This window comes from Dermacentor variabilis, unplaced genomic scaffold, assembly GCF_050947875.1.
Source record: "Dermacentor variabilis isolate Ectoservices unplaced genomic scaffold, ASM5094787v1 scaffold_13, whole genome shotgun sequence".
In the NCBI taxonomy this organism is placed as follows: Eukaryota; Metazoa; Arthropoda; class Arachnida; order Ixodida; family Ixodidae; genus Dermacentor; species Dermacentor variabilis.
In genome coordinates this window covers 43,384,610-43,456,698 of record NW_027460291.1, presented here as the reverse complement: position 1 = coordinate 43,456,698, position 72,089 = coordinate 43,384,610, and the positions used below count along the sequence as shown (strand labels likewise).

Sequence of the window (72,089 nt, the reverse complement as noted above, 5' to 3'; positions counted from 1 at the left end):
ATCTAAACAAAATTCATGATGGGTGCATTAAGTGGGGCCTTTCTTTGAACAGTGCTAAATGTCAACTTGTGTCATTCACCTGTAAACGCTTTCCTGTGAGATCATTGTATAAATTGGACGGACTACTTCTTGACAAGGTCCAACACTGCAAATACCTCAGGGTCTATTTTTCAGATAATTAAATATGGAACAGACATATTGAATATTAAACCTTAAAATAATATCGTATGCTAAACCTTGTTTGACGTAATTTTTATAAAGCCCACTAGAAACTAAAAGGACTGCTTTACATAATAAATGTTCGTCCGGTGCTCGAATGCGCTTGCCAGGTATGGGACCCTCAAAGCTCCAAACTTATACAACAGCTTGAACGCGTCCAAAACAGCACTGCAAGATTTGTTTGTGGTAATTATAACTTCCGTACCAGTATTACATTAGTTAAAGGGGACCTTGGTTGGAAAACACTAGCCCATCGCCGATTAACTGCAAAATTAGAACTTTTTTTTCCGAATTTACTCTGACCTCACAGGAATAAATAAGAACTTGTACATTTTCCCTACCCACTTCATCTCTAAATGATGTGATCACGAGCTCAAATTTGTTGAAATGCGCTGTCGTACTGATGTCTACCGTAATTCATTTTTTCCGCATTCATCTGCACGCTGGAATAGGCTTCCCAAGAGAATTGGTGAATGTAAAACGTGTTCAGAATTTCTGTCTTTATTGTCATGCAGTCTGCCGTAGTATAATATCTTTCCGTTTTCTTTATATCATTTGGCTGGCATTGCGCTTCATGCGATAGTGTACCCTTTCCATTTCTGTGCTGCAATTTAGCATCGCAGTTCACTAAAGACCGTTTTGCCGTCGAGATGACTCATCAATGTTACGTATTTTGTTACTTTTACCACCTGTGCTTAGCTGTTTTAAGTTTTTGTCACATGTTCATTTTCTTTCAATTGTCCCCCCTGCAATAATGCCCTTGTGGTGCTGCCGGTACTTGTATAAATAAATAAACGTATAAATAACTAAATCAAAATCCCCTGTGAGTAATTGTCCAACATAAACGTGCTACTCTACAAACTCTAGATGCTGGCTGGAGATCATGAATTCTCGTTTCCTTGCGAGGCTATTGAATGCTACTTTTGCCTGCTGCATAATAATCTACACCCTTCTGTTACGCTTTCTCGTTTATGGTCCTCAATCATTTGTTGCAATTCCTCCCCAGTGTTGCTGGACAGGAGAATGTGTCAGCAGAAGTCATAGCGCTGGACTGACACTGGCAAGAAAGGCGACAGGACGAGCGCACGCCCTGTCGTCTTCCTTGTCTGTCAATCAAGCGCTATGCCTTCAATTCATGCAACGAACCTCCTAGCCGAAAAATCTGCACTTCAGTAGAATGTGATCTACAAAGCGAAGGTTGGGGAGACATTCACCGTTTATCCTCATTTCAAAGCCTCCCCAGTCTAATAGCTTGAATACTTCTGCTAAACATGCTGCCTATACATTACAGAGATTGTGTCTCGTTGCGTGATGCCTTTCTAGGTAAATAACTTCCTAGTTTTTCTTCTGGAGAACCAATGTAGCTGTGGAATATTTGTACATATTTCCGAAGATATTCACGTATGCCTCCTTTAGTCCGTGATTACGCAGTGCCTCCATGACTGCCGGTAACTCTACTGCATGAGTGCTAGTGCACTTGTCTTTCTGGGCGGTCGCCAATAATTTAAAATATGTTAAAATATCGCGTTTTAATTGCTAAAACGACAATCTGTTTATGAGGCATGCCGTAGTGAAGGACTCCGGTTTAACTTCGGCCACGTTAGGTTATTTAACTTGCTCCCAATGCACGAATACTTTGTTTAGCACAAAACGACAGGCACAAGAAAGACGACCAGGACAAGGCGCGACCAGAACAGCAGGATCAGGAGATGACACAGACACACAAGTATCAGGGCCCACAGTAGAAGAAAGATAGTTCAGCACAATGCGTTGGCGGGCTAGTTGGTGCGAATCCATGAATACCTTGTTTAGCGCAAAACAACAGGCACAAGAAAGACGACAAGGACAAGGCGCTTTCTTCTACTGTGGGCCCTGATATTTGTGTGTCTGTGTCATCTCCTGATCCTGCTCTTCTGGTAGCGCCTTGTCCTGGTCGTCTTTCTTGTGCCTGTCGTTTTGCGCTAAACAAAGTATTCATGGATTCGCACCAACTAGCCCGCCAACGCATTGTGCTGAACTATCTTTCTTCTACTGTGGGCCCTGATACTTGTGTGTCTGTGTCATCTCCTGATCCTGCTCTTCTGGTAGCGCCTTGTCCTCGTCGTCTTTCTTGTGCCTGTCGTTTTGCGCTAAACAAAGTATTCATGGATTCGCACCAACTAGCCCGCCAACGCATTGTGCTGAACTCCCAATGCACGTTACACGGGTGTTTTTTGCATTTCGCCCTTGCCAAAATGCGACCGCTGTGGGCCAAATATGAACCCCCGACCTCGTGCTTTACAGCGCAACAGCATAGCCTCTAGGCCAGAAGGTGTTGTCGATCTTCCCCCGTCTTGTTTCAGAGCGTAGCTTGCAGGCGCCCGTGTAGTAAAGCACCGTATAGTAAAGCACTAAACCTTTGTATCTTACACTTGATACTGGAGTTGTTTGTGTTAACACCGGTAGCAGAAAAGTCAAATGCAACAAAAGTTTTATTGTCCCTAGTCCTTATATATAGAATATTTTCTCCCATAGCATCCACGGCCTCTTTATCAGCCTATAGCTGACCTTCGAGTGCTTGACGTGGCGATAGCCTTTGTCCCTGCTCGAGCCATACAAGCCGTTCTGAGAGTCGCAAACTGCCTGGTACTGCGTTTCATCAACCGACGAGCAAAGGCAGTTTGTTTCAGATAGCTTTATGCACTTTCTTGGTTCTGGTTGTCTAGTTTGATGCAGCAGGTTCACTTTAATGTGCGTGATAAACACCGTTATTCTTTTTTCATAGGCTCAACCTAGTTCTAATACAGGCACATTCCAAAATTATCTGTTCGGTTTACAGTAAACTTGCGGCTCAGATTACGGTTCGGGTCAGCTGCTTTTTTGGTCCAGATACAGGTTTCCTTCGGCGTCCTGGTTCTAAGCCGCAAAGATGAAGTTAAAGCACAATCAACCCTGTAACCTTCCTCAGAGGTAATGAAGTATTAGATCTAAAGCGTTATTCAAATTGGTCATGGTAATGTCGTTAGTTTCATTTAGAAATAAAAGCCTTTATGGCGCTTGCAAGTATACCATAATGGGCATCTTCAACAGAAGGCGCACAAGACATACAAAATGTTAACTAAAACAAACAGTAATGATAAAGTTCCGCGATTGAAGAAAAGGTAATAGTAACCATCGTCCAAGACATGCCTATCCCTCAAAAAAATTTATTGACCCGTATCCTTTCATCATAACCACACGGAAAATGAAAACTATTGTGGTTTCCAGAAAAAAAAACAGCAGACAATATTTTGCGTTTTGAGGACGTCGCAAACATTTCGAAGTAGTATACGTGGAATAAGTCGCCAGATTCAGCTGATATGCTGAAATCTGTGGGTCAAGTGAAGGTCTGTTGAAATGTTTCAAATAAATAACATGTAGGTTAGAGCCACGATGATTGATGCAATAATATTGTGTTTACAACTGCGCGCACAAAACCTTTCACGGTCTGTTTCCATTAGAAAAGATATATGCTGTTTGGCTCGGCAGTAACTGTTCGTGTTCTACACGGCGTTGGGGGCATAGAAAATACATGCCTTCTTTGAGAATGCAGTTCACTTTAATATATGCTTTGCTGAAAACAACCATGTGCCGAATTTGGTCTTTCCTGAAGAAAGAAGACCATGTATGCAAAGTGTCTCCCACATATGCTAGGACCAAAAAAAAAAAAAAATCCAAAATTCCTCTTTGGTGTTATCAGTGAATGAATGCAACGCCCTACCCCAAGATATTGTAACAATCACTGACCCGTCTACCTTCGAACCAATATGCTCTGCAAACATTAGTTAATGTATAAAATGTTCAGCAGCCACTCCTTGCCTCGCCTGTTATATATATATATATATATATATATATATATATATATATATATATATATATATATATATATATATATATATGCAATTGTGCATTTTTCGAGCACCCACCTGCCGCGTGTGCCTTGCGTTAACGTGCCATGTATAGCAAATATGATATGCATGTACCCTGTACTCTCAACCTAATTTCTTTTCGTTCTTTTCCTTTTTTTTTCCAAACTCTATCTTTTACCGAAATCTGTGCTTGATTGTTGTCTTCAGTCGTTTTTATTGCGTTGACATACCATGTGTGACTTGTATCCCCTCCTATGTAATGCCTTTCGGGGCATTTTGGATATTCAAAATAAATAAATATACGGTCGGCTGGCGTGAATGGGCCTGCAATGATAGGCCATATCATATTGTTATTGTATGATATTAGTTATTGCGCAAAAAAGAAAACAAATTATTCGGTGCTTTTGCAATGAGTTTGTTCATTGTTATTTTTTAAATATTTTTCAATACAGGCCCCAGCGTTACCCGGAAGGCGGCGTTCCTCATGCGCTTTTTTGTAGGAGACGACAAAGACGACAACGAATAGAACGCGCGGCCCCGTCGAGCTGCCCGTCTAAGTGAATCCTGGTATTCCTTTTCGGGAAAGGCTGCCTCCACGCATGTCCGGGGCTGCGACGTACTTGGTGGAAGCGAGCAAAGGCAGGATGTCCGCCGTGCAGACCCGGTTCCTCGAGTGGCGTCGCGAAGCTCGATCTTATCGACACGAGATATGTCGGCACGATCCTCGTGAGGCTTCAGTCACTGCGCCACATGGACGGCTGTTGCGATCCGCCGACCGAGTCCACGACGGTGGGCGTCCCTGGTCGGCGGCAGCTCGGCACTGCACGCCACAACGAAGGAAGTCACAGCCGGTGCACAGGAGCGTCACAAGGTGGCCGGCGCTGACCAGCCTGCTGCAGCGTCGTGCTTCGGCTCGTGCAGGGGCCCCACCTGAGCTGTCGGCGCCATCACACCGTCGTCAGTGGCGCATGTGCGAGTGCGGCCGCAACGGTGACGTCACTGAGACCGAGAGCCTTCGTGTGGGCTCCCGCTGTTTTGTGGTGCCGATAACGCCCATGGTGAAAGCGCACCTTGGTGGCATTCCTCGTGTCTGCAAGCCGCCTGCGTGCGATCACGTTTTGCCGGAGGATACCTCGGCTTGATCCTGCGGACTGCACCCGCGCCGCCCGACTGCACGGTTTCCTGGCTGCGTGCATCCTGCATATGGTGCAATTTTACGGTGTCTACGCCACTCTGCAGGAGCGCACGACCCCTGGATTTTATTAAGCGCTTCCAGTTGATTGACATTATTTCGCTTTATTATTGTTACTTTCAAAATGCATTTGTTTATGTAAATATAAGGTCTTAAACCACGCAATGCTGTGTCTAAGGTGTGTCAGCATTGTTCCGCGTTCCGGCCCACTTCGAAATTTTTATGATTAAGAAGATAAGAAAGAAAAGGGTTTGGTGGACACGATCGTTCGTACTAATGACATTGTCAAAAGTCTGAGCTCTAGCGCATGACTAGGTGTACAAATACTGAGTGCAAGAGCTGCTTTTATGATATAACGACGTAGCGAAGCTGAATTAGCCGCAACTTTTAGATAAAAAGTTAATGAATAACCTAACCCAATATTGCACGAACTTGTGCTCGATGAGTACAGCAATGCGCTATAACTGAAGCCCCGTGCGCAGTCGGTTGTCAACGAATCTTGTCCCTCTGCTCAACTCATTCGAGGAGGAAAAACATCTTGCAGCCAGCGTTTGATGTATGTCCCAGGGTACTATAGTGTGTACTGGAATTCTCGTGCACTCTATAGACGAGATTGCCACCTCCATTTCTTTTTTACGTGCATGCCTTGGCGTATGTGCTCAAATACGTTGCATAGGCCGGGTGCAGAACACTTGAAGGTGCTTTCTCTTGTTCGGCGAAATAGCTACATGATGGTCGCTGAAGTAGGTCTTCGAGAAACCACTACTTAGACTTTGGCTGTAGCAATAACTATGCAAAGAGAACGCTATTGCTTGCGTAATTGTGGGACGTGCATCCCAAGTCTTGGCGCGTGAATAAGGCTTAATTATTTTGGCTGCATCGGTGCCCACTTATCGAAGAACAGCTGCATCCACGGTTTGGCAGCGTGAATAGCAATGACATGTGGCCAACTAATCGCTCAGCACGGGAATTGAAATTAAGGAGCTCACTTCAATCAATCAGTTCAATCTGAAGGAGGACACCGCTTGGGCAAACACGAAACAGGCATACGCCAATAACCAGCTCACTTGCGTCAGTCACACGCATGTTTATCATATTTTTGAAAATCACGGTGCTAGATAGATGTTTGGGTGCCTCTAAGAGTCCGATGCAGCGACTCCTAACAGCCGACATTTCTATCGGTACACAACCGTGCAACCGCAAACTATAAACTCGCTGTAATTAAACTGCAGATTATTATTATTGTTAACATTATTAGTATGCCTTATTAAATCCACAAATTCAGCATTATGAACTGAGCAGATTTTACGGTAACTCGGGGCTCTAAGGAGAATTCGCGCTAAAACATTGGCGCATAAAGTTTATAGAAGTATAGTTGGCCTGTGGTCGAATTCATATCTCTGCATACCGTGTCGGCCATGTGTGCGTGTCGTCTTGCGATGGCAACAAAGTGAAAGAAAAAAAAAACATTTTCGATTTGTCATCATCGATGTTGCCACTGCTGACTAAAAATGTGTGTGTCTAGGAAACTTCGTCTTAGTTAATTCGACATGAGGACACAGGTGGGGCTTCTTTGAATGGTAGCTAAAAATTGCGGCAGAACCCATCTCACCGCCACTGTCGACGGTAATGCAACATCATTGGATCAACATATCAACACGATTTAGTGCCACTATCCAAACAAGTCATACATGAGGTGTATACTGCAGCGGGACCCCTTCTTTCGAGCTTCATTATAATAGTGTTCCTGTATATGCTCCCGCAGGGAGCAGAGTTGCGCATAGGTCCGATTTATGATCCAGCTCTGCAGTGAAGCCACTCCTCGCGCGCGCAGGAGGCAAATGCCACGCGGTCTTCCACTGGCTTTTTAGTCTGTTGGTCTCGAGCTACACGCGGCAACTGTACGCAAGCGCTGAGCAAGATGACCCTTTTTAACGCAGGCTAAGCTCGAGCGGTTGGCATAGCCGGAGAGCTTTCAACGCCCCGAAATTTTAAATTTCTGTGTACACACGCGCGAATGTACATATAAACACTAAGAGCCCCCTCGATATAAAATCCTGACTACGCCCGTGGCTCGAACAGCTCATAAGTTCGCGTGCAAACGCGCATTGACTTGCAACAAAAAGTGGTGCAATGTTTTTCAGCATGCATATGAAGTTTTCCCGCAGAGGTGGAAGGGAAGAAATGATTTAAAGGGCATGTTTAAAAAAAAAACTTCATACACGTGTAGTAGACAGTTAGGTGAGCACATTTTGCTGCCGAAACGAGACGAATAATGTATGTCGCGAACAGAACTATCGCGCATGCAATAATGTCAGTGACCGTTGACTGTCATTCATCACTAAACGTCGTTCCCAGCAGCTGCACGTTTTCAATGTATGCGGTGCAGACACGCAAATTTAAACGCATTTCAAATGTTCATATGCGCACATCTTATGCAAAGCTTATTTTTACGATTCATACCGCAAGCTTAACAGCTGCTTCGTAGCAGCAAATCTGCAAGTGGAAAAAGATTTAACATGCACGAGCTTCTACATCAAATTTATTTCGTACAAGGGAATCGATGAGCAATGGCTGGTGGCGTCAGGGAATGGGTGCTGATTCTTGGAGCCTTGGGGAGCAGAATTCAAAGCCACTGGAAAGACAAGAAGTTATTAAGAGCAACAACAGGTTATTCTTATTGGACGAATCACATAAGATGGCAAACTGGCAAAATAATTATTCACACATTGCAGACTGTAATATGACAGCACATTTTTCTTTATATCTTCATACTACTTAGGATAATTTACTATAACACAGAGCTTATCAAACGTACAAAAATAATTTCACATTCCTCACGTCGACTATAAGGCTGATCGAACAAGCAACCTATTGCGGGCGGTAAATGCTCAATAAGCTATCGCAGCTGTCTCACAAGCGGGAGAGCACGGTGTTTTCGCTTACTACAAAACAATGAACACCAGCACATCAATCGACTTAATTCTTACACGAAAAATTAGAACGCCGAAAAAGAAAAAAAAAACGGAGCAGAGAAAAGCCAGGGTGCAGCGGGCAAATTGTATGTGTTAGTATTTACTCTGTTCTGAACACACTTTTCTGGAGCCGTATAGTCAGAACAATCGTAAAAGCAACAAACGAATTGAGCGAGTTGGTAAGTTAACATTCTTCGCGTATATGTGCAGCGCGACACAGCCGTGTCGTCCTTTCTTTGTACCGCGTCTGTGTCGCGCTGCACATATAAACCAAGAATTACACAAGTGAACAACCTCTCATGCCAGGCGTATGCATTTCAGCGTGTACAGGAGTTTTACTCGAGATAAATGCCGCTTTAGTCTAAACAAGCCGAACTCGCCTCGAGGCGAACGGACCTCGCATATGATGGTCCATTTCGGAGCCGGCCGCTCTCGTCCGTCCACACGGCAACGCGTAAAAAGCTTTGCCAGTTTCCGTGCGATTTGCACAGTTTGGTGCGCTGCAACCCGTCATACTGGAATACAAGTGTAAAAATGACCTGCTTCGTAGCACTTCACCAAAGTCAGTAACTTAATATCCTCGAATACCGTACCTGCAAACCGGAGCCGATGGTTGCTACGCACGCTCGACGGTCCGCTGATTGCAATTTCGATGGCACTGACAGAAACGAGTCGGCGCCGTTTCCGTAAAGTTGGCTTCGGAGCGCGCAGTTGATCACTTGACATCATTTTCCACCACGTGATCGCGCTCGGCGAATAGCGTTGCGAGCGGCGCCGGGAAAGTTATGCGCAGCTCTGCTCCCTGCGGGAGCATATTGGCGGCGAGGAGTTACGGAGTCGCCATCTATCGGAAGCGCCTCGCTGGCGTAGTATGAGGGATCACGCGGCGCGCTCCTTATAGGTTTTGCTGTCAGCGCTCACTGAAAAGACCACGCGCGAGCTCTCCCGGACATTTCTGTGAGTACTTTCGAAACGAGAGAAGTTTCTTACTGTCTAAATAATAATCTTGGGCAAACTGAAAGCACACAATCGCTTACAGACGCTATCTCTTTACCGAATACGTACAGTGAACGCCACTGCGCGCGGTCGGCGCGATGGAGTCTCCTGAACTGGCTTCTTGCGTGAAAGGTAGAAAAACGCTGAGAGCAAACTATGTGAAATATGTTCTTATAGTGTTTGTATAACTAAGTGGAGCGTAATAGAACGAAGCCTCAATGCAGCGATCGCGCAGATTCGCAGCGACCGACTGCGCGTCTGCATGCTTGTCCGCGCACTGTTTCGCTTTCGCCACGTGCGCGTTTTCGCACCGCGCCATGAGGTTTAGGCCGCAGAATATGAACATTTGACAGTATACAAGCAACCATTGTTGCGTGGGCGCTATCAGAGCTGTACAAAAATAATTTCATTGTAGAGACTTCGACGCCTACGGATACTGTGATGTGCCGACGCGACGATTCAATCTTTTTTTTTCTTCTAAATTCTTTGACCTTTCAATATTATTTCTCGAGTTGTGTCGCACTGTATGTTTATCGGTGTTCTCAGCGTGCAATTTCCCGCTGCTCCTTTTTTGTAATGCAGTGCATTAATTCATAACACAAACATGACCATATGCCATGCTTTTTTTAAATGTGCTTCTTACCGCTGCCTTTCCACTTCACTGAACTTGCCAGTATCTATAGCATCGACAAGTTCATAGATCAAACCGTCATGACATTTGTCGGGTAGCGGACTCGAGTGAGCGTCTCAGTGCGCGTTTTCAGAACATCGCAGACCGGGCGCCGTAGCAGAAACCTTCCTCGCGTTAGTGCTTGCTGCATACCCGTGTTGTAGCCGATGACTGTTTGCCGGTTTTATGTTTCGCGAGCCAAGCTTCACGTAGCTTCTTGTCCTGCGGCTACGTGTTAATAAGGTCGACACCGGCCTCCGTTACGTGCGTCCGGCCCTGCGGCACGGAGCAGTAGCCTACCATGTTGCGCGCCTTCAAAGACAGCCACTACCTATTGTAGTGCTTGGAAGCGTTGTAAAGGAGACACTCGAAACGGGAAAATTTAGCCACTAAATGAGGACGACAGCGTACGAGGGAATTTAAACTCGTTTTCAGCTCGCTTCGGCGCGCCCGAAGCAGCCGACGCGGCCGCTATGTCCACGTGGTCCCTCCTAGCACGTCACGCCGACGGTGGCGCCAGCTTTCCCAGTGGTGGAGCTCGAGGCCAATACAGGAACAATACATTATAGAGCACTCGGCGCCATCTAGCGCCGCTACCGGGAAGCCTAGGAGTGGCCTGCGAAATGCATGGTGCGGCGGTGCGTGGTAACGCTGAGAAACGCGTCAAGGTGTCATTCGGCAACAGGGCTGCTCTCTCGCGCTTCTTTATGGACGCGCTGCGCCATCTAGTGGCAATGCCGAGAAGCCCGCGCGTCACCTCTGAGACGAGAATCTTGTCGCGGCGCTGTCTGCGAGCTCTGAGTATTGTTATTTTTGGCCGTCCACTCAAATTGAGTATAACTTTATTCATTACGTCTCGAAAATTAGTGGAAATATACGTAAGCAGCATGCTCTTGCAGTTCCCACAAACAGGGTTCACGAAGCGTCGAAAGCGTTTCAAAAGTGACGTAGCCTGCTCTTACTCGTTTAGGAAAATACCTACGTGGTTGGCGTATATATGCATTTTGTATACTGCAGTTGTTTTCGTGAAGTAATGCTTCATGAAATAAAATATATCGCGGGCACAGTGGCCGAAAATCAGTCATCCGGACTTTACGGTATTCGGTTAGGATTTTGAAAAACCGTATTGCAGTCTTATGCATGTCCTTTTGTGACGTGCTTAACCATGCAATAAGCGTTATTTCTTACCCACATTTACTGAAAGTCCCAAAAGCGGCCCTTGTGTAAAACACTGGTTAACCGAACCATCCGAGTAGCAATAGACCAATTTCTGCTTGTAGGAAGTTAACACAATACGGGAAACTTTGTTGTACTGCAGCTCAATTCATTTCTTGTGAACAATAGGATTATCTGCCCGCAGCAGCATGACTTTGTCGCAAGTATATTTACGTGAACCGCAGTTTTAACACTTCAGCTGTCCATTAAGTGCGCTACACGCAGAACATTGCCGTGACAATCTTTCTAGCTAAAATAAAGGCGTTAGATACAATCTCTCACGCCGTACTGTTAAAAAAAACGAAACATTTTTGGGTTGTCGGAAACGAGCTTCCATTCATCCATAGCTATCTTAACAAAACAAGCATTAATTAATAAACGTCAATCCGCTTTTACCGATGACATATTCAAGGTACCACAAGCTCCGTTTCAGGGCCTCTGCTTTTTTCACAATACATATACGGTTTACCGCACGCACTTATGTTGTAAAAAGCCTTAATGTATGCAGATGACACAGCCTTAGTTTAATCAGCCGACTCATTCTCTTCATTGCAAGACATATCTGGGGAAATGCTATTGGTTGGTAAGTGGTTTTCAGAAAATAGGGTGGCACGAAATACTGATAAAATAAATGTATCATATTTCGTTCCCACCTAAAAATACAAGATTATAGTGCCTTTAATATGGCTCTTGAGGACCGAAATCTGGATCGTGTTGACACATCAATATTTTGTCCTGGGCTCGAATCCCGGCCGCGGCGGCCGCACTTCGGCGGTGGTAAAGTGCAAAAAAAAAAAAACAAAAAAAGACACACCCGTGCTTCGTTCAGTGGGGGCAGGTTAAAGATCCTCTGGTGGTCAAAATTAATCCCCAGTCGGCCACTACGGACGGCTTATAATCAAATCGTGGTCTTGGCAAATAAGACGCCAGAATTCATTCATTCATTCGTTCGCATTAAGAGGAAGCTTTAGCTCGGGTCAAACTCCGACGCGGCCTATTCAAATACATGTAAAACGCAAAAACATTTTTCTGAGACAACCCCTTGACCGATTTTAATGAAGTTTGTTGCATTTGAGAGAGAAAGCTAAATTATAGTGACAGTTGGAAGCGGAATTTCGATTTATGGCTTGAATTTAGTTGAAAAGATTTTCAAATATTCGACCGTTTGAAAAAAGTAGAAGCTCGAAGTTTACAAATTCATAGCTCTGCACCAAGGACACATATCGCGGTTCTATATATGGCAGCCATTAGATCATTCAAAGCGGAGAATTTCTATATGTCATTTTATACGTGAATTTGTTACGTTGGTTACAAGGGTTCTGCAAGAGCTGTATTACCATATTAAATTTTTTTATATTCATGTGTAACATATTAATTTTGTCCGCTTTAGATGTACTATTTGATGTAATTCACCGAATTGTATTGTCATTTCTCGTTGTTGAGTTAGACAGTTGTTAACCTAATAGTTTCGTTTTTTTAATTTTCAATTTTTGCAAATCTTTAATAAAAGATTGACGACCTAACTCAAAAATTCGAAACCAACAGTAACTAGATTTTAAGTTTTTCATTTAAATGCAACAAACCTCGTCAAGTTCGATGCAGTGGTTGCCGAGAAAAATCAATTCTCCTTTTACATGTATTTAGATAGGAGCACCCGAGCTAAAGCTTCCTCTTAATATTTAGGGGTTTCTTCAGACTGCCACTTGCTTTGGAGAGCACATCTTTCACGATGACAAATAAACGATGTCTATGAAACCAGCTTTCAACTGTTATACCCAGGCACGTGCCCGGCTATATTTTCCTCCTGCTCTACTTTGTTGCTTATATTTTTCGCTATTTCATTGGTCTCTGGGTTATTATTGTGCAATATGGGCCCTAATGTATAAAACTTGCTTAAGGCCTTTGCTGCAGTTGCAAAAGCGCGCTCAAGAATAATATTTTCTTTTGTTCATCGCCATAGCAGCATTCTGTTTAATGACGTTCGTATCCATTCTTTTACGACCTTAAAAGTTATAAGATCGCTGCTTTAGTCCACAAAACACTCAACAGAAACTTCCACTTACCAAACACCATATTTAACTTCCCGCGGAATGCCAGGAAAGCAAGTTTATTCTTCCTTATTGCAGAAATGTCTACGTGTGAACGTACTGTGAATTAGAGTTCTTTGGAGCTACAAGTTGCATTGATTAATTGACGCGTATAATCACCCCCAAAGAAGTCGTTCTCGAGAGAAGACTGTGAAATGGCGCCAACGTCAGACAAACACATATCAGGCACATAACAGCCTCCTTGACGCCACGCACCCCGCCCTTTACGCGCATAAGTGCCCTCAATGTGGCGACTAGACCTCCCTCTCTGCCACACTATATGGGAATGTTTCGACGTCCTAACAACACTCTCTATTCACCAACCCCACCAATGAACAGTGGGAGGCTGTGCTGTCCTGCTTGGACCCGAAGCAGCAGCTAGTTTACCGCGCCCGAGAGGCAGCGAACGCCGCAGGAGCCCTGGACTTAAGGCCCCTTGCAGGCGCAAGCAAGAAGAATAAACGGCTTTTCTTTCTGTTTTATTTCTGTTAATTTTCAATAAATTTATTTATTCCGTCTCCCCCTCCTTCTCCGGAAAGGTTTTCCTTTTGAGTTGACCGCAAAGCGTGACTCCTGATTTCGCCAGTCAATATTTCTCAAGTTCCGCAGCACATTCTTCGCCACATCGATCCCTCAGCACCAACAGAGGTTCACACCGATTCGAGTGGCATTGGCATAGGCGCTGTATACTTGTTTAGCGCATCGGCAAAAGTGAGCACGCGACCTCGTACACTGGCTACTCCTTGTGTCGTTCCGAGCGCAATTGTACAGTGGCCAAGCAAGAGGGCCTGGCAGTTATTTTCGAGGTGCCACTGTCCTTTTTTTTTCCTACGTCTACAGGCACCCCTTCAAGTGGTCACATATCATCATTCACTATGCTGGCTCGTGAATCTTCGGGATCCTTCTGGTCGACTTGCGGCGTTGGGCCCTCCGCATACAGGAGTACGATTTTGTTGTTTGCTACAAGAGTGGCCTACGGCACCCTGGCACTGGTTACCTGTCTCCCTTGCCACTTCCAACAGCTGAATGCGACGCTGATAACTTCGATCAAAAAATTGGAGGACGCTTAAGCCTCGCCTTCAAGAGTGGAACGCGACAGCGTTCCCGTCGACCCGCCAAGGGGTGTAAGACAATGCGCTACGGCGCAGCGATCACTTACGAGGCGCCCCGCATCGGACTTTGCACCCACCAATCTCGCGGTGAGCGCCGAGCAACGCAGCGTTCGGCGCGGCAACGAAACGTGCGCCTGAGCAAGCGGAACGAACCAAAGAACTCGGTGTGTCGGAGGGGGAAACGATGTGCGCCAGCCAAACGTCGTGATCGGCACGGGCAGAGAGATAGATAGATAGTGATCTAAAGAAAGGAAGGACGCTTGATTCTGCAACCCGTGAGGGAGCACGGCGAAGCGTCGTCAGGGGAGAGCACGGAGGAAGGAAACTAAGGAGAGGCCCTACCCCCTCCGCGCGCAAGGAGAAAAGAGTGGCGGAAATGACGTAGTAGGTTCTCATTATTTTTTTTGCTGTATGGCCACGTTTTTTGGGCCACAATTGCGGCGTTGTTATGGTTTTGAGCGCTCACACGTGTTGCTCTGGTAGGTTTCATGCCGTGGCAAAGGCGCTGTGTGGGCGGGTTTGCGTTAGTCACCGTGTCTTGTTGAGCTGTGTTACCTGCACCGTGCTCTGCCGGATGTTGCTGTGGCCATGTGGGACAGGAGGAACTAAAGCTCGTGAAATGAACGCGCATATGTAACGCTGTACGCAATGTACCGCGCCACGGCACTGACAACGGACGAAGGAATATCCGCGGGAAATTTTGCCTCCACTTCAGCGGAATCATGCTAACGTGCCATCGCAGACTGAAACCGATGGGTTTCACAATCTGTACAGTGAATGCCTTGCAGGTCAGTGATTCTTGCTTTTGACAGCGCATGTTGCATTTGCGGCACGAACGGTGTCATCGGGAAACCCGATAATGAAGAATCACGCGCATATTAGATGATAACTTATACTGTGCGAATAAAATATTTCACTGTTATACTATAACTGTACAATTATTATCGCTATGTGAATGCGTGTATGATAAATCCCAGTATTTCCTCCGATAAAACACCAACCACATAAGGAAATTTACTTACACGTGAAAAGATATGGGCGGTCCACTTTTCGGCGTGCGCGACTTGCATCCTGGCACACAACTAGGCATTGGATGAGCGGATACCTAGGCAAGCGTCCGCACAACTCGTGCGCGGAACAAAAACTGAATAAACGGTGCCTTTCGCGCATCGTTCGCTGGCAAAGAAACGCAGAAAAAGCAGTCATAGCCAGTCGACTCTTCATCCGGGACGGCTGCTTTGACTTATTAAGGAACGAATCCTCCCTACCACAAGCTTATCTCATCTGTGCGTGCGAGAAGCGCAGGGAAGTGAAGATTAGCGGATGCGCTGCAAGAATATGCAAGGCTCCACAGAACGTACACCTGCGAACACGTCGAACGGCTAGCTATTCCGTGCTCCCACGTAGGCCAGGTCCACGAGCGTATTGTTCGGCACCGTGCGCCGGCCAGTCGACTCTTCATCTGGGAAGATGGGAAAGAAGCGGCTGCTTCGACTTATTAAGGAAATAATCCTCCCTACAGCAGGCGTACCTTATATGTGCGCGCGCGTAGCGCAGGGAAGGTCAGCGGATGCGCCGCAAGAGTGAGGAAGGCTCCACAGAGCGTACCTGCTGTTACGTTTCGCCTACGACGCGCGGTTTAGCCGGCGCGACTGCAACAAAGCGGCAGACATTTTGGCCCGTTCGGCGTCGCCGCTACGCCTCCCCGCCAAGCGCGTCCAGGCATGTTCCGATGCCACGTGTCTTCATGTACGTGTGTGAGTGTATGTGCATATGGTGCCCGACCGGCGGCGATACGACAGTAGGAGTCACCTTCTCCTCCCCATTGTGCCCGACCGGCGGCGATACGACAGTGTGAGTCACCTTCTCCTCCCCATTGTGCCCGACCGGCGGCGACACGACAGTAGGAGTCACCTTCTCCTCCCCATTGTGCCCGACCGGCGGCGACACGACAGTATGCGTCACCTTATCCCATTGTACAATCACGTGCTCGTCTATTGAGGGGTTCCTTCTTGCCCTCAACTGCGAGAGTATAAAAGCAGCTGCCCCCGGACGCCAAAGGAGGGCTCCGATTTCTTCTGTTGAGTAAAGTGCACTCCCGTCTCTCTACTTCGGTCAACCTGACCGCCAACTCTTTGCGATGTTAGAATAAACAAGTTGTTTTGATGTTACCAGTCGACTCATGCTTTGCCGGGACCTTCGGATGCTTCCAGTTGTACCCCAGGCCGCCAGGCCAACGCTACCCTTGGGGCTTGCGACCCAGGTGCAACAACGGGCGTCAGCGCCGAGTTCCCAACAACTCGCGCCAGCAGTCCGACCACAACAACTGTCTGCCAGCGGTGAGATCGCGACAACGGAGACCAGCAGCGAACATATGCAGTTGACTGTATGCTGAGCAGCTCAACGACGATCCGGGAGCAGTGCAACGAGCCCTGTGTGATGACTGGTTGCCTGCAGCGGAACGACTGCGCTGAACTCTTGGCTGCGAGGTTTGGTGAGTGCGGGACTTTCTTCTTCTGAGCTTTGCCAGGCTTTTGTTAGTGTCAGAAAGAGAGCTGGTAATTGTGGTTGTCGTTGCTGCCGGGTTAGATTGCGGCAAGACAATAATAGGCAGTAGAGAAAGCAGCATTCAGAGCAGCCATGGATTTTAAGTCGTTGCGCAAACCGAAATTGCTGGAGCTTGCAAGAGAGTTGGGTCTGGATGTCTCAGACAAACTCAGAAAACCTGAACTGCTAAGGGCTATTCTTGAGTTAGAAGCTGAGGATGACGAGCTGTCGGAATGCCTTGAGACCATTGAGGAGAGGTAGACTGCAAAAAGACAGGAGCGCGAACTTAAAGAACAGAAAGAAAAAGAAGAGCGTGAACGTAAAGAACAGAAAGAGCGAGAGCAACAAGAGCGCGACCGTCAACACGCTTTGGAAATGAAGCGTCTTGAGGTAGAGATGGAACGCGCTCGTAATGGAAGTCAGGCACACGGTGCAGGAGAACGCGTATTGTTCAAAATGACTGACCTGATGCGGCCGTTTAAGCTTGGAGAGGACATTGGTTTGTTCCTGGTTAACTTTGAGCGAACGTGCGAGAAGCAGGGGTTCTCTCGGGAAACGTGGCCACAGCGCTTGCTCACTTTGTTACCCGGCGAGGCGGCCGACGTAGTCGCTCGCTTGGATAGAGAGGAGGCAGAGGATTTCGACAAAGTGAAATCGAGTCTGCTAAAAAAGTACAGGCTGTCAGCGGAGGCGTTCCGTCGGAAGTTTCGGGAAAATGAGAAAGGCAAAAGTGAGTCATATACAGAGTTTGCGTACAGGCTTATGTCAAACATGCAGGAGTGGCTCAAAGAAGAGAAAGCGTTTGGTGACCACGATAATGTTCTGCAGTGTTTCGGGCTAGAACAGTTTTATAGTCGGTTACCTGAGAACGTGCGGTACTGGGTCTTGGATAGGCCAGACGTTTGTACGGTGGCTAAAGCCGCTGAGCTAGCCGAGGAGTTTGTGACGCGTCGGGCTCGCGGAGCTAAGGACGGTCAAAAGGGTGAATTTGGCTCGAAGTTTGAGAGGCCGAAGTTCACACCCATGAGAGCAAAGGGGAACACGCGTAGTGAGGATGCGAGTGAAAGCAGTCCGACCAAACGTAAAGAGACGGCGGCAGCCGAAGCCGAACGCAGAAAGCGGTTCGAGATGAGGCAAGCGCGCGTGTGTTATACGTGCCAGAAGCCGGGTCACTTTTCGGCGCAGTGTCCGGAAACAACACCAAAAGTTGTGTTTTTTTCATTATGCAGCACTGACGAGAACATGAAGCTTCTCGAGCCTTACATGCGAGACCTCCTCGTGAACGGGAAAGAGTGCCGTGTGCTTCGCGATTCCGCAGCTACAATGGATGTAGTTCACCCGTCTTACGTAGAACCCCATATGTTCACGGGCGAGTGCGCATGGATCAAGCAAGCCGTGGAAGCTCATAGCGTGTGTCTGCCGGTAGCAAAAGTGCTTATTGAAGGACCTTTCGGAGCGCTTGAGACGGAGGCGGCAGTGTCATCTATGCTGCCCCCCCCCAGTACCCGTACCTATTTTCAAACAGGTCCGATCACCTCCTGCGCGAGAAGGGGCTTTTGTTTGGTGAGGCTAGCGTTCAGGCCTTAACCAGGTCGAAGGTTCGGGAGCTCGCTGCAAAGGCGGTAGTTGCGGGGCCGACGTTATCGAACAATGAGAAAGGGTCAGAGGCGCAGCAAGCTGATATTCAGAGCACGCCCGAACTGAATAAAATTGAGTCTGTAGCGTTGAAGGCGCCAGATACTGGAGAGGAAATGCCCGACACGGGAAAGTTAGAAGAGCTATCTACTGATTTGCTCATCGCGCCTACGTCAGACGGACTTAATAGGTTGCTAAAAGTCAGCCGGTCGGCTTTGATAGCCGAGCAAAAAAAGGATGGCAGCCTGGAAAACGTGCGCTGCAATGTCAAGGAAGGTATCGCCAGGAAAAATGCGCGTTTTGTGGAAAGAGGTGAAGTCCTGTACCGGAAGTATCTAGACCGCCGAGGAGTGGAGTTCGATCAGCTGATCGTGCCTCAATGCTATCGTCAGGATCTGTTGCGCTTGTCGCACGGGGGTTCGTGGTCCGGACACCTAGGAGTTAAGAAAACTAAGGACCGTCTCTTGCAAAAGTACTATTGGCCAGGGTGTTTTCGGGACGCAGACCATTTCGTAAGGTCATGTGACACCTGTCAGCGGGTGGGCAAACCAGGGGACAAATCGAGGGCGCCGTTGAGATTGGTACCTATCATTACGGAGCCTTTTAGACGGCTCGTTATTGATACAGTGGGACCTCTGCCGGTAACAGCCACGGGGTACAGACACATTTTGACTGTGATCTGCCCAGCGACAAAGTTCCCTGAAGCAGTGCCGCTTAAAGAACTCAGCTCAGTTGAGATAGTCAATGCACTACTGTCCATATTTGCGCGAGTTGGTTTTCCTGCGGAAATCCAATCAGATCAGGGCACAGTGTTTACTAGCGCTTTGACGACAACTTTTCACGAAAGGTGTGGGGTAAAGCTGCTACACAGCTCAGTGTACCACCCACAGTCGAATTCCGTTGAGAAGCTCCACTCCGTCATGAAGCGCGTGTTGAGAGCATTGTGTTTTGAACATCGAACTGACTGGGAGCTGTGTCTGCCTGGGGTGATGTTTGCATTAAGGACCGCGCCGCATGCAGCTACGGGGTTTTCGCCAGCTGAGCTGGTGTACGGTCGCTCGCTTCGGTCTCCGCTTCGCATGCTTCGAGAATCGTGGGAAGGCAGGGGCGACGACCCAGTCGTGGTGGAGTACGTGCTTAAGCTCCTCGAACGCTTAAAAAGGGCACAGGAGTTGTCAGGTGAAGCAATGACAAAGGCCCAGCAGAGGGCCAAGGTTTATTATGATCGGACCGCCAGGGCCCGTCGTTTTGAGGTGGGCGATGAGGTCATGATGTTGCGCACATCGCTAAACAACAAACTAGACGTGCAGTGGGAGGGCCCAGCACGAATTGTTCAGAAACTGTCGGACGTTAACTACGTGGTGAGTCTGCCAGGAAAGCGGAAAGCACAGCAAGTTTACCACTGTAATCTGCTCAAACCTTATAGACAAAGGGAAGCAGTGGTGTGCATGATGGTAAACGTTCCTGAAGAGCTTCCGGTCGAGCTTCCGGGACTAGGCTCAGTGACGAACAGGGAAGACACCGGTCAAGTCATTAGTGACCTTATCAGTAAAGCACCGCTGTCGCCTGAGCAGAAAACCGCACTACACCAGCTCTTACAAGAGTTTCAAGGTCTGTTCTCTGAGAGGCCTGGTAGGACTTCTGTCCTTACTCATGATATAGAACTTACCTCCCCAGAGCCAGTACGATCCAAGGCGTATCGGGTGTCACCCCGCCAGAACGATATTATGGAGGCTGAGGTAAAGAAAATGCTACAGCTCGGTGTTATTGAGGCAGGTGAGAGTGATTATACCTCCCCTTTGATTTTAGTTGAGGTACCGGGCAAGGAACCTCGTCCTTGCGTCGACTACCGCAGGCTTAATTCCATCACTAAGGATCAAATTTATCCGATCCCTAACATCGAGGAGCGCCTTGAGAAAGTTAGTAGCGCTCAGTTTATTTCCACCCTAGATCTTGTCAGGGGTTATTGGCAGGTTCCACTTACAGAAGAGGCTAGTAGGTATGCGGCGTTCATTTCACCAATGGAAACATTCCGTCCTAAAGTGTTGAGTTTTGGTTTGAAGAACGCGCCATACTGTTTTTCAAGCCTCATGGATAAAGTGTTGCGGGGACAGCAAGAATTCGCTTTACCGTATCTAGACGACGTAGCGATATTCTCCGCATCCTGGTCTGAGCATATGGCACACTTGCGGGCAGTGCTAACCCGCCTGCGCGAAGCGGGCTTGACAGTCAAGGCTCCTAAGTGCCAGTTAGCACAGGCCGAGGTTGTCTACCTCGGTCACGTGATTGGTCAGGGTCGTCGCCGCCCCTCTGAAATAAAGGTGGCCGCTGTGCGAGACTTCCCGCAACCGCGCCCGAAGACCGATATTCGGTCGTTCTTAGGTGTCGCCGGCTACTATCAGAGGTACATCCCCAGGTACTCTGATATCGCGGCTCCCCTGACGGATGCTCTAAGAAAAACAGAGCCTCAAACAGTCGTCTGGGACGAGACAAAGGAAAGAGCTTTTAGCGCCCTAAAGAGCGCCCTAACAAGCCAGCCTGTGCTACGATCGCCAGACTATACAAAAGGGTTCGTTGTTCAGTGCGATGCTAGTGAGCGAGGCATGGGCGTTGTACTGTGCCAACGGGAAAATGGAGAAGTAGAACACCCCGTCCTGTATGCTAGTCGTAAGCTGACCAGTCGTGAGCAGGCGTATAGCGCCACCGAGAAAGAGTGTGCATGTCTCGTGTGGGCCGTTCAGAAATTGTCATGCTATCTAGCCGGCTCGAAGTTTATCATTGAGACGGATCACTGCCCTCTCCAATGGCTGCAGACCATCTCTCCCAAAAATGGCCGCCTCCTGCGCTGGAGCCTCGCTTTGCAACAATATTCCTTTGAGGTGCGTTACAAAAAGGGGAGTCTCAACGGTAACGCCGATGGCTTAAGTCGAAGCCCCTAACGTAGGAATCAGCCTCAAAATTGTTTGTTACTGATGTTTTTCTTCCTGAGGCAGGATTTTTTAACATATTGCTTTTGTTTAGTGTTTCAAAGTGATGATATGCTTTCTAGTGCAATTTTCCAATTTGTGGACGCGTTCTGAGTGATGCTAGACTACTGTAAAGAACTAGGCAGTGGTAAAAAAGGGGAAAGAGCCTGGCAGGGCTTAGTGAGGGTTGTGCCGTGCTTGCTGACTGAGCGGTTGAGTTTCAGCGTAGTTCTAACGCTTGCCGGGAACGAGAACAAAAATGTGAACTCTCCCGAAGTCACTTTGCAGTGTCCCGTGCGAACCTGAACGAGAGAACGAGGCCTTCTCTGTGCGCTGCGCTCAAGAAACGTCGAGGGACGCCCGACTTCGGTTATGAGCATCATCGAGCGACATCCCTCCGGACAGCGGATGCAGTCCCCTGTCCATCGGGATCTCCTTCCCCCGGCGGGGCGGTCTGTTACGTTTCGCCTACGACGCGCGGTTTAGCCGGCGCGACTGCAACAAAGCGGCAGACATTTTGGCCCGTTCGGCGTCGCCGCTACGCCTCCCCGCCAAGCGCGTCCAGGCATGTTCCGATGCCACGTGTCTTCATGTGCGTGTGTGAGTGTATGTGCATATGGTGCCCGACCGGCGGCGATACGACAGTAGGAGTCACCTTCTCCTCCCCATTGTGCCCGACCGGCGGCGATACGACAGTAGGAGTCACCTTCTCCTCCCCATTGTGCCCGACCGGCGGCGATACGACAGTGTGAGTCACCTTCTCCTCCCCATTGTGCCCGACCGGCGGCGACACGACAGTAGGAGTCACCTTCTCCTCCCCATTGTGCCCGAGCGGCGGCGACACGACAGTATGCGTCACCTTATCCCATTGTACAATCACGTGCTCGTCTATTGAGGGGTTCCTTCTTGCCCTCAACTGCGAGAGTATAAAAGCAGCTGCCCCCGGACGCCAAAGGAGGGCTCCGATTTCTTCTGTTGAGTAAAGTGCACTCCCGTCTCTCTACTTCGGTCAACCTGACCGCCAACTCTTTGCGATGTTAGAATAAACAAGTTGTTTTGTTGTTACCAGTCGACTCATGCTTTGCCCGGACCTTCGGATGCTTCCAGTTGTACCCTAGGCCGCCAGGCCAACGCTACCCTTGGGGCTTGCGACCCAGGTGCAACAACGGGCGTCAGCGCCGAGTTCCCAACAACTCGCGCCAGCAGTCCGACCACAACACTGCGAACACAGTAAACGGCTGTTCCATGGTCGCAGGTAGGCCGGTTCCACGCTGCATTGTGCGCCGGCTATCGCAAAACTTTGGTTCCGTGAGGCTTCACTTACCGTATGAAGAAGGCACCTCAAGCCGCAGTCAATGAACCTAAACGCGGAGTCAGAAATGCCTTTCTGCCTCGTCGCCGGCGCGCTGTCGAAGTGATGCGCGGCCACCCGAAGTTTGTTCAATAAAGCGCGACGATTCCTCAAGCGAGAATGTGTTTGTGCTCATAAACTCCAAATGGATCGCAAATGGGTTGGTGTGTCGTACGTGTCTCCAGTGCGTTCTTGCAGTGCAGTGGGAACGCGTACATTTTCTTCGTATCGTCAGACGTCTAGCTCGCAAGACCGTATGAGAGCCCCAGGAAGCCCAAGCAGAGAAAAGCAAGTAGAAGGCAGTGATAAAGGGGACCTTTTTTTAAAAAACACGCAAGAGCTGGGTAGCGGCCGGTACCTGCGGTTAATGAGAACAGTTCAGTTGGTTGGCCTTATATTTATGGCATGTTTATTTTCATAAAAGCCGGTAAAAGCAGCCGATTCGACCTCACGGTCCAATTTGCGTAGTTCATTATGAACTTCTTTTAACATGGGTTAAAACGCATTGAGACATCGCGATTGTTTAGTATTGCTCCGGAGCGAGCGAGCGCGCTCCGCGCGCGAAACCACGTGGTTTCGCGAAAGATGTAAACAAGAGAGGAGGGTGGCCCAAAAGGCGGAGCATCGCCATGAGCAACGCCAACTTCCGGCTTCACTTTTGCTTCACAAAGAGTGACGTCAGGGCCTCTCCTTAGTTTCCTTCATCCGTGGGGGAGAGGGAGTCCGGGCCGCGACGCACCTCGCACCGGTCCCCGCACAGCCCGAATTAAAATCCCTCAATAATTCCAAAGTACAGACAGGCTTTGATCCAGTCGACGACGCCAGCGATAGGCTGATCAGTGACATGTGACCTTGCTCCGCCCCTTTGCCGCCATGAAAGTTCCTGCGTGCCGGGCGAAGTGCGTGCGTTTCGCCTGTTGTGCTATGCCCATTGCTGCGATAATTTCGTTCCGGGAGGGCCGAATTGCCTTGTTGCTTTGCGTTTGGGTGCCGAAACCGGACGAACGATGGCAAGAAGTTATTTTGCATCCCGTGCGGCAACCAGAATCTAACCAGAAGAAAAGTATGCTTACACAGAATTGGACGGAAGGACATTGAACTGCCGGTAACTGTACGGTTATGCGACGCAAGAAACACAGAACGATACAAAGGTGCGATAGAAAGTATAGACGTGCATGCGTCGAGCTGTGATAGTATTTCACTCGCGCGCATGAATGTTGATGGCCGAAGTTTGTGGATATTGTTTATTTCAGTTCGTTATGAGCCCGCTGGATAGCTCAGTATGACCTAGGATGCAAAGGACCGAAATGACTTGTTGCCGCCGCAACTACCACAATGACGGCCGCACATAGCTCATAGTAGTGCCCCGTCAGCTTCGATAAGATTCATGCTACGAATTTTCCCTCTCACCCTTAGTGGGGTCACGGCGGAGTGTCAAAAACCTACGCTCGGCTTCGCCTACGATATTATTGGCGAGGTATGTACAACTTGGTCCACAAATACCTACGCTCCTGCATTGCCTGCGAACGCCGCAAATGTGCCTCGCATTTCTCCGCCGCACCTCTCCAGCCACTTCCCTGCCCAGCTCAGCCATTCGACCGTGTCGGCATTGATTTATACGGGCCTCTTCCATCTACGGGTGCTGGCAATCGATGGATTGTTGTCGCCGTAGATAATTTGACACGATATGCTGAAATCACCGCCTTGCCTGCCGCATCAGCAAAAGACGTCGCCTCATTCATTCTGAACAACTTTGTTCTCCGCCATGGCGCACCTCGTGAACTGCTGTGCGATCGGGGTCGAGTATCCCTCTAGGACGTCCTGCAGACACTTCTATTGGAATGCCAAATTATTCACCGCATACTACTAATGATTATTATCCACAGACCAGTGGCTTAACATAACGATTCAACAGAACTCTTGGTGACATGCTATCAATGTAGGTTGCGTCTGACCACACCAACTGGGATCTTGTACTTCCATTCGTCACATACGAATATAACACTGCCTTTCAAGGCACTGCCGAATTCTCACCATTTTTTCTGCTTTACGGCCGCCATCCCTCCAGCACCATTGATACGGTTCTCCTGTACCGGCCGGACCCTGCTAAATGCTCGCGTGTTTCTACGGTCGCTTCAGTACGCCTAGAAATGCCGACAACTGGCCTGTTCTTTGAAATCTGCTAAACAGTCCTGCTAAAGAGAGCGTCATGACCTCAGCCCACCCCTCACCCTTTCCCCATCGACTCACTCGTGTGGCTTTGGGTCCCACCTGTTGCTGCCCCTGGCCTTTCGTCCAAACTCCTCCCGAAGTACCACGGGCCCTACCACGTGGTTGCGCAACCATCGCCAGTTAATTACGTGGTCAAACCCGTATCGCCGTCTCCCCATCTGCGTCGTCGAGGGCGAGACTGTGCACATTGACCTGCTGACGCCGTAATACGATCCGCTCACCTCTTCCTAGGTCGCCAGGATGGCTACTCTTCAATTCCGGGGGTGATTGTGACGAAGATCGGCACGCTGAAAAGCACCGATGCCATCGCATGGCTCATGCCCAGTTCGCTCTCTGCCTGCGCCTTACCTGCTGCTTCTGCGTTTGTCGCTGCTGCTCTGCGACCCGAATGAACTCGTTTACAATATATATATATATATATATATATATATATATATATATATATATATATATATATATATATATATATATATATACACACTTCCACCAGCCTATTTTTGTGTCTAGTAGCAGGACGAGGACCTCTCCCAGTGATCTCCAATTACTCTTGTCTTGCGCCAGCTGATTCCAATTTGTGCCTGCAAAATTTCCCAATTTTATCACCCCACCTAGTATTCTGCCATCATCTACTGCACTCTCCTTCCCTTGGCATCTACTCTAATCGTCCACCGTTTATCTGCCTTACGCATTGCATGGCCTGCGAGCTCCATTTTTTTTATCGTAATGCCAGCTAGAATATTGCCTATCCCCGTCTACGCTCTGATCAACTCCGCTTTCTTAACGTTACGCCTAACATCTTTCGTTCCATCGCTGCGTGCGCGGTCTAGTTGCGTAGCTTGTTTCTGAACCTCCAAGTTTCTGGCCCTTATGTTAGCACCGGTAGAATGCTACGATTGTACACTTTTCTTTTAAACACTGGTAAGCTTCCACTCATCATTCGGCAATCCCTAGCTGCCTTATGCACTACAACCAATTTTGATCCTGTAAATATCCTTTCTCATTATTTCTCATTTCTCCAACCAATTTTGATTCTGTAAATTTCCTTTCTCAGTAAGAATTTTGCAAATACGTTAAATGGTAAAGTGGGTACCACTGTCCCTAGTTCATCAGTTGGCGAGAAAACAGTGCTTGATCATTATGAGAAGGCTCGTTGCCTGAATTCCTATTTTAAAAGTGTTTTTTTCTGAGACGTACACTGGTGAACTGCCTGAAATACAAGAAATAGTCTACGAGAATACGCCTATGGTTACTGTCACATATAACGGTGTTCTCAAGCTTATTTCCAACCTGAACAACAAATCGGCTGGCGGTCCTGAAGGCATTCCGTCCCAGGCATTAAAATCCTGCTCGCAAGAAATTGCGCATTTTTTAGTAGCTCTGTTTAATAAATCATTAAATACCATTTCATTACCTGCAGTGTGGAAGGTAGCCCACGTTGTTCCTATTCATAAAAACGGTCCCAAAAGTGTACTAGGAAACTACAGGCCTATTTCTCTAACATGTGTATATTGGAAAACAATAGAACACATTATATACAGAGCTGTGATGAAACACCTTCAAAGCAATAATTTCTTTTCGAATGTTCAACATGGATTCAGGCCTGGCTTCTCATGTACGACTCAACTGGTACAGTTCTCCCAAGATCTCTTTTACCCTTTTGACCTTGGATTTCAGGTAGACTGCATATTTTTGGGATTTCCGGAAAACTTTTGACTCCGTTTCTTATGCATTGCTTTTACATAAATTATCTTCTGCATATCATATTGACCGCAAAAAAGACGGGGACAGAAGGAGATAACACATAAACAGCACGTATATCATACGTGCTGTTTATGTGCTGTTATGGTTATGTGTTTATGTGTTTATATTGACCGCAATATCATATTGCGGTCAATATGATATGCAGTAAATACCAACTAGGTACACACCCTGCAATAGTAGATTGGATTATAAGTTACTTGTCTGGGCGAACACAGCATGTTTTAATAAACGGCACTAAATCAACACCTGTCACCGTAACCTCTGGCGTGCCCTAAGGGTCTGTCTTGGGGCCTTTGTAATTTTTAGTCTTTATAAATGACATTGTCCACAATCTAGAATGCAAAGTGAGTTTATATGCTGATGATTGTGCCATATACAGGAATGTAGAAGATGATTGTGATGTTAGTAGTTTGCAGAATGATCTAAACAAAATTCATGATGGGTGCATTAAGTGGGGCCTTTCTTTGAACAGTGCTAAATGTCAACTTGTGTCATTCACCCGTAAACGCTTTCCTGTGAGATCATTGTATAAATTGGACGGACTACTTCTTGAAAAGGTCCAACACTACAAATACTTCGGGGTCTATTTTTCAGATAATTTAATATGGAACAGACATATTGAATACTTAACCTTAAAATAATATCGTATGCTAAACCTTGTTAGACGTAATTTTTATAAAGCCCACTAGAAAATAAAAGGACTGCTTTAAATAATAAATGTTCGTCTGGTGCTCGAATACGCTTGCCAGGTATGGGACCCTCAAAGCTCTAAACTTATACAAAAGCTTGAACACGTCCAAAACAGCACTGCAAGATTTGTTTGTGGTAATTATAACTTCCGTACCAGTATTACATTAGTTAAAGAGGACCTTGGTTGGAAAACACTAGCACATCGCCGATTAACTGCAAAATTAGAACTTTTTTTTCAGAATTTACTCTGATCTCACAGGAATAAATAAGAACTTGTACATTTTCCCTCCCCACTTCATCGCTAAACGATGTGATCACGAGCTAAAAGTTCTTGAAATGCGCTGTCGTACAGATGTCTACCGTAATTCATTTTTTCCGCATGCTTCTGCACGCTGGAATAGGCTTCCCAAGAGAATTGGTGAATGTAAAACGTGTTCAGAATTTCTGTCTTTATTGTCATGCAGTCTGCCGTAGTATAATATCTTTCCGTTTTCTTTATATCATTTGGCTGGCATTGCGCTTCATGCGATAGTGTACCCTTTCCATTTCTGTGCTGCAATTTAGCACCGCAGTTCACTAAAGACCGTTTTGCCGTCGAGATGACTCATCAATTCTACGTATTTTGTTACTTTTACCACCTGTGCTTAGCTGTTCTAAGTTTTTGTCACATGTTCATTTTCTTTCATTTGTCCCCCCTGCAATAATGCCCTTGTGGTGCTGCCGGTACTTGTATAAATAAATAAACGTATAAATAACTAAATCAATATCCCCTGTGAGTAATTGTCCAACATAAACGTGCTACTCTAAAAACTCTAGATGCTGACTGGAGATCATTTATTCTCGTTTCCTTGCGAGGCTATTGAATACTACTTTTGCCTGCTGCATAATAATCTGCACCCTTCTGTTACGCTTTCTCGTTTATGGTCCTCAATCATTTGTTGCGATTCCTCCCCAGTGTTGCTGGACAGGAGAATGTGTCAGCAGAAGTCATAGCGCTGGACTGACACTGGAAAGAACGGCGACAGGACGAGCGCACGCCCTGTCGTCGTCCTTGTCTGTCAATCAAGCGCTATGCCTTCAATTCATGCAACGAACCTCCTAGCCGAAAAATCTGCACTCCAGCAGATTGTGATCTACAAAGCGAAGGTTGGGGAGATATTCACCGTTTATCCTCATTTCAAAGCCTCCCCAGTCTAATAGCTTGAATACTTCTGCTAAACATGCAGCCTATACATTACACAGATTGTGTCTCGTTGCGTGATGCCTTTCTAGGTAAATAACTTCCTAGTTTTTCTTCTGGAGAACCGATGTAGCTGTGGAATATTTGTATATATTTCCGAAGATATTCACGTATGCCTCCTTTAGTCTGTGATTACGCAGTGCCTCCATGACTGCCGGTATCTCTACTTCATGAGTGCTAGTGCACTTGTCTTTCTGGGCGGTCGCCAATAATTAAAAGAATGTTAAAATATCGCGTTTTAATTGCTAAAACGACAATCTGTTTATGAGGCATGCCGTAGTGATGGACTCCGGTTTAACTTCGGCCACGTTAGGTTATTTAACTTGCTCCCAATGCACGGTACACGGGTGTTTTTTGCATTTCGCCCTCGTCAAAATGCGACCGCTGTGCGCGAAATATGATCCCCCGACCTCGTGCTTTACAGCGCAACAGCATAGCCTCTAGGCCTAAAGGTGTTGTCCATCTTCCCCCGTCTTGTTTCAGAGCGTAGCTTGCAGGCGCCCGTGTAGTAAAGCACCGTATAGTAAAGCACTAAACCTTTGTATCTTACACTTGATACTGGAGTTGTTTGCGTTAACACCGGTAGCAGAAAAGTCAACTGTAACAATAGTTTTATTGTCACTAGTCCTTATATATAGAATATTTTCTCCCATAGCGTCCTCGGCCTCTTTATCAGCCTATAGCTGACCTTCGAGTGCTTGACGTGCGGATAGCCTTTACCCCTGCTCGAGCCATACAAGCCGTTCTGTGAGTCGCAAACTGCCTGCTACTGTGTTTCGTCAACCGACGAGGAAAGGCAGTTTGTTTCAGATAGCTTTATGCACTTTCTTGGTTCTGGTTGTCTAGTTTGATGCAGCGGGTTCACTTTAATGTGCGTGAAAAACACCGTTATTCTTTTTACGTAGGCTCAACGTAGTTCTCATACAGGCAGATTCCAAAATTATCTGTTCGGTTTACAGTAAACTTGCGGTTCAGATTACGGTTCGGGTCAGCTGCTTTTTTGGTCCAGATACAGGTTTCGTTCTGCGTCCTGGTTTTAAGCCTGCAAAGTTGAAGTTAAAGCACAATCAACCTTGTAACCTTCCTCAGAGGTAATGAAGTATTAGATCTAAAGCGTTATTCAAATTGGTCATGGTAATGTCGTTAGTTTCATTTAGAAATAAAAGCGTTTATGGCGCTTGCAAGTATACCATAATGGGCATCTTCAACAGAAGGCGCACAAGACATACAAAATGTTAACTGAAACAAACAATAATGATAAAGTTCCGCGATTGAAGAAAAGGTAATAGTAACCATCGTCCAAGACATGCCTATCCCTCAAAAAAATTTATTGACCCGTATCCTTTCATCATAACCACACGCAAAATGAAAACTATTGTGGTTTCCAGAAAAAACACAGCAGACAATATTTTGCGTTTTGAGGACGTCGCAAACATTTCGAAGTAGTATACGTGGAATAAGTCGGCAGATCCAGCTGATATGCTGAAATCTGTGGGTCAAGTGAAGGTCTGTTGAAATGTTTCAAATAAGTAACATGTAGGTTAGAGCCACGATGATTGATGCAATAATATTGTGTTTACAACTGCGTGCACAAAACCTTTCACGGTCTGTTTCCATTAGAAAAGATAAATGCTGTTTGGCTCGACAGTAACTGTTCGTGTTCTACACGGCGTTGGGGGCATAGAAAATACATGCCTTCTTTGAGAATGCAGTTCACTTTATTATATGCTTTGCTGAAAACAACCATGTGCCGAATTTGGTCTTTCCTGAAGAAAGAAGACCATGTGTGCAAAGTGTGTCCCACATATGCTAGGACCAAAAAAAAATCCAAAATTCCTCTTTGGTGTTATCAGTGAATGAATGCAACGCCCTACCCCAAGATATTGTAAGAATCACTGACCCGTCTACCTTCGAACCAATATGCCCTGCAAACATTATTAAATGTATAAAATGTTCAGCTGCCACTCCTTGCCTCGCCTGTTTATACATATATAAATATATATATATATATATATATATATATATATATATATATATATATATATAAATATATATATATATATATATATATATATATATATATATATATATGCAATTGTGCATATTTAGAGCACCCACCTGCCGCGTGTGCCTTGTGGAAACGTGCCATGTATAGCAAATATGATATGTACCCTGTACTCTCAACCTAATTTCTTTTCGTTCTTCTTCTTTTTTTTCCAAACTGAATCTTTTTCCGAAATCTGTGTTCGATTGTTGTCTTCAGTCGTTTTTATTGCGTTGACATACCATGTGTGACTTGTATCCCCTCCTATGTAATGCCTTTCGGGGCCTTTTGGATGTTCAAAATAAATAAATAAATATACGGTCGGCTGGCGTGAATGGGCCTGCAATGATAGGCCATATCATATTGTTATTGTATGATATTAGTTATTGCGCAAAAAAGAAAACAAATTATTGGGTGCTTTTGCAACGAGTTCGTTAATTGTTATTTTTAAAATATTTTTCAATACAGGCCCCAGCGTTACCCGGAAGGCGGCGTTCCTCATGCGCTTTTTTGTAGGAGACGACAAAGACGACAACGAAGAGAACTCGTGGCCCGGTCGAGCTGCCCGTCTAAGTGAATCCTGGTATTCCTTTTCGGGAAAGGCTGCCTCCACGCATGTCCGGGGCTGCGACGTACTTGGTGGAAGCGAGCAAAGGCAGGATGTCCGCCGTGCAGACCCGGTTCCTCGAGTGGCGTCGCGAAGCTCGATCTTATCGACACGAGATATGTCGGCACGATCCTCGTGAGGCTTCAGTCTCTGCGCCACATGGACGACTGTTGCGAGCCGCCGACCGAGTCCACGACGGTGGGCGTCCCTGGTCGGCGGCAGCTCGGTACTGCACGCCACAACGAAGGAAGTCACAGCCGGTGCACAGGAGCGTCACAAGGTGGCCGGCGCTGACCAGCCTGCTGCAGCGTCGTGCATCGGCTCGTGCAGGGGCCCCACCTGAGCTGTCGGCGCCATCACAGCGTCGTCAGTGGCGCATGTGCGAGTGCGGCCGCAACGGTGACGTCACTGAGACCGAGAGCCTTCGTGTGGGCTCCCGCTGTTTTGTGGTGCCGACAACGCCCATGGTGAAAGCGCACCTTGGTGGCATTCCTCGTGTCTGCAAGCCGCCTGCGTGCGATCACGTTTTGCCGGAGGATACCTCGGCTTGATCCTGCGGACTGCACCCGCACCGCCGGACTGCACGGTTTCCTGGCTGCGTGCATCCTGCATATGGTGCAATTTTACGGTGTCTGCGCCACTCTGCAGGAGCGTACGACGCCTGGATTTTATTAAGCGCTTCCAGTTGATTGACATTATTTCGCTTTATTATTGTTACTTTCAAAATGCATTTGTTGATGTAAATATAAAGTCTTAAACCACGCAATGCTGTGTCTAAAGTGTGTCAGGATTGTTCCGCGCTCCGGCCCACTTCGAAATTTTTATGACTAAGAAGATAAGAAAGAAAAGGGTTTGGTGGACACGATCGTTCGTACTAATGACATTGTCAAACGTCTGCGCTCTAGCGCATGACTAGGTGTACGAATACTGAGTGCAACAGCTGCTTTTATGATATAACGACGTAGCGAAGCTGAATTAGCCGCAACATTTAGATAAAAAGTTAATGAATAACCTAACCCAATATTGCACGAACTTGTGCTCGACGAGTACAGCAATGCGTTATAACTAAAGCCCCGTGCGCAGTCGGTTGTCAACGAATCATGTCCCTCTGCTCAACTCATTCGAGGAGGAAAAACATCTTGCAGCCAGCGTTTGATGTATGTCCCAGGGTACTATAGTGTGTACTGAAATTCTCGTGCACTCTATAGACTAGATTGCCACCTCCATTTCTTTTTTACGTGCATGCCTTGGCGTATGTGCTCAAATACGTTGCATAGGCCGGGTGCAGAACACTTGAAGGTGCTTTCTCTTGTTCGGCGAAATCGCTACATGATGGTCGCTGAAATAGATCTTCGAGAAACCACTACTTAGACGTTGGCTGTAGCAATAACTATGCAAAGAGAACGCTATTGCATGCGTATTTGTGGGAAGTGCATCCCAAGTCTTGGCGCGTGAATAAGGCTTAATTATTTTGGCTGCATCGGTGCCCACTTAACGAAGAACAGCTGCATCCGCGGTTTGGCAGCGTGAATAGCAATGACGTGGCCAACTAATCGCTTAGCACGGGAATTGAAATTAAGGAGCTCGCTTCAATGAATCAGTTCAATCTGAAGGAGGACACCGCTTGGGCAAACACGAAACAGGCATACGCCACTAACCAGCTCTCTTGCGTCAGTCACAGGCATGTTTATCATATTTTTGAAAATTACGGTGCTAGATAGATGTTTGGGTGCCTCTATGAGGCCGATCTAGCGACTCCTCACAGCCAACATTTCTATCGGTACACAACCGTGCAACCGCAAACTATAAACTCGCTGTAATTAAACTGCAGGTTATTATTATTGTTAACATTAATAGTATGCCTTATTAAATCCACAAATTCAGCATTATGAACTGAGCAGATTTTTCGGTAACCCGGGGCTCTAAGGAGAATTCGCGCTAAAACATTGGCGCATAAAGTTTATAGAAGTATAGTTGGCCTGTGGTCGAATTCATATCTCTGCATACCGTGTCGGCCATGTGTGCGTGTCGTCTTGCGATGGCAACAAAGTGAAAGAAAAAAAACATTTTCGATTTGTCATCATCGATGTTGCCACTGCTGACTAAAAGTGTGTGTGTCTAGGAAACGTCGTCTTAGTTAATTCGACATGAGGACACAGGTGGGGCTTCATTGAATAGTAGCTAAAAATTGCGACAGAACCCATCTCACCATCACTGTCGACGGTAATGCAACATCATTGGATCAACATATCTACACGATTTAGTGCCACTGTCCAAACAAGTCATGCATGAGGTGTATACTGCAGCGGGACCCCTCTTTCGAGCGTCATTATAATAGTGTTCCTGTATATGCTCCCGCAGGGAGCAGAGTTGCGCATAGGTCCGATTTATGATCCAGCTCTGCAGTGGAGCCACTCCTCGCGCGCGCAAGAGGCAAATGCCGCGCGGTGTTCCACTGGCTTTTTCAGTCTGTTGGTCGCGAGCTACACGCGGCAACTGTACGCAAGCGCTGAGCAAGATGACACTTTTTAATGCAGGCTAAGCTCGAGCGGTTGGCATAGCCGGAGGGCTGTCAACCCCCCGAAATTTTAAATTTCTGTGCACATACGCACGAATGTACATATAAACACTAAGAGCCGCCTCGATATAAAATCCTGACTACGCCCGTGGCTCGAACAGCTCATAAGTTCGCGTGCAAACGCGCATTCACTTGCAACAAAAAGCGGTGCAATGTTTTTCAGCATGCATATGAAGTTTTCCCGCAGAGGTGGAAGGGAAGAAATGATTTAAAGGGCATGTTTAAAAAAAAAAAAACTTCATACACGTGTAGTAGACAATTAGGCGAGCACATTTTGCTGCCGAAACGAGACGAATAATGAATGCCGCCAACAGAAGTATCGCGCATGCAATAATGTCAGTGACCGTTGACCGTCATTCATCACTAAACGTCGTTCCCAGCAGCTGCACGTTTTCAATGTATGCGGTGCAGACACGCAAATTTAAACGCATTTCAAATGTTCATATGCGCACACCTTATGCAAAGTTTATTTTTACGATTCATACCGCAAACTTAACAGCTGCTTCGTAGCAGCAAATCTGCAAGTGGAAAAAGATTCAACATGCACGAGCTTCTACATCAAATTTATTTCGTACAAGGGAATCGATGAGCAATGGCTGGTGGCGTCAGGGAATGGGTGCTGGTTCTTGGAGTCTTGGGGAGCAGAATTCAAAGCCACTGGAAAGACAAGAAGTTATTAAGAGTAACAACAGGTTATTTTTATTGCACGAATCACATAAGATGACAAACTGGCAAAATAATTATTCACACATTGCAGACTGTAATATGACAGCACCTTTTTCTTTATCTCTTCATACTACTTAGGTTAATTTACTATAACACAGCGCTTATCAAACGTATAATTTCACATTCCTCACGTCGACTATAAGGCTGATCGAACAAGCAACCTATTGCGGGCGGTAAATGCTGAATAAGCTATCGCAGCTGTCTCACAAGCGGGAGAGCACGGTGTTTTCGCTTACTACAAAACAATGAACACCAGCACATCAATCGACTTAATTTTTACACGAAAAATTAGAACGCTGACAAAGAAAAAAAAACGGAGCAGAGAAAAGCCAGGGTGCAGCGGGCAAATTGTACGTGTTAGTATTTACTCTGTTCTGAACACACTTTTCTGGAGCCGTATAGTCAGAACAATCGTAAAAGCAACAAACGAATTGAGCGAGTTGGTAAGTTTACATTCTTCGCGTATATGTGCAGCGCGACACAGCCGTGTCGTCCTTTCTTTGTACCGCGTCTGCGTCGCGCTGCACATATACACCAAGAATTACACAAGTGAACAACCTCTCATGCCAGGCGTATGCATTTCAGCGTGTACAGGAGTTTTACTCGAGATAAATGCCGCTTTAGTCTAAACAAGCCGAACTCACCTCAAGGCGAACGGACCTCGCATATGATGGTCCATTTCGGAGCCGGCCGCTCTCGTCCGTCCACACGGCAACGCGTAAAAAGCTTTGCCAGTTTCCGTGCGATTTGCACAGTTTGGTGCGCTGCAACCCCTCATACTGGAATACAAGTGTAAAAATGACCTGCTTCGTAGCACTTCACCAAAGTCATTAACTTAATATCCTCGAATACCGTACCTGCAAACCGGAGCCGATGGTTGCTACGCACGCTCGACGGTCCGCTGATTGCAATTTCGATGGCACTGACAGAAACGAGTCGGCGCCGTTTCCGTAAAGTTGGCTTCGGAGCGCGCAGTTGATCACTTGACATCATTTTCCACCACGTGATCGCGCTCGGCGAATAGCGTTGCGAGCGGCGCCGCAAAAGTTATGCGCAACTCTGCTCCCTGCGGGAGCATATTGGCGGCGAGGAGTTACGGAGTCGCCATCTATCGGAAGCGCCTCGCTGGCATAGTATGAGGGATCACGCGGCGCGCTCCTCATAGGTTTTGCTGTCAGCGCTCACTGAAAACACCACGCGCGAGCTCTCCCGGACATTTCTGTAAGTACTTTCGAAACGAGAGAAGTTTCTTACTGTCTAAATAATAATCTTGGGCAAACTGAAAGCACACAATCGCTTACAGACGCTATATCTTTACCGAATACGTATACAGTGAACGCCACTGCGCGCGGTCGCCGCGATGGAGTCTCCTGAACCGGCTTGTTGCGTGAAAGGTAGGTAAACGCTGAGAGCAAACTATGTGAAATATGTTCTTACACTGTAAAAAATTTCCGTAATTTTACGGAGGATTTCTGTCATTATACGGAGAACTGCAGATAAAAATACGGAAAGTATGTCATATTTCAAAAATACGGCAAAATCTGCCGTTAATATACGGAAAGTGCTCTCCGTATTCAGCTTTACGGACATTTTCACTGTAATCATATAACAGCTATACACTGTTTTGGACGAAACAGAGAGAATTCCGTATTTTTGTTATGTGAACATCCGTATACTGTGAGAAAATTTAAGCTGTCTGAATGAGCGCTCGTACTCATAAAGTTTCAGCTAACAATACTTTATTGAAAACGCAAACTGTACGCATTATGAAGATGCGTACAAAATGTGAGAGTTAGTCTTCTACCAAAAGCTGCAATAACAGATCGTATAAATATATATACGCATCTTCTATTCCGGTCGCAGTTTACCGCTCATATGGGCTTTGTAACGCTGATCATATGCGCAAATATATGCGTGTTCTCGCAATGTTCACAAATTAAGCGCTTTGTAGTTAATAACACAGCATATATGTTTAAGTGAATGAAGAGCCGGGGACATACGTGCATGCGTAAACAAGCTTGCGGCACTCAGGTGCTGGTGCACTGGGAATGACATTGGTGCTCTATACGCCAAAAATTGTGCGCACTCTAAATCAGTACCGAAACGCAGGGAGTGGTATAATGACCGTAACTGCGTTTACATTTGGCAATAAATGGTCTCGAAGGGGACTGGCGGCCTATAGATCCAAGTACAACGGTCGGAGAAAATTTTCGAATGCGGCAAGCAATTAACCCAAGTGTCAAAGGGCACTGTTTAACTGCAATGTAGTTGGTTGAACTCATTCCCATGATATTTACAAAATATCTCGTCTCTGACAATAACTGCCCATTCATTAAGACAAATCGATTACGCATAATCTTCACTGTTCATGTGTTAATTCTTGCGATAAGATGTAATCGCAAACATTTGGTGCTTCATCATGAAACAAGACCGGTAAGCGCGCTCGTTCTTGTACGGTAGAATAAAGAACGCGAACATGCACCGACATGTGTGTAAACTACTGGAAGCTGACTGAAGATAAAGGACCTATTACCGTGCTAGTACTGTGTATACTGTCAAAAAGAAAAAAAATACGGAAAGAAAGAATGCCCAGTGTCGAGATGTAACGATTCAAGCTTTATTTCTTTTTGACCTAGAATGCAACACCATTAGTTCCATGTGCTTTATGCATGGGTAATGTTATGACGCAACTCATTATTTACCCGTTCATTACATGCACCAACCAGCCCAAGTTATCACTGTACTAGAGCTTATGGACGCATCGCAGTGCACTGCTTTGCACTTCACTGTAGCACAGGGGTTTGCTATCGCCAGTAGCGAATGCTTTGGTTGACCTCCCTGCCTTTCTGCTTTTTGAATTCTCTCTCCCTTTGTATAAACCGCACTAACTTGTCGGAGAGAAAGCATTCTCCTCTTTTAGAATTCAATTAATTGTCAAGCAATTATATTGCAGTTCCAGTAACTAGAGCACAAATGCGAAAACGAAACCGATTCTGTTCGGTTCTCCGCGCTCAGAGTGCGGCACCAGGGAGCAGCACGCGCTGCGCGTCCGTTAGAAGTGGCGGACGGAGGTGCACATGTGTAGTCAGCCGGCATTTTTCGAGTCGTGTTGTAAATGTTGTTAATTCGCCGTAAATATCTCTTGATTTGTACTCAAGAGTGGAACAAGACCCCAAGGACGAGAGATTGACGCATCGGGAGTGAAGAACAGAAACGATGGATGGTTACGCTGCTTGGGTCTCGGCACGTTCGAATTGGCAAAGTTCCGAATTTGTCGCTGTGTTGTGTACGCTTCTGCGCTCGTCATTTGCCCTCATCGCGCGGAGATATTTGCGCTGGATGTCTTTCACTTCGTGTACAAAACTCTGCACGCTGCGGCATCGAAGAAGTTGTCCTGTGTTTGGGTGCACGTATGCGCTTGGACACAGATAGCCTGCTTGCTCTCAACGGGTGTTCAACAGTCTACGCGCGCTCGTAACTTGCTCATGAGGTAAGCCCATATTAATTTTATTTGGTTTGCATAACGTAGGTGTTAAAATGATGTGTGGTAATCCGGTGTCGCGAACAGAAATAGTGTTTCAAAAGACCACTATGCAACGTCTTAGGGCAAAAGTGACGCATGAATGGGGAAGGGGATCACCCTATCTTTTCAGATCGGTTCCAGTCGTAGCGCGATTGGCTCGATCGCAAATTCCGTGAAGTACTTCTAACCTTTTGTTCACTCGCGTTAAAAGCGTAGAATAAAACTGCGTTCAGTTGAGCTCTTGCAATGACGCTTGTATTGGCTTGAGAGCATACTGTATCCGATACAAGAACTTCTGTTAAAATACGGAAATAAACGTTCGAGGCAATAGCAGTCGCTCACTACCTGTGATCGTTACTTTCTTGCTTGGGTGCACGTTTTAATTGTGACCAGAAAAAAAGTTCTTTGCTCTGGCTGCCCTGCTGTGTTTCCTCGGTGCAACTTTTTGCGGTGCAGCAAGACTTGTGGCTTCGAATGATGTCTGGGCAGTCAAGGCATTCGCGTCAGTAAGCAAGCAGTAAACGGGGTATCAGTGCGAAAAAATTTGGACATACAAGAGAAGCGAATGGTATCATCATAGACTCTTTTATTTGACGAATAATTCAGTTGTATTACTAAAGCGGAGAGTGTGTATGCATGAAAGTCAGATTGTATTGATATTCAGCAAAAACAAGGTAACTTATCATTGCTAATCAATCCTTTTATTTTACTGGAAGGCAATTAGCTGTTGTGCTGGAGCTGAGAAGAGGTCTGCTGCCTGCAGTGGGTCCATCTCTCTCAAGTTATTGCAGTATTGTAGCTCACAAGGTGAGTGGATTTTTTTTTCTCTTAGCTGTTTGCCAGCTGAATCATGACCATTTACTTAGCTGTGTAGGTGATCACTGTTAGTGACATTGGAGTGCTGGTGGACCAGCACTCCTTTATGATTGCAACGCATATGACAGAGTGCAGCTGTGGCAGTATGCAAAGGTGTTAATCTATAAGCCAAATTAGGTTCTTTGAGGTAATATGTTAATATATTGATGACATTGGATTGTGGTCTAGCAGGCAAAAATGCTAAACAAGAAGAAATTTTAATTTGCACTTGGTAAGATGTGCAAGCAATTCAGGCTGTTATGCATGAAATAGGACATTTGTAGATGTCTTCTACAGTGCTGCAGTCCTGAATTGCTTCAGAGTTGAGTGATACCACTATAATTTCTCTGTAGAGCATGCAGCACAGTTTAGCATTGGGGGAGCCTGGCATCAACAGGCGTCTACTTACTGTGAAGTACAAATGAGGTGTTACTGTTAGGGTGACTATATATAATTTATGGTTTAATTCTAATCTTGTGTCAGGCAGACATAGTTTACCCACTTGGTTAAACAATAGAGATGTAATATCTATGTATACAAGTATTACCCATTCATTTATGCCATTTAGACAATGGCAGAAATGCGTGGGTGATACTTGTGTACATAGACAATACATCACTATTGTTTAACCTAGCGGTGCCCCTGCATGCTAAATTTTACAGGGCTATTATTAAGTAATGTCAGCTTTTGTTGTAACATTAAGGCACCTTTTATTTTATTACAGATTACCACCATTGTGCACCATCATAGTGTGATATTTACACTAAATGTATTTGACTTTGCTATAAAACCCTGCACAGCGGTGCATCATGAAATTTTTTTTTATAGTTTCTGGCCTCAGAATGCACTTCACGTTATATTCTTGTTTGCAACAAGACTATAATGCAGGTTTCTCTCCTTATGTTTTGTGGCACTTCAAACTGCGGCGAGCTAAACCACTGGGCAGCAATACTGGAATCGCTACTGCGTGTGGAGCCGTCTTCAAACACACACAAGGAATACATCATTGCTTTTTTAGCACAAAACAACGGACACAAGAAAGACGACAGAACAAGGCGCTACTCTCAACTGACATCACTTTATTGCGTCCCTCCTTTGTAGACAGCAGAATCTAGAAGAACATGCGCTGTGAACACCATGTGCAGGAACCACGAACGTCTGATCAAAAAAACACACTCATGCGACAGAATCCAAAAAAAAAACATATTGAGCACTGTACAAGGTTAAAGAAGGCACACTAATGCACTGTGACCCCAATGACTGTATGAAGAAAACTTCCGATAACTCTCTGGCGGTGGTATCACGGCTTTTTAGAGCGCAGCTCTTTGGCGTCCGTTCTTGGGTTTCGCGTCGTCGTCGGCGTCGTCGTCGGCCTCGTAACCAGCTCCGCCCCCCTTTCATCCCCCCAGCGCTAGCAGCGACCGACTGATACCGCTGGATGCCGCTGACGCCGCTAGAGAGTCAAGATAACGTGACTGCATAGAACACCGTCGCCGCCATGCAGAAAGAGGAGGAAAGGGTCCCCCCCCCCCTGTTCTTGTGTGGCGGATAGCTGGGGTTGACTCACTATCGCCGTCAGCGGCATCAGTCAGTCGCTGCTATCTCTTCCCTCCTCCCTTTATCGTGTTGTCCGCTTGCTGCGCGCGCTTCTGCCCCCATCGTTTGCCGCTGGGTGTACACGCCGCCCCCCTCCGCTTCCGCTTACTGCTGGTTGCTCTCGACGGCGGCGATGAGCCTCCGCTTCGGCGGCGCGAACTGCAGGGTCTTCTCGGCGGCGGCGATGAGCTTCTGCTTCAGCCTCGCTTACTGCTGGTTGCTCTCGACGGCGGCGATGAGCCTCCGCTTCGGCGGCGCGAACGGCAGGGTCTTCTCGGCGGCGGCGCTTAGCCTCTGCTTCCCCCACGGCTGTGACAACCTCGCGAGGCACTTGTATATTCTTTATTCAAGAATTACCCCGCATTGCCCGAAGGCGTTATAGCAGGGGGGTTACAGCAGGGAAAAAAACAAATCTTCATTCGTACAGCACACTTGCTCTTCACACAGCTGATTCCACTCCACAATAGTTCTGACAAAAAGGAATCCGCAAACAAGAACGACCTGGCACGGTATTCGCGGATTTTAAGTGAATGGTCATTACGCCTAGAAATATAATGTGGTTCTTTCAAGTAGCTTTTACTACTAATTCCAGTCTTATTATTAAATATGAGGTATAAAAACTTCAGTCTCAACTTTTTCCGTCTAGAAGAAAGCAGTTCCCAATTCAATTCAAGTTTCATTTTAGTACAACTTTCTCTCCGCCCATACCGCCCCAGGACGAACCTAGCAGCTCGGTTTTGAATTCTTTCCAGCTTATCAATCAAGTTCTTTTGCGCGGGGTCCCAGACGGCACAGGCGTATTCCAAGATTGGTCTAACACATGTTAGGTAAGCAGTTTTCTTCAGGTTCGGCTGTGAACATTTCAAGTTCCTCTGAATAAAATTGAGTGCCCTACCAGCTTTTACAATGACTTCATCCACATGAGCAGACCATGAGCAGTCGGATGATAGCGTCACACCTAGATACTTGTATATAGGTTCGTTTTTTATCAGGGTATTATTTATCTGGTAAAGATTTACAATCCGTTTCTTCTTTCTTGTAAAAGATACATGAACACACTTTTTTAAATTCAAATTCATCTTCCAAGTGGAACACCAAGTATTAATACATTCTAAGTCAGATTGTAACATGGCAGCATCTTGTTCACTCTTAATTTTCCTATAAACAACACAATCGTCGGCAAACAACCGTATACATGAAGAAATACCAACAGAGATATCATTTATATAAAGTAAAAACAAAAGTGGCCCTAAGACTGAGCCCTGTGGGACTCCTGACGTCACATCAGCGTATGCCGAGCTTTTGCCGTTCAAAACAACACATTGTCGGTGCTGAGACAAATAATTTTCAATCCAAGCGAGTACGCTTGAGTGAATATTTAACATCTTAAGTTTAATAAGAAGAAGTGGATGTGACACTGTGTCGAAAGCCTTGCGAAAGTCTAAAAAGACACAATCCGTTTGTCCTCCCTCGTCAACATCAAGTGCCAATTCATGATAAAATTCAATTAATTGTGTTGTGCAAGATAGACCTTTCCGAAACCCATGTTGTTCTTTGATCAGTATATTATTATTTGTTATATGACGCATTATCTCAGCATATATAATATGCTCAATGATCTTGCACGAGATGGATGTTAGTGAGATAGGCCTGTAATTTGCGACATCTCTTTTCGAACCCCCTTTATGAATAGGTACAACTTGAGCGGTTTTCCAATCATTAGGTAAGAGTCCTGTGGATAGCGATTTCACATAGATTAAATAAAGGTACATCGAGATAGGTGCAGCACACCGCTTTAGTATACGTGGAGATATACCATCCGGACCGTTTGCTTTGGTTTCATCTATGACCTTTAGGAGTGCCTCGATGCCTCTAACGCTTAATTCAACTTGTTCCATTAAAGGAAATCTGCTTGCTTGTGGTGTAGAGCTATGATTGCATTTAGGTAGGAAGACAGATTGAAAATATGTATTCAAACACGTTGCCTTTTCAATATCGTCTGTAATTATTTGTTGATTACAAACAATTTCATTTATTCCTACAAAATCTGATCCGCATCCTTTTAAAAACCTCCAAAAATGTTTAGGATTAGTTTTCATTCTGTCGTTGAGTGTCTTAAAGTACTCTTCCTTCGTATTTTTTATAGTAAACTTATACTCCTGTGTTACTTCAGATAACTTTTTTATGTGATTCATACTTTTAGTTTTTTTGTATCTATTAAATGCTCTCTTTCTTTTTTTAATTATTCTGAGAATACGCGAATTCACCCAGGGTTTCTTACGTTTCTTGAGTCTGGTGGAGTCTATGCTTGGAACATACTTGTCCGTAAGCTCAAGCAGTTTATCTTTAAATACCTGCCATAAATCATGGATGTCGTAATCCTCAGCAAGACATTCAAAAACCGGCAAGTAATCGAGGAGCTCCTGGGAGATACTAGGATAATCACCTTTTTCGAAGAAAAAAACTCTCCTTGAAGTGGGTGACGTTGATCGGTTAATATCTGTTGTAATGTTTGCAATGACGGCGTGATGGTCACTTATTCCTGGTATTATATAAACCGAGCTAATAAGGGTAGGTGAACTGCAGAACAAAAGGTCCAGAATGTTACTATTCCGAGTTGGAGCATTGACATACTGTAACAGTCCGAAGGTGTTTACAATGTTTTTCATTTCTAGGTTAATACGGCTGTCAACTTTGCATACAAATCACCTTCTAGCCATTCCAAGTCAGGTAAGTTAAAATCACCCGCAAGCAAAATAGGCTGCCGGGATGCCTCCGAAACGATGTCAAACAAAGATTGCAACAGTTTTAAATTTGAGTTCGGTGGTCTGTAGAATGATCCAACAGCGTATGAGGAGTTATCAGGTAGGGTGACTGAGCACCAAATTGATTCAGCATCGTAGGTATCAAGATCTAGCATAAATGATTTAAGAGAAGAGTGAATTAACAAAAACACCCCTCCACCGAGATCTCGTCTTTGAGAATCAAGCATTGGTGTACCAAGTCGAACATATATCAGTCTATTTCTCCGACCACAAAGCTTCCTTCGTGACTGTCAAGAACTGTTAGTGGAGTCTTTGTTAAAGGAATACGTGTGAAAAATAAAAAAAAAAATTATGTGATAGCGCATACATGTGTTGTTCGATTTCTTTGCCTCAATCTATCCAAAAGGTGAAACAGCTTATTTGCTGCGCTCACATTTCGCATTAGGAAGTAACGTAATCGTCGGTAATTTTTTTTTAAATCGTAGTATCACGAAACATTGCGAACCTAATCGATCCATACCAACAGGCACAGGTTCCCATTTGGCTCAACATTGTAAAATATGGAAGTGCAAAGCCATGTTTCGTGATACTACGATTTTGAAAAAGTGCTGTGATACCACCGCCCGAGAGTTATTGGAAGCTTTCTTCATACAGCCATTGGGGTCACAGTGCATTAGTGTGCCTTCTTTAACCTTGTGCAGTGCTTAGTATGGTTTTTTGGATCCCGTCGCATGAGTACGCTCTTGTGATTGGTTGTTGGTGGTCTCTGCACATGGTGCTCACTGCGCATGTTCTTCTAGATTCTACTATTTATAAAGGAGCGACACAATAAAGTGATGTCAGTTGAGTGTAGCGTCTTGTGCTGGTCGTCTTTCTTGTGTCCATTGTTTTGCGCTTAACAAAGTATTTATGGATTCACACCAACTAGCCCGCCAACACATTGTGTTGCGGGCACTTCTTAAGTACTGTCTGTCCAATAACCTTGGTGGCATGGAAGCGCCGTCCACTTCTATGCGTTGCTTTCTGTTTCATTGTGGCATCACATCACATTAGAATCATAATGTGTATGTACTTTTTCCGAGAGACCCATATTCCTATCCTTGTGTTATATTTGCTGTCGCATTATTTATGTGCAAACGACCAGTGCTCCAAGCTCCATTTTATCGCAAAGTAAACTACTGGTACCTAAACAGTTCTGTATATCAGAAAACCAAAGCTGAACTGCCGAACAGTACCAAGCGGCAGCCTTAGTGCAGTGTCAAGTAGTCGGATCTTATTGGTCATGCAGAGGTGCACAGGATAGCTCTTTATTACTTGCTGAATAATTAAGCTGTGTGAAAACTGAGTATTTATGTAGCTTCAACCACATGCTATTGGCCATTGCTCCTGCCCTCATCAAATGTGGAAGATTATCACGGCATTTCCTATTCTCTTTTTCCTTATTACAGTGGAATTACTGCATGCGTAAGTAGGAAACGAATCACATAGGCAATCAAAAGCCAACAATGTGTAAACTTGGAACATTGATTGTACATTTTGATGACCCAGAATAAGTAGAAATACACCATAAATGATTGACAACTAACTTTTACTTGACACAGGGCTAGAGCATACAGTAAGCATACTGTATGCTCATACGGTGTCACATCAATTTAAATTTTAGTGTAGCTTTACAGTGTACGCTTCTATTGTTGCATTCTGTCAGAGGAATGGTAATGTTTCGCGTGTATAGCAACTAGACTGTCTATATACAGTAGTAAAAATGTGTGAACTGTATTTTTTAATGATTTGATAGAATGTGTAGAACAATAAAGCCATACAATCAACGCACAGTGATGTGACTTTCTCTGCACATGTTGCAGGTTCAAAAAAAGTATGGTGGAAGCTGTTGCCAAGGTTCCGACCAGAAAAGACAGCCAGTATAAAAGGGTCCACGCCACTGATCTCTACTACAGGGGATGAACAGCACATCGAGCGCCCTCGACTGAAGCCGGCCTTGTCCCGGAAGTTGGTGCTTCACAACTTTGCGGCAGCACTTTGTTGCACGGGTGTGTGGCATTTCTTCCCCTAACATGCCTGCCTGATGTGCCATAAACTACCCAAGCAGTGTTTCGAGGTGTCCAGAATTTTTCCATTGTAGTGTCTACAGTGTCGTTAACATAAGTGGCGTGCAATGGAAACACTGGTTAATCAGAAAAAACTTGATGTAAGAGAACACTATCGTATACGGGTTCAGATTGTCATAAAAGTGCTTACCAGACATGTAGACACCTCCTAAAATGTGAAAAACCACAAAGAAAAGTTTTTCGGCAGCAATATTATCTGATCGCACGCACTAGTTAGTCCACCATATGCCCTGCTTCCAGGACAAGCGACTGCATGACATCACATTTCCACTGGCTTCACCTGCATCTGGTGCGGTGTGCTGCATCCAGCAAAACATGTTAGAAATCAGTGGTGCACAGTGTTTTCTGTCCCCTTTCTCGACGCCTTCTGAACACATATTAAACTGTTTCCAAAGCAGAAAAACAGAGGGAAAGGGCTCTGAACACATTGCATTTTAAAGTGGCTGGTACTGGGTAACGCAAGTACTGTGGCATAGTAGATTTGCACCAGGCAACCTGGGCGCTCAAAAAGGCTGCTGTTTACTTGCAAATGGCCAACGTATTGTGAGCATTTTGAAGTTCTTTTTTTATTATCATCGCCTATTTAGCTAGTGGAGACAGCTTTCACAACTGAAGAAGCCTTGGAAGCATGAAACACTTCACAAAACCAACATCAATATATCGTGTCTGCATCACAATTTCATGGCTGCATGAGTGAACCCTCTGGTTAACATGTAAGAGAGTTCATGATGTTTGCCATGCATTATCCACTTTATTTACAGGTCAACCATATCTTGAGATTTAAGCTGATGTTGCGTTTAGAGAAATTATGGCCGAGAGCCAGCTTTTGAGAATACAGATTGAGCTTGATAGATTAAACGCCAGAACAAGTCGTTGAGGATTTCAGATCAAGAATCTTCAAAGGCCAGTTCATTTAGTGGTGTTAATATTCTGCTCGAAGTTGTTGATTGTTACGTTCATATGGTGCCCAAGCTTTGCGGTAACGACTTCACTTGGAGTACATAGCAAGGATGTATTCGATGTAAGCTGCTGGCTTTTTTTCTGTGTTTTCAAAAACTTTCTTGTTCAGTTTAAATTTTCAAATTTTGCATTGTGTATTAGGTGTTGTGTCCTGTTTCCTTTTCCTGCAGCTTCTTAGTTAAACATCTGAATAGTAAACACAACTTGACCTTTTGCTTGATTGTCTAGATTACATGCCCTCGATGCAAAACAATTTCACTTCAAAACTGCTTCTACCGTACTGAAAGAATAACTTGAAGCAACCATAGCCACCAATAACACGCAAGAGATGATTATGAAAATTTTAATATTGTTTTTTGATCTACAGGGTGTCTTAACTATCATGCGCCAAGATTTAGAAATATGTAAATGCGATGTAACTAGACAAAATGAAGGTAATGTTTGCCATCGCTTGGAGATACTCTGATTATTTTGTGCATTCTGCCTAATTACATAATTCTTAATTAGTTATTAAATATCTCAAATAATTAAATGAAATGTGTCAATGAAAAGTTGTAGAGCAATATGAAAGCCTCCTGATACACTTTTTTGTTACTGTTACTCATTGTGTGCTACATAAAAGTGTTTTTCCAAGGAATAAGCCTGCGAATACACATAAAGTGTCTTGAGTGGCCAGTCATGTGTCAGTTTTGTGGTGCAAAGCCACGAATACAACTTAAATGGATTCTTTTAAGAAAAAGACTTAGCTCAGCAAATTATCTTTCTTTGTGCAGCCTGTGGAGACAAGGTTTCTTAGACATGGCCATGGCCCTCAAGGAAGATGCCGAGGCCACAGGCAGTTCCTCCAGTGACCGTGAAAAGGTCCCCTGGGGCACAAGTCTGGTTTGGCACCCCCACCTTTCTCCTGCAGCTTTTCTGTCTACTTAGCTAACCAGGTGGGTCAATGATGGCAAAGGGAAAAAAGAATCAACAGCATCAAACGCAGAACTTGCTCAAGCTCAATGCATTTTTGGTGTGAAGTTTTTCCCTTATCATTTATAAAAAAACGGGTAATAAGCATATGATATGGTCTTCATACGGACACCTCTTTCCCACAGAGAATTAGCAGTAAAAAAAGCAGCTTATGAAGGCTTGAATATTAGCTAGGATGATGTGGCATAGATAGGATAATGATTATGAATGTTTCTAATGAAGGTAGTGGTAGTAGAGTGAATAATCAGAGTTTATATATAGATTAAAAGACATTTCGTTCCAATGCCAGAATTTTAAATCATCCCAAATAATTCTTGCATTTTATAGTCTATGCATATTGAGTGACAGTGCTTCTTGATGCTTGCTTCTTGCCGACATCATTCTTATGCTGCATAATTCACCTGTTATAAATTCCCTATTTCTTCCGTTCAAGCAACTTTACATTCATCATAAGAAACCTCATAGATGAGTTCCAGAAACTTGCTGATGAGATTAGGGGGCCGCGTGTACCCCAGGCTTAGATATGCATTCAAGAGCCTCATATCTTGCAAATGTTAGAAATACTCCTGCTAAGCAAGTTCTTGGTGTCATTCAAGATTATTTGCGAATACGAATTTGCCTAAATTTAGAAAACAGTCAATCTAAAACATGTCAAGCGATATCGCTGACGATACACACACATTCCAACTGAACTAAATACAAATAAATATAGCACCAAATGCAGAATCATTGGCATGATGCCATTCTTTCAGTGGAATAAAATCTGTCCTGCGTTGTAAATCTGGAATCCTTTATAATCCAGACTACTAAATACTTATGAGGGTTGTGACGTAAAATATGCATGTATTTGTTCCTCGTTTTTTTACTTTAAGACCCGATAATGCTTAAACAGCAGTGAAAGAACTGAGATCACAGTACCTAATACATTATATTGCTCCAGAAATCCGTTTCTCTGCCGATCGCAGCATTCGACACTAACAAGAAGGCACATAACACTTAGGGTGGTGCTATTCACTTTGATTGTTTGGGAACGAAACCCATAATGTACATGTTATGGCCCTACGTGTCATTACGTTTGAACAACAAAAAGGTAGGGGGTTTGCGTTTTGCAAAACTGCATGGAAGTTTTTACTGTGTGCAATTAAAATTGGGAACCTTCCCAGCTCATACTAAATGCATTCTCCAAAGTTTTAGGTTATACAGGTGCACTACTTTACACAGAACACACTCTTTTCCCTCGTCACGGCCCACACTCTTAGGCAGAGTTACACCCTTTGAAGTGCCCCTTCTTACACACAACGATAATTGTCATCTGCCTTTATGCATTTCCTTTCTTTAACGCTGCGAGCCCTGTGCTTTCCAGTAACGAACGGCATGCGCGTTATCAGCATGATAGCATTCCCGACAGCAAAGTAGCGGGCGTGGCGTTTTCAAGAAAGGAAACGCATCAAGGCAGATAACGATTATTGTTGTGTGGCAGAAGGGGCACTCCAAAGGGTTCTTCAAAGGTGTTCAAAGATTCTTCAAAGGTGTTTCATTGTATGGAATGGCACATCGTGCTTCACTTATTTGCAGAATATTGCATTCCAATTGTGTCATATGAGATAAATCCACTAGAGAGCTTTAGCTTGCCCTAAATTTATTACAGCTTTGTACTGGTAAACTGGCCGCAGCTTGCAGTGCTTGTGGAAAAACAATTGTAACTGCCATATTATATGTAACTGCTAGTGCACAGGCATCGGCAGCAGCAATGGTTCGGGTACACTTGTTTCTTCTATTCTGGGGTATGCATCCACCACCAGAAAGTAGTTTTTTTCGTCTTCCTCTTCTACCATATTGGAATGTGAAATGGGGTGTAATTTGTAGGGTATACTCTTGCATAAACTTCATGAGCATTCATTCTTGTCTGTGCCACAGATCATTGTTGCTACCACTGTAAAAGCAGGGTGCCTGTTTACAGCACCCGTAGGGAACAATCTGTGAATCTTTAACGAACAGTAAGGAGAATGAATAATCGAATAATTTTTAGTAATTTTCAACAAATTTAGCACTCATTGCTTTCCACTATGGTATTTTTCAAACTCTAATGTTGGCACAAGGTTTGATTGCAGGATGTCATTTTGTGTGAAAGAGTGCACTTGTGCGCATAACACCTCATCGTCAACATTCTGCTGCACAGAATGTCATTAGCTTTCGTATGCATTGGTCACTATCTCACAAACCGGTTGCTCCTTTGTTAGTTGGAATGTAGCATTTATGTAAAGCACATTTGATGTTCTAACAAAAAGCATTGTGCCCTCTTATCCTCTAATTCTCCTCACTTGATGCCTAGTGTTGTAATAGCATGGTTGACACCATGAGAGTCAGTGTGGTGAATAATTGTGTCTTGTCGGGTAGGGGGTGTACGTTAACTTAAGCAACTTTTCCAGATGACTTGAATCAGTATTGTGGAATGCTGTTTTTTTTTTTCAATCACTGTTACCAAGTTTCTCTTTGGTTGCGGCAACAAGTATAATGTAGTTCGCTAGCACTCCTGCCAACACATATAATGTGCAGGCATCTGTGTTGAAAAAAAGACGAGCTAATGGTTTGCCAGGAGCTAAGGTCCATTTAGACCATTAAATTTTGAAATTACACCGGTGGAAATAACTGGTGCATGAAAGCACACCCAGGAGAACTGACCATAATATTTTCTTTCATTATAACACTGCTGAAGCTTTGAACTGCATTTGAACTGGCTTGTTTAAAAAATGACCCATTTCCTTGTTCAAGTAAGAAAAAGGTTCCACAGGAAGACAGAAACTTGAAGCCGTCAACAGTAGCATGAATATAAACAGCGCTCAACGTTTTGCAATCTTGCACCTGGTTATATTATCCATCCCATTTTTTTCCACAGGCTGTTCTTTACTGTTTTATGGTCATACCCAGTTTAATTTTAATGTCCCTATTTTTTAATATTTGGTTAATATATCTTTTCTTCATCAGCTTTCAACAAAATATATATTCATAATGTGCCTTCATTTACCATTTGCAGTGATCTTAACCAGATGCATCTTGATACAAAATTTATTTTCCTTAATTCTTCGTTTTCCTTTTCCAAAAGTGCAAACTGTTTATCTTGATACCTATTTTGTCTTCTGGGAAGATTAGGTCTACTGGATTAATGACTGCTTACATGTGTACATCGTTTTCTGTTTTGGTCACCCCTACTCTTGGCAAGTACTGACAGCATTGCTCTTACCCGCTCCATCACAATCACCACTGCTAAGCACACCCTTGCTTCCTTTATTTTAACACTTTGGTTTCTCTTGACCTATTATATGCACCAGTTACTTCTCCCCCAATGAGGCTAGGGGCCAGTGAGATATGCACAATCCAAAACAACACAGCCAAGAAAAACATTTGCTACCCTAATGACAAGCACCTATGTCGAAATGTTGGCTACAGCAACATCCCTTGTTCCAACAATGTTGATCTACTTACATGTTTTTCTAACACAGAAGTTACTGCTTTTTCATGTTCTGTGATTATACTTTTTTGCCGCTTTCTTTAGGATGGATATTCACGAATACTATTTGTTTCTCCTAACAGCAGCAAGTTTATCCTTGCAAGCGTTTGGAGTCAAGAACAACTTTCACCAGGAAGAAGTGCAAGACGAGTGATTGAAGAAAATAAAGTTGCTTCTGTGATCTAAGAACTTGAGGACTGAAATGTTGCACCTTTTTGTATATATGCTATGCAGTGCATTCATATCACAAAGTGCAAAGTGTTTTATCTCTGCAGTCATGTCAGTGTGTTGGCAAGACAATTTTCTCAATGGTGACCTGCTGCTTTCACTATGAGCTGCCTTCATGACATTTGCATTAAAGGAGATGTACTATCGTGGACAAAAGTACCCTGGAAGTGCGAGCGTTGACCAAATTGCATTTCTGCTCAAGACCGCTGAAAACAGTGGGTCACGTATGCACATTCCGAACGCAGATGCTAGCACGGCTAACCCCAGCAAATAGCGCACCATAAAATTCGGTCGACTCTTGCACGTCCTGGGCAATATTATCCCTGATGGCACATCCTTCAAACAATGGATATGCTCTGCAAGATGAAATACGGGAAGCACCTGTACTTTAACGGATATAGTACAGATTTAGCATACGGAGTCTTTCGTTTTCTGAATACGGCAAGCACCTGTATTTTAATGGTTATAGTACAGATTCAGCATACAGTGTGTTCCGTTTTCTGAATACGAGAAGCACCGTACTTTAACGGTTATAGTACAGATTCAGAATACAGAGTCTTCCGTTTTCTAGATACAGAAGCACTCGTATCTTGTATTACGGTCTCTCTTTTACAGTTGTTCGTTCTACGGAAATGACCGTTCTTAATTTACGGAAGAGTGTTCGGTCACAAATTACCAGCAAATTTTCTTTCATGTAAGGCAAATTTTTTTTACAGTGTATAGTGTTTGTATAACTAAGTGGAGCGTAATAGAACGAAGCCTCAATGCAGTGATCGCGCAGATTCGCAGCGACCGACTGCGCGTCTGCCTGCTTGTCCGCGCACTGTTTCGCTTTCGCCGCGTGCGCGTTTTCGCACCGTGCCATGAGGTTTAGGCCGCAGAATATGAGCATTTGACAGTATACAAGCAACCATTGTTTTGTGGGCGCTATCAGAGCTGTGCAAAAATAATTTCATTGTAGAGACTTCGACGCCTACGGATACTGTGATGTGCCGTCGCGACGATTCAATCTTTTTTTTTCTTCTAAATTCTTTGACCTTTCAATATTATTTCTCGAGTTGCGTCGCACTGTATGTTTGTCGGTGTTCTCAGCGTGCAATTTCCCGCTGCTCCTTTTTTGTAATGCAGTGCATTAATTCATAACACAAACATGACCATATGCCATGCTTTTTTTAAATGTGCTTCTTACCGCTGCCTTTCCACTCCACTGAACTTGCCAGTATCTATAGCATCGACAAGTTCATAGATCAAACCGTCATGACATTAGTCGGGTAGCGGACTCGAGTGAGCGTCTCAGTGCGCGTTTTCAGAATATCGCAGACCGGGCGCCGTAGCAGAAACCTTCCTCGCGTTTGTGCTTGCTGCATACCCGAGTTGTAGCCGATGACTGTTTGCCGGTTTTATGTTTCGCGAGCCAAGCTTCACGCAGCTTGTCCTGCGGGTGCGTGTTAATAAGGTTGGCATCGGCCTCCGTTACGTGCGTCCGGCCCTGCGGCACCGAGCAGTAGCCTACCATGTTGCGCTCCTTCAAAGACAGCCACTACCTATTGTAGTGCTTGGAAGCGTTGTAAAGGAGACACTCGAAACGGGAAAATTTCGCCACTAAATGAGGACCGCAGCGTACGAGGGAATTTAAACTCGTTTTCAACTCTCTTCGGCGCGCCCGAAGCAGCCGACGCGGCCGCTATGTCCACGTGATCCCTCCTAGCACGTCACGCCGATGGTGGCGCCAGCTTTCCCAGTGGTGGAGCTCGAGGCCAATACAGGAACAATACATTATAGAGCACTCGGCGCCATCTAGCGCCGCTACCGGGAAGCCTAGGAGTGGCCTGCGAAATGCATGGTGCGGCGGTGCGTGGTAACGCTGAGAAACGCGTCAAGGTGTCATTCGGCAACAGGGCTGCTCTCTCGCGCTTCTTTATGGACGCGCTGCGCCATCTAGTGGCAATGCCGAGAAGCCCGCGCGTCACCTCTGAGACGAGAATCTTGTCGCGCCACTGTCTGCGAACTCTGAGTATTTTTATTTTTGGCCGTCCCCTCAAATTGCGTATGACTTTATTCATTACGTCTCGAAAATTAGTGGAAACATACGTAAGCAGCTTGTTCTTGCAGTTCCCACAAACAGGGTTCACGAAGCGTCGAAAGCGTTTCAAAAGTGACGTAGCCTGCTCTTACTCGTTTAGGAAAATACCTACGTGGTTGGCGTATATATGCATTTTGTATACTGCAGTTGTTTTCGTGAAGTAATGCTTCATGAAATAAAATATATCGCGGGCACAGTGGCCGAAAATCAGTCATCCGGACTTTACGGTATTCGGTTAGGATTTTGAAAAACAGTATTGCAGTCTTATGCATGTCCTTTTGTGACGTGCTTAACCATGCATTAAGCGTTATTTCTTACCCACATTTACTGAAAGTCCCAAAAACGGCCCTTGTGTAAAACACTGGTTAACCGAACCATCCGAGTAGCAATAGACCAATTTCTGCTTGTAGGAAGTTAACACAATACGGGAAACTTTGTTGTACTGCAGCTCAATTCATTTCTTGTGAACAATAGGATTATCTGCCCGCAGCAGCATGACTTTGTCGCAAATATATTTACGTGAACCGCAGTTTTAACACTTCAGCTGTCCATTAAGTGCGCTACACGCAGAACATTGCCGTGACAATCTTTCTAGCTAAAATAAAGGCGTTAGATACAATCTCTCACGCCGTACTGTTAAAAAAAACGAAACATTTTTGGGTTGTCGGAAACGAGCTTCCATTCATCCATAGCTATCTTAACAAAACAAGCATTAATTAATAAACGTCAATCCGCTTTTACCGATGACATATTCAAGGTAGCACAAGCTCCGTTTCAGGGCCTCTGCTTTTTTCACAATACATATACGGTTTACCGCACGCACTTATGTTGTAAAAAGCCTTAATGTATGCAGATGACACAGCCTTAGTTTAATCAGCCGACTCATTCTCTTCATTGCAAGACATATCTGGGGAAATGCTATTGGTTGGTAAGTGGTTTTCAGAAAATAGGGTGGCACGAAATACTGATAAAATAAATGTATCATATTTCGTTCCCACCTAAAAATACAAGATTATAGTGCCTTTAATATGGCTCTTGAGGACCGAAATCTGGATCGTGTTGACACATCAATATTTTGTCCTGGGCTCGAATCCCGGCCGCGGCGGCCGCACTTCGGCGGTGGTAAAGTGCAAAAAAAAAAAAAAAACAAAAAAAGACACGCCCGTGCTTCGTTCAGTGGGGGCAGGTTAAAGATCCTCTGGTGGTCAAAATTAATCCCCAGTCGGCCACTACGGACGGCTTATAATCAAATCGTGGTCTTGGCAAATAAGACGCCAGAATTCATTCATTCATTCGTTCGCATTAAGAGGAAGCTTTAGCTCGGGTCAAACTCCGACGCGGCCTATTCAAATACATGTAAAACGCAAAAACATTTTTCTGAGACAACCCCTTGACCGATTTTAATGAAGTTTGTTGCATTTGAGAGAGAAAGCTAAATTATAGTGACAGTTGGAAGCGGAATTTCGATTTATGGCTTGAATTTAGTTGAAAAGATTTTCAAATATTCGACCGTTTGAAAAAAGTAGAAGCTCGAAGTTTACAAATTCATAGCTCTGCACCAAGGACACATATCGCGGTTCTATATATGGCATCCATTAGATCATTCAAAGCGGACAATTTCTATATGTCATTTTATACGTGAATTTGTTACGTTGGTTACAAGGGTTCTGCAAGAGCTGTATTACCATATTAAATTTTTTTATATTCATGTGTAACATATTAATTTTGTCCGCTTTAGATGTACTATTTGATGTAATTCACCGAATTGTATTGTCATTTCTCGTTGTTGAGTTAGAGAGTTGTTAACCTAATAGTTTGGTTTTTTTAATTTTCAATTTTTGCAAATCTTTAATAAAAGATTGACGACCTAACTCAAAAATTCGAAACCAACAGTAACTAGATTTTAAGTTTTTCATTTAAATGCAACAAACCTCGTCAAGTTCGATGCAGTGGTTGCCGAGAAAAATCAATTCTCCTTTTACATGTATTTAGATAGGAGCACCCGAGCTAAAGCTTCCTCTTAATATTTAGGGGTTTCTTCAGACTGCCACTTGCTTTGGAGAGCACATCTTTCACGATGACAAATAAACGATGTCTATGAAACCAGCTTTCAACTGTTATACCCAGGCACGTGCCCGGCTATATTTTCCTCCTGCTCTACTTTGTTGCTTATATTTTTCGCTATTTCATTGGTCTCTGGGTTATTGTTGTGCAATATGGGCCCTAATGTATAAAACTTGCTTAAGGCCTTTGCTGCAGTTGCAAAAGCGCGCTCAAGAATAATATTTTCTTTTGTTCATCGCCATAGCAGCATTCTGTTTAATGACGTTCGTATCCATTCTTTTACGACCTTAAAAGTTATAAGATCGCTGCTTTAGTCCACAAAATACTCAACACAAACTTCCACTTACCAAACACCATATTTAACTTCCCGCGGAAAGCCAGGAAAGCAAGTTTATCCTTCCTTATTGCAGAAATGTCTACGTGTGAACGTACTGTGAATTAGAGTTCTTTGGAGCTACAAGTTGCATTGATTAATTGACGCGTATAATCACCCCCAAAGAAGTCATTCTCGAGAGAAGACTGTGAAATGGCGCCAACGTCAGACAAACACATATCAGGCACATAACCGCCTCCTTGACGCCACGCACCCCGCCCTTTACGCGCATAAGTGCCCTCAATGTGGCGACTAGACCTCCCTCTCTGCCACACTATGTGGGAATGTTTCGACGTCCGAACAACACTCTCTATTCACCAACCCCACCAATGAACAGTGGGAGGCTGTGCTGTCCTGCTTGGACCCGAAGCAGCAGCTAGTTTACCGCGCCCGAGAGGCAGCGAACGCCGCAGGAGCCCTGGACTTAAGGCCCCTTGCAGGCGCAAGCAAGAAGAATAAACGGCTTTTCTTTCTGTTTTATTTCTGTTAATTTTCAATAAATTTATTTATTCCGTCTCCCCCTCCTTCTCCGGAAAGGTTTTCCTTTTGAGTTGACCGCAGAGCGTGACTCCTGATTTCGCCAGTCAATATTTCTCAAGTTCCGCAGCACATTCTTCGCCACATCGATCCCTCAGCACAAACAGAGGTTCACACCGATTCGAGTGGCATTGGCATAGGCGCTGTATACTTGTTTAGCGCATCGGCAAAAGTGAGCACGCGACCTCATACACTGGCTACTCCTTGTGTCGTTCCGAGCGCAATTGTACAGTGGCCAAGCAAGAGGGCCTGGCAGTTATTTTCGAGGTGCCACTGTCCTTTTTTTTTTCCTACGTCTACAGGCACCCCTTCAAGTGGTCACATATCATCATTCACTATGCTGGCTCGTGAATCTTCGGGATCCTTCTGGTCGACTTGCGGCGTTGGGCCCTCCGCATACAGGAGCACGATTTTGTTGTTTGCTACAAGAGTGGCCTACGGCACCCTGGCACTGTTTACCTGTCTCCCTTGCCACTTCCAACAGCTGAATGCGACGCTGATAACTTCGATCAAAAAATTGGAGGACGCTTAAGCCTCACCTTCAAGGGTGGAACGCGACAGCGTTCCCGTCGACCCGCCAAGGGGTGTAAGACAATGCGCTACGGCGCAGCGATCACTTACGAGGCGCCCCGCATCGGACTTTGCACCCACCAATCTCGCGGTGAGCGCCGAGCAACGCAGCGTTCGGCGCGGCAACGAAACGTGCGCCTGAGCAAGCGGAAGGAACCAAAGAACTCGGTGTGTCGGAGGGGGAAACGATGTGCGCCAGCCAAACGTCGTGATCGGCACGGGCAGAGAGATAGATAGATAGTGATCTAACGAAAAGGAGGACGCTTGATTCTGCAACCCGTGAGGGAGCACGGCGAAGCGTCGTCAGGGGAGAGCACGGAGGAAGGAAACTAAGGAGAGGCCCTACCTCCTCCGCGCGCAAGGAGAATAGTGTGGCGGAAATGACGTAGTAGGTTCTCATTATTTTTTTTGCTGTATGGCCACGTTTTTTGGGCCACAATTGCGGCGTTGTTATGGTTTTGAGCGCTCACACGTGTTGCTCTGGTAGGTTTCATGCCGTGGCAAAGGCGCTGTGTGGGCGGGTTTGCGTTAGTCACCGTGTCTTGTTGAGCTGTGTTACCTGCACCGTGCTCTGCCGGATGTTGCTGTGGCCATGTGGGACAGGAGGAACTAAAGCTGTGAAATGAACGCGCATATGTAACGCTGTACGCAATGTACCGCGCCACGGCACTGACAACGGACGAAGGAATATCCGCGGGAAATTTTGCCTCCACTTCAGCGGAATCATGCTAACGAGCCATCGCAGACTGAAACCGATGGGTTTCACAATCTGTACAGTGAATGCCTTGCAGTTCAGTTATTCTTCCTTTTGACAGCGCATGTTGCATTTGCTGCACGAACGGTGTCACCGGGAAACCTGATAATGAAGAATCACGCGCATATTAGATGATAACTTATACTGTGCGAATAAAATATTTCACTGTTACACTATAACTGTAGAATTATTATCGCTATGTGAATGCGTGTATCATAAATCCCAGTATTTCCTCCGATAAAACACCAACCACATAAGGAAATTTACTTACACGTGAAAAGACATGGGCGGTCCACTTTTCGGCGTGCGCGACTTGCATCCTGGCACACAACTAGGCATTGGATGAGCGGATACCTAGGCAAGCGTCCGCACAACTCGTGCGCGGAACAAAAACTGAATAAACGGTGCCTTTCGCGCATCGTTCGCTGGCAAAGAAACGCAGAAAAAGCAGTCATAGCCAGTCGACTCTTCATCCGGGACGGCTGCTTTGACTTATTAAGGAACGAATCCTCCCTACCACAAGCTTATCTCATCTGTGCGTGCGAGAAGCGCAGGGAAGTGAAGATTAGCGGATGCGCTGCAAGAATATGCAAGGCTCCACAGAACGTACACCTGCGAACACGTCGAACGGCTAGCTATTCCGTGCTCCCACGTAGGCCAGGTCCACGCGCGTATTGTTCGGCACCGTGCGCCGGCCCGTCGACTCTTCATCTGGGAAGATGGGAAAGAAGCGGCTGCTTCGACTTATTAAGGAAATAATCCTCCCTACAGCAGGCGTACCTTATATGTGCGCGCGCGAAGCGCAGGGAAGGTCAGCGGATGCGCCGCAAGAGTGAGGAAGGCTCCACAGAGCGTACCTGCGAACACAGTAAACGGCTGTTCCATGGTCGCAGGTAGGCCGGTTCCACGCTGCATTGTGCGCCGGCTATCGCAAAACTTTGGTTCCGTGACGCTTCACTTACCGTGCGAAGAAGGCACCTCAAGCCGCAGTCAATGAACCTAAACGCGGAGTCAGAAATGACTTTCTGCCTCGTCGCCGGCGCGCTGTCGAAGTGATGCGCGGCCACCCGAAGTTTGTTCAATAAAGCACGACGATTCCTCAAGCGAGAATGTGTTTGTGCTCATAAACTCCAAATGGATCGCAAATGGGTTGGTGTGTCGTACGTGTCTCCAGTGCGTTCTTGCAGTGCAGTGAGAACGCGTACATTTTCTTCGTATCGTCAGACGTCTAGCTCGCAAGACCGTATGAGAGCCTCAGGAAGCCCAAGCAGAGAAAAGCAAGTAGAAGGCAGCGATAAAGGGGACCTTTTTTTAAAAAACACGCAAGAGCTGGGTAGCGGCCGGTACCTGCGGTTAATGAGAGCAGTTCAGTTGGTTGGCCTTATATTTAAGGCATGTTTATTTTCATAAAAGCCGGTAAAAGCAGCCGATTCGACCTCACGGTCCAATTTGCGTAGTTCATTATGAACTTCTTTTAACATGGGTTAAAACGCTTTGAGACATCGCGATTGTTTAGTATTGCTCCGGAGTGAGCGAGCGCGCTCCGCGCGCTAAACCACGTGGTTTCGCGAAAGATGTAAACAAGAGAGGAGGGTGGCCCAAAAGGCGGAGCATCGCCATGAGCAACGCCAACTTCCGGCTTCACTTTTGCTTCACAAAGAGTGACGTCAGGGCCTCTCCTTAGTTTCCTTCCTCCGTGGGGGAGAGGGAGTCCGGGCCGCGACGCACCTCGCACCGGTCCCCGCACAGCCCGAATTAAAATCCCTCAATAATTCCAAAGTACAGACAGGCTTTGATCCAGTCGACGACGCCAGCGATAGGCTGATCAGTGACATGTGACCTTGCTCCGCCCCTTTGCCGCCATGAAAGTTCCTGCATGCCGGGCGAAGTGCGTGCGGTTCGCGTGTTGTGCTATGCCCATTGCTGCGATAATTTCGTTCCGGGAGGGCCGAATTGCCTTGTTGCTTTGCGTTTGGGTGCCGAAACCGGACGAACGATGGCAAGAAGTTATTTTGCATCCCGTGCGGCAACCAGAATCTAAACAGAAGAAAAGTATGCTTACACAGAATTGGACGGAAGGACATTGAACTGCCGGTAACTGTACGGTTATGCGACGCAAGAAACACAGAACGATACACAGGTGCGATAGAAAGTATAGACGTGCATGCGTCGAGCTGTGATAGTATTTCACTCGCGCGCATGAATGTTGATGGCCGAAGTTTGTGGATATTGTTTATTTCAGTTCGTTATGAGCCCGCTGGATAGCTCAGTATGACCTAGGATGCAAAGGACCGAAATGCCTTGTTGCCGCCGCAACTACCACAATGACGGCCGCACATAGCTCATAGTAATGCCCCGTCAGCTTCGATAAGATTCATGCTACGAATTTTCCCTCTCACCCTCAGTGGGGTCACGGCGGAGTGTCAAAAACCTACACACGGCTTCGCCTACGATATTATTGGCGAGGTATGTACAACTTGGTCCACAAATACGTACGCTCCTGCATTGCCTGCGAACGCCGCAAATGTGCCTCGCATTTCTCCGCCGCACCTCTCCAGCCACTTCCCTGCCCAGCTCAGCCATTCGACCGTGTCGGCATTGATTTATACGGGCCTCTTCCATCTACGGGTGCTGGCAATCGATGGATTGTTGTCGCCGTAGATAATTTGACACGATATGCTGAAATCACCGCCTTGCCTGCCGCATCAGCAAAAGACGTCGCCTCATTCATTCTGAACAACTTTGTTCTCCGCCATGGCGCACCTCGTGAACTGCTGTGCGATCGGGGTCGAGTATCCCTCTAGGACGTCCTGCAGACACTTCTATTGGAATGCCAAATTATTCACCGCATACTACTACTGATTATTATCCACAGACCAGTGGCTTAACATAACGATTCAACAGAACTCTTGGTGACATGCTATCAATGTAGGTTGCGTCTGACCACTCCAACTGGGATCTTGTACTTCCATTCGTCACATACGAATATTTTATTTTATTTTATTTTATTTTTATTTTATTCAGCATTGATTTAGACACAGTGAAGGTCTTGGATGGCAAGGCTAAAGGCATTACATTGTCTGCCTGACTAAGGCCCTGTCACCCATACATTGCTCAACAGTGCGGTAGCATATAACATACAGATAGTATACACACATATCAATAGCGTGGATTAGACATACATAGCATACATTGCAAACATACGTGCATTAAATTCAACAATCACTATACAACTTTCCAAGTAGAGATAGTTTAGGATCAACAGAGTAATATGAACATGAAAAAAAAACTTTATATATTTACAAGCACAAAATGAAACGCACTTAAAATAATTGTACGTAAAACACACAAAAACCAATTAGCACAATGTCAATCAGAAAGGGAAAGCAAATATTTTTTCATGGCACTTTTAAAGCAGTTTAATGATCTGAAGTTCTGCGCTATAGTGATCGTGTTAGGATGTGCATTTATGAAGGATGGGACTAAGTATGCTAGTTGTTTTCTACCGTAGTTCGTCCTGCAAAATGGAACTCTAATATGGTCATGCCTGAAATTGTATTGGGTGTAGCTTGAGAGGTGGTTTTGATAAAGAATGAGTGAATTTTTCACGAGTTCGCCTCGTATGTATATAGCGAGCTTAAGTTCGTACAGTTGATTAATTTTTAAAAGTGCATGCTTTGTGAAAAAAGGTGCCGTGTGATCGCGGGGTCCAAGGTTCTCAACACAGCGAACTGCTTGTTTTTGGAGACGTATCAATCGATCCAAGTTTGATTGGAATGTAGTCCCCCATACCAACAGGCAATAACTAAGGTGAGACTGAATTAAAGCATAATACAGACGGCGTTTCAACCAAGTAGGAACAAGGTATCTAATTTTGCACAATATGCCTATTGACCTACAAATGCTAGAAGGAATCTTCGTTACATGAGGCGTAAAACTCAGGTTCTCATCAAAAACCACACCTAAAAATTTAAAAGCCGAAGTCCGCTCGATTACACAACTATTGAACTTTACACAAAAAGCACAGTCATCAGGCCTATTTCTAGGCTTAAAAACCACATATTTTGTTTTATTGACGTTTAACTGCAGGTGGTTTGCTGATAACCAAACTAAAAGTTGATCTAACCAATTATTAGCTGTGATTTCTAGCACTCGTAGACTGTTACCTGAGAAAAACAAACTTGTGTCGTCAGCATACAAGACTATGTCTGGAGTAAGCGGTATGTTTACAATATCGTTTACATATAGAATAAAGAACAGGGGACGCAAAATTGACCCTTGAGGGACACCGAGTGCAATTTCTTTCTTGTGTGAACAAAACCCATTATAACACGTGTATTGCTGTCTGGTAGTGAAGTAATCTTGAATCAGTTTCAGGGCCACTCCGCGAACTCCGTAGTATGACAGTTTATTAAATAGGACAGTGTGTTCAATGGAGTCGAAAGCTTTTCTAATATCCAGGAAAAGACCAACCGTATATAGTTTGTTCTCGATGTTACTAAGGAGTTTTTCTTTGATCTTAACAAGTGCCATTTCAGTAGATCTGTGTTCACGGAAGCCAAACTGTTGGTCCACAAGGGCGTGGTTTTTATCTAGAAATTTAGTTAGTCTGCACTTTACGAGTCGTTCCAACACTTTTGAGAAAAGAGGTAGTATGGATATCGGTCTATAATTATTTAAATCAGCGACAGAGCCTCCCTTATGCAATACAATCACTTTGGCAATTTTCATAGAATTGGGGAAAATACCATTCACGAAAGCACTGTTACAGATATGGCATAATGGGGCCGAGACAACATCAGCAACAGATATGATTGGTCCTGCTTTTATGTCATCAGTCCCTGCTGCAGTATCTTTTTTTAAAGCCTTAAGAACGGAATACACTTCCGTTTCAGTGCAGGGTGATAGGAAGATAGAATTGGAAGTCCCGTGGTTTAGAAATCTTTCAGGTGGCAGTAATGAACCACTAGAGTAGGATGACCCACCACCAAGTAAAAAATGATCGTTGAATTTATTGGCCAAGGAAGTTTCACTGTACTCAGTGTCACCAAACGTTAGAGTATTCGGGTTTGTGTTATACTGGGTTCCTTTTAACCTGCAAACTGCATTCCATAATTTCTTTGGATTGTTTGATACCATAGAAAACATATGTTCGTAATACCTGTTTCTAGCTTTTTTGAGGTCTGAAGTCAACTTGTTTCTTATTTTCTTGTATTCATTTAGTATCGCAAGATCCCTGTACCGAATAAATGTATCAAATAATTTGTCACGTTTCTGCATTCTTTTATACATCTCTCGAGTTACCCACGGCTTCCTAGCTTTCTTGTAGGTCTTTATTTGTTGTAGTGGGAAAGCAGCATCATAACACGATTTTATTATCTGAATAAAATTATCATACGAAATATTCGGATCATTTTCGCTATACACTGTAGACCAGTCTGTATTCTCTATCATGGAGCGAAAGGAAGTCATATTCTCATCGCTAAAGTGGCGACAGAAAGAAAGTTGACTTCGAAAACACCTTTTGTTTTCATGTCGTGGCAAAAAAACAAAATACTGGCAAATGATCACTTAAATCAGAGGTGAGAATTCCCGAAAAAACATCATTTGGATCGTGGTTCGTTATACATATATCAATTAATGATTCAGAATCTGGCGTTATTCTGGTTGGCGAACAAATTGTGTTAGTGCAATTATAAGAATGCAATACGTCAATGAATTGTTGAGTGTGAGCAGTAGGTAATAATAAGTTAATGTTCATATCGCCAACCAAAACAACCGGGAAACTCAGATCAGAAGCATATTCCAATATTTTGGTAATGAATTCAATGAAATCATCAAGATCACCTGAAGGAGGACGGTACACTGATGCAATAAAATATTTACAACATTTTACAGCAATACACTCATAGGAATCAGTAACGCACGAGAATTCGCACAGCAGCTCGTAGGACAGATCGTTTTTCAAATAAAGTGAAGTACCTCCACCACGGCGGTGTTTACGATAAACACCTTCACATTTATAACCATCAAACTGAACAATATCAGCCGCGCTTGTGAACCACTTCTCAGTAAAAGCTAGGACTTCGAATTTATGTTCTAAAGATTCCAAATAAGTTTCCGTTTCCATATATTTATTTTTCAGGCTCCTAGCATTTAAATGAAAGATAGATAGCTTGTTATCTTTTAGAAAAAATGAAGCATTTACGGGAGATGTAAATAAAGAACTGTCATAGTAAGCTGATGCGCATGTACCTGCCATGAGAAAAAGTAATCTGTAACGCCCAGAAGGCACGAGAAAGTCAACGTATCAGAGATAAATCAGCGTCGCATGCAATACGGATTGCGCGCTCGCCCTGAGCCCTGCGCACGAACAGTTTGCCGTCCCTATGCCAAGCGAATTGGTAATGCTTCTCCTGACAACGTAGCTTCATTTCCCACAGAAGCTTCTTGTTTTCTGGCGTCAGATTATCAAGGAAGTAAACATTCGATTTCCTTGCTTTCAAATCATTCTTTTTTGTCATCCATTCATCCCGCATGACACGGGATACAAAACGGACGAGTACTACAGGTTCTTTGCCTGGTTTGGGTGGAAGCCTATGCATACGTTCAACATCTGCTCGAGACAGTTCGGCAAGTTGCAGTGTTTTCGCTAAGTTGTTTACTTTGTCAAGCAGTACTTCATTGTCACTGTGCGGAATACCATGAATTTCCAGATTGTGGTGCCTGCTATACTGCTCAATTTGGTTAACTTGCTGTCGCAGTTTAGAGATTTCTTCTTTACCATTGTTTACCTCAGCTTCTTCGACCTTCTTTTTCAAAGCAGCTATCTCTGAAGAATGTGTTTTCATTGTAGCCAGCACTTGATCATACACATCCGAGAAATGCTGCACAGTTTGCTCTAATTTGCCTACTGTGTGCTTCAGCAGCATGAGTTCTTCAACTTTATTCATAATGGCCGGCAGTTGCATCAACTGCTTGTTAATTTCAGACAACATCCGTTCAACTCCTGAAGCTTGCTCGTGTTTCTCTTTTCACACGTCAGCAGCAATTCGGGCTACTAATACAACACACGTCTGACATTTCCAATTATTCTTTGTCACGTCATCTTGTGCCTTAAACGCGGACTTAGTTATGCCTGAGCATGCGCCGAGGTGGTAACCAAGCCGCATTCTGTGCACATAGGGTACGGGCCTGATTCTGGAAGGGTGTCATTGCAGACTAGACAAAGTACAGACACAGGCATTTCTAATCAAAAAAGTGCATCAGAGTAACATTAGAAGCAGCAGTGGTGGTGGCAAGGAGCAAGCAATACTTCTACTAAAAGGTACAGTTTGCACCAGCACCAACCTGCAAGTATCGAAGAACTTGGTTATGCTTTCTGCGATGCCGTTCGCCACCACCACCGCAGAGCAAATGCACCGATGCCAGCGAAGCCTTGTTCTTTTAAGTAGCTCGATGACGTCACTGCTGGATGTAATCGTGGAAGGATTCCTCTGTCAGCGCCGGTGCCACGTGGGCGATGTTTCCACGGAAGGATAGCCGCAACTGCAAGTATCGAAGAACTTGGTTATGCTTTCTGCGATGCCGTTCGCCACCACCACCGCAGAGCAAATGCACTGCCTTTCAAGGCACTGCCGAATTCTCACCATTTTTTCTGCTTTACGGCCGCCATCCCTCCAGCACCATTGATACGGTTCTCCTGTACCGGCCGGACCCTGCTAAATGCTCGCGTGTTTCTACGGTCGCTTCAGTACGCCTAGAAATGCCGACAACTGGCCTGTTCTTTGAAATCTGCTAAACAGTCCTGCTAAAGAGAGCGTCATGACCTCAGCCCACCCCTCACCCTTTCCCCATCGACTCACTCGTGTGGCTTTGGGTCCCACCTGTTGCTGCCCCTGGCCTTTCGTCCAAACTCCTCCCGAAGTACCACGGGCCCTACCACGTGGTTGCGCAACCATCGCCAGTTAATTACGCGGTCAAACCCGTATCGCCGTCTCCCAATCTGCGTCGTCGAGGGCGAGACTGTGCACATTGACCTGCTGACGCCGTAATACGATCCGCTCACCTCTTCCTAGGTCGCCAGGATGGCTACTCTTCAATTCCGGGGGTGATTGTGACGAAGATCGGCACGCTGAAAAGCACCGATGCCATCGCATGGCTCATGCCCAGTTCGCTCTCTGCCTGCGCCTTACCTGCTGCTTCTGCGTTTGTCGCTGCTGCTCTGCGACCCGAATGAAATCGTTTACAATATATATATATATATATATATATATATATATATATATATATATATATATATATATATATATATATATATATATATGTATATATATACACACACTTCCACCAGCCTATTTTTGTGTCTAGTAGCAGGACGAGGACCTCTCCCAGTGATCTCCAATTACTCTTGTCTTGCGCCAGCTGATTCCAATTTGTGCCTGCAAAATTTCCCAATTTTATCACCCCACCTAGTATTCTGCCATCATCTACTGCACTCTCCTTCCCTTGGCATCTACTCTGTAACACTAATCGTCCACCGTTTATCTGCCTTACGCATTGCATGGCCTGCAAGCTCCATTTTTTTATCGTAATGCCAGCTAGAATATTGCCTATCCCCGTCTACGCTCTGATCAACTCCGCTTTCTTAACGTTACGCCTAACATCTTTCGTTCCATCGCTGCGTGCGCGGTCTAGTTGCGTAGCTTGTTTCTGAACCTCCAAGTTTCTGTCCCTTATGTTAGCACCGGTAGAATGCTACGATTGTACACTTTTCTTTTAAACAGTGGTAAGCTTCCACTCATCATTCGGCAATCCCTAGCTGCCTTATGCACTACAACCAATTTTGATCCTGTAAATATCCTTTCTCATTATTTCTCATTTCTCCAACCAATTTTGATTCTGTAAATTTCCTTTCTCAGTAAGAATTTTGCAAATACGTTAAATGGTAAAGTGGATACCACTGTCCCTAGTTCATCAGTTGGCGAGAAAACAGTGCTTGATCATTATGAGAAGGCTCGTTGTCTGAATTCCTATTTTAAAAGTGTTTTTTTCTGAGACGTACACTGGTGAACTGCCTGAAATACAAGAAATAGTCTACGAGAACACGCCTACGGTTACTGTCACATATAACGGTGTTCTCAAGCTTATTTACAACCTGAACAACAAATCGGCTGGCGGTCCTGATGGGATTCCGTGGCAGGCATTAAAATGCTGCTCGCAAGAAATTACGCATTTTTAGTAGCTCTGTTTAATAAATCATTAAATACCATTTCATTACCAACAGTGTGGAAGGTAGCCCACGTTGTTCCTATTCATAAAAACGGTCCCAAAAGTGTACTGGGAAACTACAGGCATATTTCTCTAACATGTGTATATTGCAAAACAATAGAACACATTATATACAGTGCTGTGATGAAACACCTTCAAAGCAATAATTTCTTTTCGAATGTTCAACATGGATTCAGGCCTGGTTTCTCATGTACGACTCAACTGGTAGAGTTCTCCCAAGATCTCTTTTACTCTTTTGACCTTGGATTTCAGGTAGACTGCATATTTTTGGATTTCCGGAAAACTTTTGACTCCGTCTCTTATGCATTGCTTTTACATAAACTATCTTGTCTCGGTACACACCCTGCAATAGTAGATTGGATTATAAATTACTTGTCTGGGCGAACACAGCATGTTTTAATAAACGGCACTAAATCAACACCTGTCACCGTAACCTCTGGCGTGCCCTAAGGGTCTGTCTTGGGGCCTTTGTTATTTTTAGTCTTTCTAAATGACATTGTCCACAATCTAGAATGCAAAGTGAGTTTATATGCTGATGATTGTGCCATATACAGGAATGTAGAAGATGATTGTGATGTTGGTAGTTTGCAGAATGATCTAAACAAAATTCATGATGGGTGCATTAAGTGGGGCCTGTCTTTGAACAGTGCTAAATGTCAACTTGTGTCATTCACCTGTAAACGCTTTCCTGTGAGATCATTGTATAAATTGGACGGACTACTTCTTGAAGAGGTCCAACACTACAAGTACCTCAGGGTCTATTTTTCAGATAATTAAATATGGAACAGACATATTGAATATTAAAGCTTAAAATAATATCGTATGCTAAACCTTGTTAGACGTAATTCTTATCAAGCCCACTAGAAAATAAAAGGACTGCTTTACATAATAAATGTTCGTCCGGTGCTCGAATGCGCTTGCCAGGTATGGGACCCTCAAAGCTCCAAACTTATACAACAGCTTGAACGCGTCCAAAACAGCACTGCAAGATTTGTTTGTGGTAATTATAACTTCCGTACCAGTATTACATTAGTTAAAGGGGACCTTGGTTGGAAAACACTAGCACATCGCCGATTAACTGCAAAATTAGAACTTTTTTTCCGAATTTACTCTGACCTCACAGGAATAAATAAGAACTTGTACATTTTCCCTACCCACTTCATCTCTAAACGATGTGATCACGAGCTCAAATTTGTTGAAATGCGCTGTCGTACTGATGTCTACCGTAATTCATTTTTTCCGCATGCATCTGCACGCTGGAATAGGCTTCCCAAGAGAATTGGTGAATGTAAAACGTGTTCAGAATTTCTGTCTTTATTGTCATGCAGTCTGCCGTAGTATAATATCTTTCCGTTTTCTTTATATCATTTGGCTGGCATTGCGCTTCATGCGATAGTGTACCCTTTCCATTTCTGTGCTGCAATTTAGCATCGCAGTTCACTAAAGACCCTTTTGCCGTCGAGATGACTCATCAATGTTACGTATTTTGTTACTTTTACCACCTGTGCTTAGGTGTTTGAAGTTTTTCTCACATATTCATTTTATTTCAATTGTCCCCCCTGCAATAATGCCCTTGTGGTGCTGCCGGTACTTGTATAAATAAATAAATGTATAAATAACTAAATCAAAATCCCCTGTGAGTAATTGTCCATCGTAAACGTGCTACTCTAAAAACTCTATATGCTGACTAGAGATCGTGAATTCTCGTTTCCTTGCGAGGCTATTGAATACTACTTTTGCCTGCTGCATAATAATCTACACCCTTCTGTTACGCTTTCTCGTTTATGGTCCTCAATCATTTGTTGCAGTTCTTCCCCAGTGTTGCTGGACAGGAGAATGTGTCAGCAGAAGTCATAGCGCTGGACTGACACTGGCAAGAACGGCGACAGGACGAGCGCACGCCCTGTCGTCTTCCTTGTCTGTCAATCAAGCGCTATGCCTTCAATTCATGCAACGAACCTCCTAGCCGAAAAATCTGCACTCCAGCAGAATGTGATCTACAAAGCGAAGGTTGGGGAGATATTCACCGTTTATCCTCATTTCAAAGCCTCCCCAGTCTAATAGCTTGAATACTTCTGCTAAACATGCAGCCTATACATTACACAGATTGTGTCTCGTTGCGTGATGCCTTTCTAGGTAAATAACTTCCTAGTTTTTCTTCTGGAGAACCGATGTAGCTGTGGAATATTTGTATATATTTCCGAAGATATTCACGTATGCCTCCTTTAGTCTGTGATTACGCAGTGCCTCCATGACTGCCGGTATCTCTACTACATGAGTGCTAGTGCACTTGTCTTTCTGGGCGGTCGCCAATAATTAAAAGAATGTTAAAATATCGCGTTTTAATTGCTAAAACGACAATCTGTTTATGAGGCATGCCGTAGTGATGGACTCCGGTTTAACTTCGGCCACGTTAGGTTATTTAACTTGCTCCCAATGCACGGTACACGGGTGTTTTTTGCATTTCGCCCTCGTCAAAATGCGACCGCTGTGCGCGAAATATGATCCCCCGACCTCGTGCTTTACAGCGCAACAGCATAGCCTCTAGGCCTAAAGGTGTTGTCCATCTTCCCCCGTCTTGTTTCAGAGCGTAGCTTGCAGGCGCCCGTGTAGTAAAGCACCGTATAGTAAAGCACTAAACCTATGTATCTTACACTTGATACTGGAGTTGTTTGCGTTAACACCGGTAGCAGAAAAGTCAACTGTAACAATAGCTTTATTGTCACTAGTCCTTATATATAGAATATTTTCTCCCATAGCGTCCTCGGCCTCTTTATCAGCCTATAGCTGACCTTCGAGTGCTTGACGTGCGGATAGCCTTTATCCCTGCTCGAGCCATACAAGCCGTTCTGAGAGTCGCAAACTGCCTGCTACTGTGTTTCGTCAACCGACGAGGAAAGGCAGTTTGTTTCAGATAGCTTTATGCACTTTCTTGGTTCTGGTTGTCTAGTTTGATGCAGCGGGTTCACTTTAATGTGCGTGAAAAACACCGTTATTCTTTTTACGTAGGCTCAACGTAGTTCTCATACAGGCACATTCCAAAATTATCTGTTCGGTTTACAGTAAACTTGCGGTTCAGATTACGGTTCGGGTCAGCTGCTTTTTTGGTCCAGATACAGGTTTCGTTCTGCGTCCTGGTTTTAAGCCTGCAAAGTTGAAGTTACAGCACAACCAACCTTGTAACCTTCCTCAGAGGTAATGAAGTATTAGATCTAAAGCGTTATTCAAATTGGTCATGGTAATGTCGTTAGTTTCATTTAGAAATAAAAGCGTTTATGGCGCTTGCAAGTATACCATAATGGGCATCTTCAACAGAAGGCGCACAAGACATACAAAATGTTAACTAAAACAAACAATAATGATAAAGTTCCGCGATTGAAGAAAAGGTAATAGTAACCATCGTCCAAGACATGCCTATCCCTCAAAAAAATTTATTGACCCGTATCCTTTCATCATAACCACACGCAAAATGAAAACTATTGTGGTTTCCAGAAAAAAAAATGCAGACAATATTTTGCGTTTTGAGGACGTCGCAAACATTTCGAAGTAGTATACGTGGAATAAGTCGGCAGATCCAGCTGATATGCTGAAATCTGTGGGTCAAGTGAAGGTCTGTTGAAATGTTTCAAATAAGTAACATGTAGGTTAGAGCCACGATGATTGATGCAATAATATTGTGTTTACAACTGCGTGCACAAAACCATTCACGGTCTGTTTCCATTAGAAAAGATTTATGCTGTTTGGCTCGGCAGTAACTGTTCGTGTTCTACACGGCGTTGGGGGCATAGAAAATACATGCCTTCTTTGAGAATGCAGTTCACTTTATTATATGCTTTGCTGAAAACAACCATGTGCCGAATTTGGTCTTTCCTGAAGAAAGAAGACCATGTGTGCAAAGTGTGTCCCACATATGCTAGGACCAAAAAAAAATCCAAAATTCCTCTTTGGTGTTATCAGTGAATGAATGCAACGCCCTACCCCAAGGTATTGTAACAATCACTGACCCGTCTACCTTCGAACCAAAATCCCCTGCAAACATTATTAAATGTATAAAATGTTCAGCTGCCACTCCTTGCCTCGCCTGTTTTTATACGTGCCATGTATAGCAAATATGATATGTACCCTGTACTCTCAACCTAATTTCTTTTCGTTCTTCTTCTTTTTTTTCCAAACTGTATCTTTTACCGAAATCTGTGTTCGATTGTTGTCTTCAGTCGTTTTTATTGCGTTGACATACCATGTGTGACTTGTATCCCCTCCTATGTAATGCCTTTCGGGGCCTTTTGGATGTTCAAAATAAATAAATAAATATACGGTCGGCTGGCGTGAATGGGCCTGCAATGATAGGCCATATCATATTGTTATTGTATGATATTAGTTATTGCGCAAAAAAGAAAACAAATTATTGGGTACTTTTGCAACGAGTTGGTTAATTGTTATTTTTTAAATATTTTTCAATACAGGCCCCAGCGTTACCCGGAAGGCGGCGTTCCTCATGCGCTTTTTTGTAGGAGACGACAAAGACGACAACGAAGAGAACTCGTGGCCCGGTCGAGCTGCCCGTCTAAGTGAATCCTGGTATTCCTTTTCGGGAAAGGCTGCCTCCACGCATATCCGGGGCTGCGACGTACTTGGTGGAAGCGAGCAAACGTAGGATGTCCGCCGTGGAGACCCGGTTCCTCGAGTGGCGTCGCGAAGCTCGATCTTATCGACACGAGATATGCCGGCACGATCCTCGTGAGGCTTCAGTCACTGCGCCACATGGACGGCTGTTGCGAGCCGCCGACCGAGTCCACGACGGTGGGCGTCCCAGGTCGGCGGCAGCTCGGCACTGCACGCCACAACGAAGGAAGTCACAGCCGGTGCACAGGAGCGTCACAAGGTGGTCGGCGCTGACCAGCCTGCTGCAGCGTCGTGCATCGGCTCGTGCAGGGGCCCCACCTGAGCTGTCGGCGCCATCACACCGTCGTCAGTGGCGCATGTGCGAGTGCGGCCGCAACGGTGACGTCACTGAGACCGAGAGCCTTCGTGTGGGCTCCCGCTGTTTTGTGGTGCCGATAACGCCCATGGTGAAAGCGCACCTTGGTGGCATTCCTCATGTCTGCAAGCCGGCTGCGTGCGATCACGTTTTGCCGGAGGATACCTCGGCTTGAT

General features: G+C 45.0%; 1 long non-coding RNA gene across 1 annotated transcript; it reads left to right on the top strand.

The window, feature by feature from the left end:
• The first annotated feature begins 38,033 nt into the window (after window positions 1-38,033).
• Window positions 38,034-51,224, top strand: LOC142566668 (uncharacterized). The gene is made up of 5 exons (XR_012825088.1): window positions 38,034-38,220; window positions 38,970-39,060; window positions 45,332-45,517; window positions 47,329-47,490; window positions 51,119-51,224. It is a non-coding gene; the product is annotated as an uncharacterized LOC142566668 (long non-coding RNA).
• The last annotated feature ends 20,865 nt before the right edge of the window (window positions 51,225-72,089 follow it).